Raw genomic sequence first — 72,089 nt, 5'->3', positions numbered from 1 at the left:
TAATTTCTTTTCCTTTGATCCCTTATTTTCTTTCCTAGCCTCCTGTCATTCTCCTCTATTTGAAGTTGAAGTTGTCTATAGAACTCAGCTTCATCTTCTTTATTGATGTCCAACTTAGATTGCATATCCTTGAGAGTTTCATTGGCAATCTTGAGCTGATCTTCAAGTCTGAAAAATCTTCTGACTTCTTTGTTGTCTCTGAACTCCATCAACCAATGAGGTGATTTGTGAACTGTAATTCCTCTTTCTTGAATGAGTAATGTTCTAGGCAAGGCATTGGGCTCCCACCAAGTTTTCCTTATGTTGGTAATCTTGTTGAGAATCTCAGTCTTGGCAGTCCTGGTAAAGCCAGAATCCCTTTGTATGGCTGAGTAGACTCTAACCAAGGTAGAGTAACCTTCATTCAGAATCCTGTAGAGAGGCCAAGTTCTTTCCCCACTTCCTTTGTATTTGAACACTAGTCTTTCTGGTAGCTGTCTGTAGGAAGCTATTCCCCTTACTTCCTCCAGCTCATCCAGATAGAGTTCAATGTCTGAAAATTCTTTTATGTCACAAATATGAACATAATCATCCTTAGAGGCTTGAGGCTTAGGCTTAGGCTTCTGAGTGAATTTGATTGAGGATTTAGAGGGTGTTGATTTGATTCTTCTTTTCTGCTTCTTTGATGGTGGAGAAGAGGTTAAGAAGGTGGGCAATTTGATGGTGTCCCAATCAATTGGTTCCTCCTTAGGAATGATTATTTCACCATGAATGTTTATGAAGGGGCCAGGCACAATGGGTTCAGGAATAGAAGGTAGTGGTTTGGATTTTGATTGAGTTTCTTCAGTCTCATCTACCATCTTTCTCTTTGCATTGGCCTTCTTTATGTTCCCTTTCTGCCATTCCTCTCTTTCCTTACTTCTTTCTTCCATATCATTATCAACCATGTCCCCCATACCTTCATCTTCACTTTTGTCTTCAATTTCTTTCTTTTCTTCAGCTTGACTTGACTTTAGCTGTTTTTCAAGCTTTGCTTGTGCTCTTTTGTCATCCTTTAGCTTTTTGGCTTCTTCCTTCAACCTTCTGGCTTCTTCCCTCTTGGCTATTGAGAATTTGGGATGTCCTTGCATCATACATATGCTCTTTCCCTCTCTGAAGATAATAACCATGTTCCTCCTTACAGCCACATCCATGGTCTCTTTGTGCTTTATGATACTTCCACCCAAAACCTTGTTTTCATCAGGCTTTGGAAGAGGAAAATCCACTTCTTTCATCTGAGCAAGGCTTAGAGGATTCTTTGTAGAGTCTTTATTGGATCTGTTATTGGGCTTGAGAACCATAGGTTTCAGATTCTTGGAAGAAGTATCTCCAACCTTATTCCTCCTTACTGGCTTGAGCTCCATAATAATTGGTTCCACCTTTGTGCTATGCTTCATAGATTGTGATTTAGAAGTTGTAGAACCAAAAATTTGTTGCATCTTTTCATCAATTTTCCTCCTTTGCTCTTTGACTTGCAATTCAGCTGCTGCTATCTGGATTAGATCAATTCCATCAAGCTTTCCTTTGATTTGAATAGTTGGAGAAGTGGTGATGGCAGGAACTAGCACTTGAGATATTTGAACTGTTGGTGATGGCTCTCCTTCCCCTTCCCTTTTATTCTCCCCCTTTTTGTTATCATCAAGGGTAGGGGTCAAGCCTTGTGTTTTTTCCAGCTGCATTAGTAGATTTGTCTGAGTTTGTTGATTCTGAAGAATGGTGACCATAGAGTCTTCAATGATCTGAACTCTGTCTTCCAACCTGGCCAGCCTCTTGTCAGCATCAGATGCTCTCCTCGGTCTCCCCAACAAATCTTGCATAGTACCATAAGGCATGACTGAATCCAACTTCTTAGCATTGTAGGATTTCAGATCAGCAATGTCCTATTTGAGTTCATCCACACTTAGATTCTGTTTGAAATGCTGCAACTGCAAGAGATGCAGAGAGTCCGGATGAGCTTGAAGAATTGCCTTGGTACCAGCATCTGTAGTCCCTGAAGGGCCTTCTGAATAGTCATTACTTGTCTGACCAAAGTGACACCAAACTCTCCTGGTGTAGATGCCTTAGCCCATGCCCAATCAGGGAGATCTGGAACAGAACTTGGGCCTGCTTCTCCCCCTAAGTTCATGCTCTCATCCAAAGAATCAGAGTCATCATCATTAGAATTTACTCCAAATTCTTCAGATGGCTCACCAGCTTGAGAAGGCAGCCTGTTAACAGCAACTTTGTCTCTGAGAAGAGATTCTGAAGTGTGTACAATATTTAAAGTCTGTTCTGCCTCTACATTACCCTGAGCAGCCAATAATTAATAGGCTGGAACAGGGTGAGTAAAAGTGTCAGCATCCAAGGAAATGTTATCAATTACAGCTTTGTAATGTTGCTGAAATTATCTTTCCTTTTCTGCATCATCCACTATCATTGACTCACTAGCAATGGTTGGATCCACCCTTATAGCTTCTGTACCTGCCTTTCTCACATTTTCTCTATTTTCTTGCATCAGGGGCTCCCCCTGGCTCACACACACCCTCACACCCTCACCCTCACCTTCTAAGGTGGCACTCCCCTCACTCACTTTTGCCATGCTGGAAGAAATAGCATGCATCTGATGACTCTCAACCTCTCCTTTTGCCTGGGAGCAACCCAGCCTCTCACTCAAAATATCACTCCCTTCCATCAAACCTAAAAGTGATTGTACAGTAACCATGTCCTCTACAGTTGGAATTGTTTCTGTTATATGTGTAGAAACCATCAACGGATAGGGAGTATCCGTTGAAGTGGAAACTGATGGTATCAAGGGATAACTGCTGTTAAGCTTATCCGTCGAAGAACAACCACTTGTCAACGGAAGAGAGATATCCGTTGAAGAAGGAAAAGATGTAGATATAGAAAGTGACATAATTGTTGAATCTGTGTGAATTGATTTTAAGTGAGGTGACACAGATTCTTCAACTACATCTGAAAGAATTGGCTGATGATCCAACAAATCATCTAAAAGATGATGATCATCAGGTTTTGAGTGGGGCTCCTCCCTGAGTTTTAATGATGGAGAATCAGGAATTGATGGGAATATCATATCCACATCCAGAGAGGGTTATGGAGAGTTTGATGATTGATGTGTTTCTATTATAAGAGAATGGGGCTGTGACTCCACATTTGCTGGAATCACATCAAGCTGAATTTGAGAAGGCAAAGATACAGGTGGATGTATCTGTGCTGTGTGTGCCCCTTGTGTGGAAACTAGGGTCTTGGCCTTCTTCTTCCTTGAAAAGGCTTTGATTGGTGAATGTGTGGCTTCAGTGTCCCTCCCTCTTTTGTTCTGTGTCCCTGGTTGGGGACTATTTTCAGTAGTTGCACCCTTTTGGGAGGATGCAACTAGGGATGTCTTTGACTCCTTTTGAACCACCACAGTCTTTTGAGAGACTGTGGCTTGGCTGGCTGGGGTACCACTCACCTCTCCCACCTTATCCTGGGGGGTTTCTTGATGTTCACCCCTCCCCTCACCACTCACACCCTGTTCACTCTCTTCAGGGTTTATGGTAGTTGTTACAACTGTTGTCTTTTGAGAGACAACAAAGGTGGTTTTCTTTGACTTGTGTTTTGAAATTTTAGTTTTGGTGGCTTTGGTAGGAACCTGTTTGGACAAAGACACAGATTCCATTGCCATACTGGAAGATAAAGAAACAATGGGGTTGGAAACAGTAGGAGCTATAGAAGTGTTTACCTCACTTACCTGTGGTGCATTCATGATTGGCAAATATATCAATGGCACCTGGCTGTTGAGGTTCATTCTCAAAAGGTCTGCAAGGACCCTTTTCTCTTGTGCCCAACATTTGAGTTTATTGTTCTCATTTGATATAACCAATCCTTCAGCAACATGGTTAGCCAATAACATAAAGAATCTAGCATAGTAGATGTTATGTGGTCTATTAGCTTTGTTACCTAATCTGGAACCTAATTCTAGCATGACACAGTTGCTAAAATTAAAGTACCTATCAGAAACTAGCATATAGAGCATATTAATAAGAGATGAAGTTATGGCATCAAAATTGCTAATCTTCCCAGAGAAAACCTTGATAAAGGCATCTCCAAGAAAACTCCATTCTTTCATAAGGCCCTTCCTTCTAATACTACCTAAACTAGCAGAATCAAAAGCATAGACTATGCAATCTAACATAGCAGATACATCTTTATCAGTGTGTGGTATCATGGCATTATTCTCAGGTAACTTAAAGCAAGACTGTATATCATCACAGTTAATGCAATAATTCTTACCTTTGAGAGAGAAGGCAATAGTCATATCTGTGGAGTTGAACTCTGCAGTTGTCCAAATCTCCTCAATAACCTCACAGTATATGGTTGGGGCTTCCAGCATTGCATAGCTTAGTTTGCAGTTTTTGATGAAGTCCATCATCTTGTGATAATCAGAATGGGCTTCATTCTTTTCAACCAAGGCTACAAAATTATTCTTTTCATAAACAAATCCAGATTGAGACATAATTTTGACTACTGGTGCCATTGTTGTGAGTAGAGGTTGCAGAGAAAAACTTAAGAATTTTGGGAGAGAAGGAGAATAAAAATTGCAAGAAAGCGTAAAGTGAAAATTAGAATTCAATGGGATTTCATACATTCTTGAATTAAAACTCAAATAAAATGATTAAATGATACTTTTAAATAAATTACAGCCGTTTAAGAATAAAGAAAACTATAGAAATTCTGAAAACTGCCTTTAATACAAATATATACAACAGTGTATATCTGTATCAACGGTTAAGTAAAAGAATCAACGGCTGTGACTCACTTAAAATAACTGATGTGACACTTCAACGGATAAGGTAAATAGTTATCCATTGATGATCAACACTATTTTATCCGTTGAGGGATAAAATTACCAGAAATGTATTTGTCTTTCAACGGATAATGAACATCCGTTGATAGAACAATTTTAGCTTTCAACGGATAGGGAATATCCGTTGATAGAATAAGTCTTACTTAAAGCCAACTTTGTTCTTGCAACAAATTTATTTCAGGCTTCAAGGCAGATTATATAGAGGACATAAATTATGAATAATTAAGCATACCTAGCTCACTTACTAATCTTGTGAATGTTGATTCATCAAGTGGCTTGGTAAATATGTCTGCAATCTGCTTTTCACTTGGAACAAAATGAAGTTCCACTGTACCTTTCATCACATGTTCCCTAATGAAGTGGTACTTGATGTCAATGTGCTTGGTTCTTGAGTGCTGCACTGGATTTTCAGTAATGGCAATGACACTTGTGTTGTCACAGAATATAGGAATTTTTTCAACAGTTAGTCCAAAGTCAAATAGTTGATTCCTCATCCATAGTATCTGTGCACATCAACTACCAACAGCAATGTACTCAGCTTCAGCTGTTGATGTGGAAACAGAATTTTGCTTCTTGCTGAACCATGACACAAGCTTGTTCCCTAGAAATTGACAGGCGCCAGTTGTGTTTTTCCTGTCTATTTTGCAGCCTGCATAATCTGCATCTGAGTAGCCAATTAGATCAAAACCAGACTTTCTAGGGTACCAAATTCCTAGATTTGGAGTCCCTTTGAGATATCTGAAGATTCTTTTATTAGCCACTAAGTGAGATTCTTTAGGGTCAGCTTGAAATCTAGCACAGAGACATGTAGAAAACATTATATCAGGTCTACTAGCAGTTAAATATAAAAGTGAGCCAACCATGCCTCTATAACTTGAAATGTCCACAGACTTTTCAGCCTTGTTTAATTCAAGCTTGGTGGCAGTGGCCACAGGAGTTTTTGCAGATGAACAGTCCATTAAGTCAAACTTCTTTAAAAGATCATAAATATATTTAGTTTGACTAATGAAAATTCCACCACTAACTTGTTTAACTTGTAAACCAAGAAAATAAGTTAGCTCTCCCATCATGCTCATTTTATATTTACTTTGCATTAACTTAGCAAACTTTATACAAAGCTTATCATCTATAGATCCAAATATAATATCATCTACATAAATTTGAACAAGTATTGTAGAGCCATTAACATTTCTAAAGAAAAGAGTTTTGTCAACCATACATCTTGTGAAGTGATTATCTAGAAGGAATTTTGACAAAGTCTCATACCAGGCTCTAGGTGCTTGCTTTAGTCCATAGAGTGCTTTCAACAGATAATACACATAGTCTGGAAAGTTTGGATCTTCAAACCCTGGAATTTGGCTTACATAAACTTCTTCCTCCAATTCCCCATTTAGAAATGCACTCTTGACATCCGTTTGATAGACTTTGAAATTGGCATGGGCTGCATAGGCTAGAAAGATTTTGATGGCCTCAAGTCTGGCAACTGGAGCAAATGTTTCATCAAAATCTATTCCCTTTTATTGAGAATAGCCTTTAGAAACCAATCTGGCTTTATTCCTTATAACAATGCCATTTTCATCCATCTTGTTTCTGAATACCCATTTTGTGTCAATAGAACTCTTGTTCTTTGGCTTGGGTACCAGCTTCCATACTTTGTTCCTCTCAAATTGGTTTAGCTCCTCTTGCATTGCTAAAATCCAATCTGGATCCAATAGAGCTTCTTCTACTCTCTTAGGTTCCTCCTTTGATAGAAAGCTACTATACAGACATTCATCTTGAGTAGCCCTTCTAGTTGGCACTTTAGATGTAGCATCACCAATGATCAGTTCAAAAGGGTGATTCTTGGTCTATTTCCTTTGAGGTGGTATATTAGCTCTAGATGAGGTTGCCTCAGTATTGTCATGATGTGAGATAGAATGTTCATTGGTTGACACTCCCCCTAAGTTGCTGATCCTTTGAAAGGAGTTGGGAGCTCTATCAACTGATGAAGTGAATTGATTATCCGTTGAAAGACTGTGATCAACGGATGCTTCATTATGAACTTCAACGGATGATGCACTTTGTCTTTCAACGGATGCTGCATTGCCTCTTTCAACGGAAGCTGAATTATGACTTTCAACGGATGCAGCATTTTGTGCATTATCCAAAGGCAGATTTTGAATTCTTCTTGAGATGCCTTCTTTATCATTCTCATCTTCACTATCATCACAATATATCTCAATATTATCAAATTTGAGTCCTTCATGATGTCCCTCATCTGTTAGTCCATCAATATTTTTATCATCAAACACAACATGCACAGATTCCATGACAATGTTGGTTCTTAGATTTCAGACCCTATATGATTTTCCAGCAGAATAACCAAAAAATATTCCTTCATCAGCCTTTGCATCAAACTTCCCTTTGTGATCAGATTGATTCCTTAAGATGTAACATTTACAACCAAAGACATGCAGAAAGTTTAAAGTTGGTTTTCTTCTCTTGAATAATTGATAGGGAGTCATGCCTTTTGCCTGATTGATTAGAGAAATATTCTGAGTGTAATATGCACAGTTAACAGCCTCAACCCAAAAGTAAGTTGGGAATTTTGACTCTTCAAGCATTGTCCTTGCAGCTTCAATTAGTGATCTGTTCTTCCTTTCCACCACACCATTCTATTGTGGGGTCCTTGGAGCTGAGAACTCATGCATGATCCCATTTTCTTTACAGAACAACTTCATGGTTGAATTCTTGAACTCAGTTCCATTGTCACTCCTAATATTCCTTACTTTGAAATCAGGATGATTGTTGACTTGCTTGATATGATTGATAATAATTTCACTAGCTTCATCCTTTGATCCAAGACAATAAACCCATGAAAACTTTGAGAAATCATCTACAATCACTAGGCAATATCTTTTCCTTGAAATTGACAATACATTGACTGGTCCAAAAAGATCCATGTGTAGCAGTTGTAATGGTTCATCAATTGCAGATTCAAGCTTCTTACTGAATGATACTTTCTTTTGCTTTCCTTTCTGACAAGCATCACACAATCCATCCCTTGTGAATTCTACTAGAGGCATTCCTCTAACTAAGTCCTTTTTGACTAGATCATTCATTGTCTTAAAATTCAAATGGGACAGCTTCTTGTGCCATAACCAACTTTCAACTGAGCTTGCTTTGCTGAGAAGACAAGTAATAGATTCTGCATCTGTAGAGTTGAAGTCAGCTAAGTACACATTCCCTTTTCTAACTCCAGTTAGAACCACTTTATTGTCCTTCTTACTTGTGACAATACAGGCTTCAGAATTAAAGGAAACAGTATTCCTTCTGTCACATAGTTGACTGATGCTCAATAAGTTGTGTTTGAGACCATCAACCAATGCAACTTCATCAATGATGACATTTTCTTTTGAAATCAAGCCATATCCCATAGTGAATCCTTTGCTGTCATCTCCAAAGGTTATGCTAGGGCCAGCTCTCTCCTTAAACTCTGTGAGCAGGGTGAAATCTCCTGTCATGTATCTTGAACAGCCACTGTCCAAGTACCATAGATTCCTTCTTTTTCCCTGCACAAAAAAAAATCAATCAAGTTAATTTTGGTACCCAAGTTTCCTTGGGTCCAGCCTTGTTAGTCTTTTTCCTAGACTTCATTCCTCCTGCATCTTTTGACTTAGGTAACTTTGGATCAACCTTGATCTCAGATGTGGTTGGTTGAAGTGTAGGGTTACTCACAAAATCATTTAGCACATTTGATTGAATTTGATAAGGCATAGATTGTGCAAACATGTTATTCCACATAGGTATATTGTATGGCATTTGAGGCATACTAAATGCAGTAAAATAAGGATTATTAATATATGGCATGTTTGCAAAATGTGCATGGGGATTCTGATGAGACATAACAGGCATGGCATGCAGAGGTGACATAGACATGTTAGGCATGGAGGGATTTGAAGGCATGGGAGCATTTTTAACAGATTTGCAATTATCAGATAGGTGATTAACACTTTTATAATGCACACAGCTTTTTCTAGGAGCATACCTATCAGGTGTGTAATTGTTATGTTTATTAATCCCTACCTTCCCATTTCTTTTAGATTTTCTTTTAGTTTCCTTCTTATCCTCAACCAACTTAAGCCTATTTTTCAGCTGATCCAAAGTCATGTGTCCTATATTCACCTTACTGGCATCTTTGGATGTGCTAGCTCCTTCTTTGACAAAGTTCTTGAAAGTTGAATCATCCTTCTTATTGAGATTTTTATTTTTAAAATTACTTGCCTGTTTTAATTGATGAGCCTTCAACGGATGCTCTTTTTCTTCCTTCAACGGATAACTTTCATCATCCGTTGATTCCACATCCGTTGACAATCCATCAATTAATTCTAACTCCTTTTTGTTTTTCTTCCAGGCATCCTCACAGAATGATTCAATTCCCTGAACCTTGGCAATCTGAACACTAACATCCCTAGATGTTTTCCAGGCCTTGATTACCTCTTGCTCACTTTCTAACTGCTTAGAAAGAATTTCTACTTTCTTAACAGCTTCTTCTAGTTCACTCTCAACAATCAAGCATTTAAGTTTAATCTTTTTTAAGCTCAATTACCTGATCCTCTAACACAACATTCCTATCACTTAAAAACACATTATTCTCTTTGATCCTAGTGTTTTCTTTAGCTAGTGATTTAAGGGAAACACGCAAATGATATAATTCATTGGACATATCATTTATGGCTTCATTGCATTCATTTTTAGAAAGTTGAGAGAGATCGGTAGTAATTACCTGGTTGCTTGATGAACTAGTTTCATTTTCATCAGAATTAGCCATCAGGGCTAGGTTGACATATTCCATATCATCATCTTCATTGACTCCATCTGCTGCCCAATCATCTTAAGTGAGAAAAGCTCTTTCCTTTTGTTTGAGCAAATTAAAGTACTTCTTTTTGTAATCAACTTGCTCAAATTTCTTCTTATCAGAGGTTGGCTTCCTACACTCACTTGCAAAGTGTCCACTAATGCCACGGTTATAACATTTGAACTTGGATTTGTCCACCATGTTTTTATTTGGCTTAGTGAATTTTGTATTTTTCCTGAACTTCATCTTTGCAAACCTCCTAGACAGAAAAGCCAGATGTTCATCAACATCATCAGAGTCATCCTGACTGGAATTTTTTTCATCCTCAGCTACTTGCTCTTTACCCTTGCTTGATTCTGATTTGCTTGTGCCAATTTTGAGACTTGGCATTGTCTTCTCCTCATTCCTGGCTTCAACCTTCTCACTGTCAGCTACAAGTGCAACTGATCCTCCTTTTCTCTTCCCTTTTTCCAACAGCTCATCTTGCTCCATCTCAAGTTCATATGTCTTCAAAATTCCATATAATCTTTCAAGTGTGAAGTCCTTATAATCTTGAGAATTTCTTAGAGAAACAGTCATAGGCTTCCATTCCTTTGGTAGAGACCTTAGAAATTTTAAATTAGAGTCCTTGACTTGGTAAATTCTGCCATACAGCTTCAATCCATTCAACAGTTTCTGAAATTTGTTGAAGGTGTCATTCAATGATTCTCCTTCTTCAAAATGAAAATATTCATACTGTTGAATGAGAAGCTGCATTTTGTTTTCTCTAACTTGCTCAGTTCCTTCACAGATAAGCTGCACAGTATCCCAAATTTCCTTAGCAGTTTGGCTGTTAATGACATTGTCAAACATATCTTGATCTAGGCCATTAAACAGAATGTTCATGGCTTTCTTGTCCTTATGAACCTCTTCAATATCTTCAACCGTCCATTCTGCCTTTGGCTTGGGAATAGACTGTCCAAACAGCAACTGTTGTAGTAGCAGCTGTGGCCACCTTGTGAGGGATGTGAGGACCATTTTCAATGCAGTTGATGTAGCTTTCATCTTGAGAGAGAAGATGTAAATGCATCTTCACTTTCCAGTGATGATAGTTATCTCTTTCCTAGATTGGAATCTTTACACCAATATCCTTCTTACTCATGATGTTAGTAAAATAGATCTTTAAACTCTTTGTATGTTAAGAGCTTGCTCTGATACCAATTTTTATTCCCAGTGGACTAACAATGAGATTTACAGAAGGGGGGTTAAATGTAAATCTCAAAACTTTTTCAAGTTTTGAGCAGTTTCTAAGGCTAAGTGTTTTTGAGAGCAAGTGTGTATGAATTGCTTGAAGCTAATGCAGACAGATATATATTCAAACACAAATGTAAAGAACACAGAGAACTTAAAAACTTTTCTGGTGGATTTGTTGTTCCACCAGAGATGTGTTATTTCAGAAAATCTGTGATTCAAAGAATTAAATCACAGCTGCTTCCTAGTACAAACTATATGATTTTCTCTCTGGATTTTTCTAAACAACTTTGGAAAATTCACATCTAATTACTAGCTGCTACTTGGTTTATATATCACCAAGTTTACAAGTGAAGACAAAACTGTAAAATACAAATAAAAAAGGCTCTTCACATGTTTCTTCTTCATTTCTCTATCCAATGCAATTTAGGCTTAGCTGTTGATCTTTGAATACTTCCTTGTTTGCACCAGAATGGAAATGCTGCATTTTCTTGATTCCTCCTATAGGCTTCCACATTCCAGTTTGTCTCTGTCAACCCATGTGCCTCTGTCAGCTTATGAATTGTCACTATCAACTGCTAATGAACTAAGCATCCGTTGAAGCTTTCATCCGTTGATGCCTTATCCGTTGAGGCTTTATCCGTTGAAGCTTTATCCGTTGATGCATTATCAGTTGAAGTCTTTATCCGTTGAAGCACTTATTTGTTGATGGATATTATCCGTTGAAGCATTAGAGACATCCGTTGAAGCTTTGTTTCTTATCCGTTGAAGGTCTTCAATATCAGTTGATACTTCTTCACTTATACAAAATTACAAGGCATGAAATATTTACAATTAGCCCTCCTATTTGCATATCCACTAGTAGTCAACATGACTGATACTTTCCTACAACATCTAAGAATTACAACTTGAATCCAGAGAATGAAATGTGCTACAATACTAAACTTATTGCTAAGTAAAGCTACTCCTTCAACGGATAGCCAAGATGGTCTTATCCGTTTAGGCTACAAATACTAGATTTCTACTTAAGTGTTTTGTTTAACTTATCATCAAACTAATACACATATTTCTAACAATCTTGCGAGCTGTAATGCTCAATATTGCTTCATTTCTTCATCACACAATAACAGTTAGGAAAGATGGCCAGACTCAAGCAGACCCAGCGCAAGCGCGTGGGAAGCGTCCCGCGTCTTCCCGTTGATGTTGTAGCTGCTATAGCTGCAGAGGTAGATCTATTGGTAGATCAGGAATTCTACTTTTGGGAACCAAATATTGTATAATTATAACTTGTGGCAGATAATGGCAATTAACTGTAAATTTATCAAGTAATCATTTTGGGTTGTAATAACTTTTAAATTGTGGATTCAAGGACTTGTACTTATTTCAATTTCATCTCTGAGACTATAATGGGTTGCGGTGTGTGTTAGTGTGGGGTCACAGCATAAGGTTATTTATTATTAATTAAGTGAAGTGATATTGTGGAAAGAAAGACCATGACGACCCGGATCCCTGACCCCGGATCTGGGGGTGTTACAGAAGTGGTATCAGAGCCAAGCGTTATAAACCTCAGAGATGATGCGAGGATGTAATAATAAACTCACAAAGATAATAAGAACTCTTGCCAAGTTCATGGTCGGACTACTTAAAGTAGCGCTGACAGTTAAAACCCTTACGGGAACCCTTATAAGTATCATGATAGTAACTTAGCTTGTTTAATGTGTAGGCGCATGAGATAGAGGATCCTGAGATGTTCGAGCGTGAGCATGATGAGGCACTGCTAGATGTCGAGGATCAGGAGGAGCCTGAGATGGAGGAGGATGAGGAGGACCCCTCAGAGGAGTCAGAGACAGAGGTTGTTGCTATTTCAGATGAGGAGGATCCGGATGAGGTCCCAGTGGCTGAGGAGCGTGTCGGAGCTATGGTAGTGTACACTGGTACCCCTTTACCCACACTCCCGGTGGTCAGAGCTCCTACCCCTCCACCACTATCCTGGAGCCCATATGATGACAGCTCAGAGACCCATACTCCCGAGCCTAGGCAGACCGAGGAGGCACCCATAGCGGCACCGGATTCACCACCTCTCGACCCTGCCCATAGGCAGTCTTTGTTAGCCCACGGCTATGTTCAGGATGTACTGAGGACCCGAGTGGCTGTTGCTGAGGCCCGGCTGGATGAGGCCAGGAGGCAGTTGGATGCGGAGAGGGCGGGTAGGCGTACCCGAGCTTATGAGACTAAGGCTGCTATACCCTGATCCTTGAGGAGAGAGCTGACGGGGATAGAGCTCACGTCCCGAGCGAGACTCAGATCGCTCCAGGGGGATAGGCATGGTAGGATCTCCAGGCGGCAGGCCGACTATATCTTCCGTCGTGCGATGGAAAGGGTATGGGAGCTAACCCGCTCCGGTGTGTGATTCAGGACTGACGATGGGATAGTCTAGTTGTCTAGTTAGTCGAGGCCTTAGTAAGAGCCAATTTTCCGGGATAGTTGACTTGTATATAGCATCCCTTTTTCTGACTAGACAGATAGACTCCTGTGTATCACTTTTGGGACAGATGGCTGTAGCACTGTTGTACTTTTGACCAGATCAAACTATGTATTTCTCACATTATGTATATATTTGTTTCCTTTCAGTTCAGTTCCTTAGTGACAAGATCACTGTTTTTATCATTATTATTACTGCACTTCTTATTAGAACTATCATAAAATAATAGAATTGCGAGATACATTCTCCCCATTATAGAGCTGTGCAAGGCACAATGTTTAGTATGATTGTGACCTAATGTTGATTTTTTCCCAATAATTTTTTTCTTATTATCAGTATCATGCCGCCAAGAAAGATTGAAACTAGGGCGAACCCTGGATCTGAGGACCAGGGAAGCCATAACCAGGACGATAGGAACCAGGAACACAGTGAAGAGGAAGACGAGGATTATGTTGAACAGGATGACTCCCTGTACGAAGAGGAGGAGGAAACATATGATGTTGAGGGATTTGAGATAGAGGCTGAGGAAGGAGAAACTGAGATTGAGCAACCAATACCAAACCCAGGTATGGATCCCATGGGCCAGTTCATGCAACTACTAAGGCAGAACTTGGAACGTCAACCCAACCCACCCCCTCAAGGAAATAAAAATGCTGTGGCAAACTCTTTCAGGGATTTTAAGTCCCTTAAGCCCCCTGAGTTCCACGGATCAGCCGACCCAGTTGAAGCAAGAGCATGGTTAAAGGAAATGGAGAAATCCTTTGAGATTCTGAGTATCGATGAGGCACAGAAGACTGTATTTGCTACCTACCTTCTGAAAGGTGGAAGAGGAGACACGACTTTGGCATCTACGCCTTGGTCACGTCAACTTTCCAGCTATGCAACTTATGTCCCGGAAACAAATGGTTTGTGGCCTACCCGAGGTGATGCAACCAGCAGGAGCATGTAGTGGCTGCCTCATGTCGAAACAATCACGTCAGCCATTCCCTTCTCACTCTGCTTTTTCTGCGAAGCATGTTTTAGAATTAATACATGGAGATTTATGTGGCCCTATCACTCCCATAACAACAGCGGGGAATAAATATTTTATGTTGCTAGTTGATGATTTTACTAGAATGATGTGGGTTTACATGCTCAAAGCAAAATCTGAAGCACTGACAGCTTTCAAGGGTTTTAAAGCTCTAGTTGAGAATGGTGTTATACCAGGAATCCGAGTATTACGGACTGACAACGGAGGAGAGTTCTGCTCAACAGAGTTCAATAAATTTTGTGAAGAGATGGGCATTTTGAGACAGCACACAGCACCATATTCTCCGCAACAGAACGGGGTGGTCGAAAGGCGTAATAGAACAGTGGTAGCTATGGGCAGGAGTATGCTAAAAGAGCGGAATGTTCCATCTGAAATATGGGGAGAAGCAATTAGAAACGCAGTTTATATACTCAATAAATTGCCCACTCGAGCCCTCTCAGAAATCACGCCTCACGAGGCCTGGTATGGTGAAAAACCTCATGTTGATCAGCTTCGGGTGTTTGGGTGCGTAGCTTACATGAAAATTCCAAATGTCTATGTTAAAAAGTTGGACGACAGAAGCAAACGAGTTGTGTACTTTGGTAGAGAATCAGGCATAAAGGCCCATCGGCTGTATGACCCAACCACAGGAGTTATACATGTCAGTCGGGATGTCTGTTTTGAAGAAGAGAAAAGCTGGTCCTGGAATCATAGTGAATCGACAAGTGCCGAAGTAGGAAAGTTTATAGTGGAGGGAATAGAAGATATTGAACCTGAGGCTGAAACCGCAGACAGTGAAGACACCATTGTGACCACACCGCAATCAAGCAGCCATACCCCGAGTCAGAGTCAGACTGTAACTCCTCAAACTAATGCGTTTGTCGTTCAGAGTACTGAATCTAGATCTAAAACAAACGAAGGAAGTATCTCATCTACCTCGAGCGAAAGCAGTGCACCTCTGAGGTTCAGAAATCTGAATGATATTTATGCTCAAGATGAAGACTTAGATTTAATAGAGGAATTACACTTGTTGAGCATCGATGGACCTGTGTTATATGAGCAGGCTGATAAGAGTCGAATCTGGAAGGACGCAATAAAAGATGAACTCGATGCTATCGAGAAAAACCAGACTTGGGTTCTTACAGACCTGCCTAAGGGGCATAAAGCCATCGACTTAAAGTGGGTTTTCAAGGCTAAGAAGGATACTAATTGCGAGGTTGTAAAACATAAAGCTCGGTTAGTGGCAAAGGGTTATGTTCAGAAACATGGGATAGATTATGAGGAGGTTTTCGCCCCGGTTACACGGCTTGAAACAGTAAGACTTTTACTAGCTCTTGTGGCAAAGAATTCTTGGGAAGTACACCATCTTGATGTAAAATCAGCTCTCCTCAACGGAGAATTGCAGGAAGAGGTGTATATCGCGCAGCCTAAAGGGTATGTTAAAAGATGACAAGAGTCAAAGGTGTACAGGTTGTTAAAGGCCCTTTATGGTTTACGTCAGGCACCGAGGGCCTGGTATGCTCGGCTCAATAAATGTCTTCACAAGTTAGGGTTTGTTAAATGTCCGTTTGAGCACGCTGTTTACACCAGGAGAGATGGAACCGAGTCACTGGTCGTTGGTGTCTACGTTGATGATCTTTTAATCACCGGCACCAGTACTTCACACATAATCAACTTCAAGGAGCAAATGGGCAGGGAATTTGAGATGTCTGATTTGGGACGGCTCACTTATTATCTTGGTCTGGAAGTCGAGCAAGGCCAGGGGTTTATTGAACTAAAACAAACGGCTTACGCTAAGAAAATTCTGGAGAAGGCGGGTATGAGTGACTGTAATCCCGTCAGATATCCTATGGAACCGAAACTGCTGCTGCACAAAGATGAAAATGGTGAACCTGTGAACCCGACAGAATTTAAATCCATAATTGGAGGTTTGCGCTACCTAGTGCACACCAGGCCTGATATCGCCTATGAAGTAGGAGTGGTCAGTCGGTTCATGGAACATCCAACAATGTTATATCTCTCTGCAGCTAAGAGAATATTTCATTATGTACGAGGAACCTTGGATTTTGGATTACTGTACAAGGCTGGAAAAGGTAACTATTTGCTGGCAGGTTATTTAGATAGCGACTTGGCAGGATGTGTGGACGATCGTAAGAGCACTGATGGAGTGGCATTTTACTTGGATGACAGTCTCATAACTTGGATTTCTCAGAAACAAAGATGTGTTGCATTATCGTCGTGTGAAGCAGAATTTATGGCAGCCACAGCAGCTGCTTGTCAAGGGGTATGGCTGCAACGAGTTCTTAGTTACATTTCAGATGTTGAGCCCGGGCCTGTCATGTTATATATCGATAATCGTTCTACTGTTGATCTCGCCAAAAATCCGGTCTTCCATGGTAGGAGCAAGCACATAGACATTCGCTATCATTTTATACGAGAATGCGTGGAACAAGGTCTGATCAAAATTAAATATGTCACCATAAATGAGCAGCGTGTAGACATTCTCACTAAAGCACTGTCCGTAGCAAAGTTTGAGAAAATGAGGAACCTGTTGGGTGTTAAGCAGCTCAAGTCAGTTTAGATTAAGGGGGTGTATGTTGGAATTAATCTACACGTTTTATTTGTTTTATTGTTTAAATAAATCAGCTGGTCACTAGTATTAGTATTGCAGTAAGAGTAGGACTCCAGACTTGTTAGGATGTGTAGTCAGAACTCTTAGTTATATTTCAGATGTTGAGCCCGGGCCTGTCATGTTATATATCGATAATCGTTCTGCTGTTGATCTCGCCAAGAATCCGGTCTTCCATGGTAGGAGCAAGCACATAGACATTCGCTATTATTTTATACGAGAATACGTGGAACAAGGTCTGATCAAAATGAAATATGACAACACAAATGAGCAGCGTGTAGACATTCTCACTAAAGCACTGTCCGTAGCAAAGTTTGAGAAAATGAAGAACCTGTTGGGTGTTAAGCAGCTCAAGTCAGTTTAGATTAAGGGGGTATATGTTGGAATTAATCTAAACGTTTTATTTGTTTTATTGTTTAAATAAATCAGCTGGTCACTAGTATTAGTATTGCAGTAAGAGTAGGACTCCAGTGTTAGGATGTGTAGTCAAGAGAATAAGTCGTGGAGAAAACTAAGGTGTTTTGCCCTGGTTTTGTATCTATCAGTTTAGGTTCAGTAGTTTTAGATAAATTTGCTTCAGTTGCATTTGTTTTTAGTTAACTCTCTCAGATTGTAAAACTCATCAGTTATCGATATAGCTGCTTTCATTTCTGTTTAACAGTATTGTTCTTGTCTATATTTTACACTAATGTATGTTCTCCTTTATTTTTCTATGGTTTTGTTCAACCTATTTTGGTTTTGTTTCATAGAACCGGCCTACTTCAAGACTTTGTGTTAAAATTTTCAAATTAATTATTTGTGAATTATTTGATTCTTTAAACTTGGACTTGCTACTTTTAAGTCTTTAAATTTTGGTAGTTGGACTTGTATTATTATACTTGGTGACCACAATATACAAACAAATGATTGAATTATATAATAAGTGCAAGAAACCAAAAATATGTAAAAAATTTATAAAAAGGTAAAGAGATCGTGGATTCCAAGTAGTAATAAGTGGTTCCTTTATAGATTGAAGTGTCAAAGTGGGATTTTTGATAGTGGATTGAAGAACCAAGACCCACTTAGGGCCTTGCGCCTAGGTGTGGAGACATTTTTTCCCATCACTGAATCGAGATGAACACATAACTAATCTATAAGTTACATATAGACATGCACATGCAAAATATAAGTAATTAAATCAATTTCAACACTTAAAAGTAATTAAATAATTTTCGTTGTTCCATGCAACTTACAAGGTATCATAATTTTCATCTGGAAAATTATTAAATTAGCAAATACTTTACTTCTAAGATGACAACAAGATCAAACAACAACATCGTTATAAATTAACAAACAACACTATATTGAATAAAAAAATAAATGTTATATTATTTCTCGTCTAGCTCCCTTTTAGATAATGCATTTTGAATTGGTACTAATAATTAAATAAGATGAAAACACCAAACTAGCTTGCTTACGATTTTAAAACCAAAAAATATATTTTCGAACCCTTATTGATATTGATATTATATAACTAAAATTTGATTGAACGTACATTAATTTCTTATTGACTATGATTATTCTTATTCAAATTTTAGTTATACAATATCAATAAATATATCAAATATAAAGGTGTACAGTATCATATGTATAAATTTTCTTTTTGTATTGATATTGTGTTCACACCTATGTATTGATATTGAATAACTAAATCTGAATAAGAATCATCATAGGTATGTACATTTATTATGTAAATTTATGTATTCACAGCTGACACACTTATGCGTTATTATAAGTCTTAAAACTAGATTAATTTTTAATTATATAATTGGTAATTGGTGGAACCTATTACTTGAAGAGTATTCTATTTCTTTTGATAAAGAATTTTCAAATATAGTTCACAAGTCTTATTACTTATGGACTTGATTTTTAATTATATAAAGAATAATTTGTAGATTAATTTGGTGGAACCTTAACACAAGATTGATTTCTAATTATATAATTTGTCAGATATAGTTCACAACTCTTATTACTATGGACTTGTTTATTCGGTGGAACCGATTACTTAAAGAGTATTTTATTTCTTTTTGCATTTAAAGAATATATAAAGAATTATGCATAATATACTCTCTTTCATGATAATGATTATGTGATACAGTTGTCATACAAATATATGTACAAACATCAACAATTTGATATAAAGTGCATATAAAAGTTTTGGATTAAACTACCTTAAATAAATTTTGGGTGAACGCCCTAGATAACCATATACTAATAACTATTGCGCAAAATACCCACCAACATTTTAAGTGGCCCAAAATACCTACCAGATACTCTATCTTCACTGGGGTAACAACTTGTTACTCCAGTGGCTCGCAAGATAATACTCCTTTGGCAGTGGAGTATCCTGATACTCCTTTGTTAGTGGAGTATCATGTAAAATTTCAAAATTGTTAAATTAAGGTGCACATTTTAGTTGGGGTTTACCTAAATCCTAAAACCTAAACTCTAAATTGATATTTGTTTTATTCATTTTTTAAAAATATAGCTAAAACCAGGATTGAGAATTGTTGAACCCTAACACATTAAAAATTATCGAATATGGTACATGCTTAAATAATAAAATAATAAAATTATAATTTAAATATTCAAAAAAGTAAAAAAAATTACATGATGCTCCACTGAAAGTGGAGTATCGCCTGATACTCCACTGGCAATACTTCACTGGAAGAGGAAAATAGAATATAAAGGCCATGATAGATAAGTTCTGTATTAGCATGATTTATAATATAATTTAATGAAAAAAATGATCCGAGAATACGAACGTGAAAATCATGTCAAAATAATAGTGTGATGATTTGTAAAAATACGTAATAGAGTATTAGTTTGGTAACAATATAATTTTTTTTATAGTGTCAAAGGTAGAATTGAAAATTGTAAATATGCTTATTTTATGTGATATTCACATCCGCACCGTTAAATTAATACTTAGACTGCCTTTCAGGCATACTAATAGAAAAGTTTTCTAGAGTGACCCTAATAATTGCGCTGAATTATTTTTATAGAAAAAAATGAGGAATCTAAATTACGTATATGATAGTATAATTTCTGAATCACCTGAATCGCACATGTTATATCATATATCTAACTAGGGGTATTCATGGGTCGGGTTGGCTGCATTGGAGGCATTTTTACAACCCAATTTAATTAAATCGGTTTGAAACTATTTGACCCAACCCTACCCGTCGTACATTGGTTTGGGTTGGGTCTGGTTATACTATATATAACTGCTAATTTCAAATATATATATAAAATAAAATAAGTAGAACTTACGATTTTGGTACTATTATATAAATTTGTTTAAATTGAAATTTTAGTAATGTATATCATGTCGTAAATCATATGCACATACACAAAATGTAACTATAAATGAAGATATTTATATTTTATAATATATAATTGCATAAAATATATAGATTATATTAAAATTATCGAACGAGGCTTAAGTTAAATCAGGTTCGGATGGGTTGGCCGAAAAAATCTTGAACCCGTACCCAACCCATTGAATGCGGTTTGAGTTTTTTTTAAGCCAACCATGAATTGGGTTTTTTTAAATCAGTTTAATCGGTCTAAAAGAGGGTTGGATTAGGTCGATTTGATTGGGTTGACAAACCCATGAACACCCCTATATCTAACAATATATGATCTCACTTCTAAAAGCTCATCTATTTTTAGTGAGAATTTAACCAATAATCTTTTTTAACTCGAGTATATAATATCTAGAATCACTTTAAATATCTCATAGTTTATTCATATTATAACTCTGCAACAAAAAATATTATCTTGAATTTGAAGACAAGAAATAATTGCAAATTTTGCATTATTATTCTATTCAATGTACGATACCTACTTTTTTGGTTTAAATCATTGAAAAGGTAGGAGATCCTATTTAATGTAGAATACATGCTTATCATTGATTATAGTATATTCCTTTATTTTGGATTCAACAGTTATGATCAATTTATTTAAAGATCTAACGGTCAATATTTAGTTGGCAATACATGGACCATAAATACCAAAAATTTGGATAAGATTCCCCTTGTGCATATTATATAATAAGTATATAATGTTCATTTTGATACTAAAAGTTGATGTTAACAGTGTTCACTTCAAATTCTTGCTCCTCTTCCTCGGCGCTTCATAATAAAAGCTGAAAGTAAGGATACAGTATAGGGATGTGAATGCCTAATGCGAGGATAAACATATTTGAAAAATTTGATAATAAGTTTGTTCCTTACACGGGTTATTCAATGATATATAGGGCTGAGCGTTCGGTCGATTCGGTAAAAAATCGGACCGAACCGAATAGACCGAAAAATGAAATATCATTTTTTTCTTCAAACGAACCTACTCGAATTGTGCTACGAACCGGACTGAATCATAATAATTATGTTTGGTCCGTTTAAAAACCAAACAGACCGAATTTGGTTTACAAAACTGCATTAAAAATTAAACCAAAAATTATAAACTCTAAAATAATATATAGTAATGTGATATAGAGAGCTCTAAGAGTGTATAAATATAATTACAAATTAAAAATTAGGATTATAATTTTTAAGATATATATAAAATGTATTTAATACAAAATTATAGTATATATGATTTGGTCTATTCGGTCCAAATTAATTTTTTTTTTTAAAAAAGACTAAACTATTTTATTTTGGTCTATTCGGTTCGAATTTTTGAAAAATCGAGACAGACAGAATCGGATTAGCACGGTTCGGTTTTTCGGTCTTGTTCGGTTTTGCTCAGCCCTAATTATATATAATTTATATAGATAGTCGTTTGATGTTATGCTTTGTATGATAAAACCTACTATCAGACCTAAGGCCCTAATGTGAATCGAATTAAATTTAAAATCTAATCATTAAACCAAAAGAAAATATGTTGAAAGAATTGATTTTTTTCTTTGTAAAAGCAATTTCTAGTACTATTGGTAAAATTTGTCAAGTATCTGATACGGGGATACCCTGGATAAGCCAAGTATTTGTGCTCCTTAGATACAACCTAGAGTTCGAAATATGTGATCATTACGGTACATTTACTGTAATTAAAGAATAGATTTACTGAATGATTATATTAGATGTATTCCCTGTTAAAAGTTAAAAGAATGGCAAGAAATGTGATGGGGAGGAGAGTCGCTTATGTAACTTTGGATAACGTCTAATACGAGAATACGTAAAATGCTTAAATTAGTGGTAGGCCCCAATTAAAGATACAAATTAAAAGTTAATTAGAGGATGTAAAATGTGCTGAATGTTAATGTGTTTTTCCTCTAACCGTTTCTACCTTTATAAAAAGGTTGACACAAGAAAGTTTGACAAGTAGGAATATCACGAGTTACATACCTTATAATGTCAAATTTTGTGGAAGTAGGACCCACCAGTTAGAATTATTCTTTTGTCTTATATTACTTTTTTGTAAGGCCCTACTAAATTAATTTAAAAAATGTCATAAAATTCAACATTATCATATATATATATATATATATATATTTTTTTTTTATTCTAGCGGGACATACCTCTATTTCTGGACTTGTTTAATTGGCGGGGCCCAATATTTTATTCCAATTCAAATTTTACTTCTTTTTGCATTTAAAATATGGAAAAAGCAATTATTCGAACAAAAATGTAAAAACACAATAATGTACTTTTTCTTAAGATAATAATAATTTAAAGGAGATATATTTATATAGATACCATGTGCATATTTATATATATTTAGAGAGAGGATTTCTTTTAAAAGATGGATTTTGTTAATATTTTTTATTTTAATCTCCTTGTTCAACTTTTTGTTCGTATAACAATTTTTATTTGGTCATCCACAGCTTCGCAAATACTGGTTACAGTTGGATTGTGAAAGGAGATAAAATCTATGTCGAACAACCTTGTTGTCAATTCCATGTTGAAAGCTGAAAGTGAGGGGAAGAAGCCAGAGGTAGTCTTATATTATGATCTCTATATATTGTTAAATTTTTTTCTTTATTCAATGTAACATGTTATCTATTTATTTCCTCTGTATAGTCAACTATCTGATTACTATTGAGAACAAATGATGTTTTCTATTATCCGGTGTCATTTCTCTTCCCTTTCTTTTACCATGAGAATAGTAGTAGAAGAGTTGTGTTGCTTTTTAAAAAAGGAGCTAGTTAAAGCATTTTATATTATATATTAAGTTTTCAAGATGTGCGACATTAAAGCACAAGACAAACACAAGTTTAGTGACTATGGACATTTGTCTTCTGTTTTTTTAAGACCAGTCAACAACAATATCCACATGTTGATTGATATATTTTTGATAAAACAACTCACTCTTCTTTCTCCCTCTTAAAATTCTAAGCAATATCTTTACCTTTTTTTGCTAGTTAAACACATTCACGCACACCCCTGTCTTTTGAAAAAGTGTGAATCCTCGACATCCCGTAAAGGGAGCGAGGAAGATACCAAAACACCAAGAGGTGTTGGGTTCTTTTAACTTTTACCCTCGTACTAAAAATCTTATGCACCAAACACTCTCTATACTTTATGTTTAGATTCAGGCCTTATCTTTTTAAATTACATTTCATTATTTTACCCTCTTTCTCTCCCTCTGTTTAGATTTTGTACTTTTTATTTGTTTACTTGCTCCCACAATTGTTATAAATATAAGTTCGGGTAATATCTCCACCCCTTTGACTTTTTAAGATAAGCTTTCATTCTCCAAATTCTTTTTCATTTCCTCTTTAATCTATGTACGAATTTTTTACCATGTGGCCAAGGACACACAATAAGCGTGGAAAATTATAAGTTTAACTCATTTTCATTAGTTTCTTCTTTTTAATAGTGGTGGACCCCCTGCATACACAAAAGTTACACCAATCAAAATGGCCCAAATTTATAATTTTCCGCGCTTATTTTGTGTACTCATGGACACATGAGAGAAAAACCTATTTATGTAAACTAGATTTAGTTATATGTACTACAAAATTTACATGTACGTACCTGTCTACGAACTTTTATTTGCACTGATGTTACTTGAGGCCAAAGTTTTGATCGAAATTTATGGGGCTCCGTGAGGTATCTTATTTGCTCACAGTATATTTGTTGAACAATGAGATCTCATGCAGCATTATATTATTTGTGTTTCACCGCCATATAGTTTGTAAACTTTGTACCCTTTTAGCACTATAGTTTTTAGTATTTATTTCGTTATTGTGGAATCCAGACTATGAAGTCCTATGTATGGGTTCAAACTTCCGAGGGTTTTACACAAGCAGTGGAAGAAGAGGTTGCCATATTATGCCCTACATTTGATCATGCAATAAGATCCGGATTTGGATCTTCAGAAGATAGTCCGATATCAGTAATCCCAAGTGTTCGAGCAACTTCTTTAAAGTTTAGTATTTGATTACTGCCGATTTCACAAAGTTTGTCACTTTCTCGAGGTTAGATATCTTTGCTTTGAACCTATGATCTGTGATTCCTTGACTAAGACTGTTGTAAAGTCTTCTTTACTTTCTCTCATACGTAAGTTGTCCAGATTGAGTAATGCATCACGGAGTGTCTACTCCTTGTCTCCCTTACATGAAAAATAATAATACAGGGTGATGAGAAATTCTATTGGGTTTTAATCTAAACTTAACTAGTTTATTTACCTGATTTAGTTGTTTGTTAATAATGGCATTTGTTAGGCATGTTTTTAGTAAAAGACTGAGTCTTACGTGGGTTCAGTTTCTTTAGGAGAGTCATGGTGAGTTTAGGAGTGCTTTATGTAAACGTTGCTGATTTGTAGGAATTTGTTTTTAGCTAGTTTGTTTTATATTTCCATTTCCTGTAACCAGTTCTGTGTGCTGTGATAATAATATATTAAGTTTTGCTTTCTCCAGTTTCAAAGTGTAAACAGGTGTGTGTGTTTCTTATATCAGGTTTAAAACTCTTCATTCTGGTATCAGAGCCTCGTAGTGTATGCCAAAGTATATGCCTAAATAGAGAACTATGGACGTGTCAAAGTCGAAGGAGGGATCACTGGGGCTCAACTATCCTATGCTGTCAAAGAATAACTATACGACATGGTCGTTAAAGATGAAAGTTAATATGGAGGCACAAGGCGTGTGGGATGCAATTGAGTCCGATGGTAAGAAGTCACAAGTTGAGGTTCGTACAGACAAAATGGCGTTGGAAATAATTTACCAGAGTATTCCAGAGGAGATTTTACTGTCCGTAGCGGAGAAGAAGTCGGCACAGGAGGCTTGGGAGGCTATAAAAACCATGTGTGTAGGTGCTGATAGAGTGAAGAAGGCGAAGGTGGAGACCTTGAGAGCCGAACTAGAGTCTCTAACCATGAAAGAAACCGAGCAGATTGACGATTTCTGTATGAGGCTGTGTGGTATCGTAACAAACATACGTGTTTTGGGTGAGATAATGGAGGAATCATATGTTGTCAAGAAACTTCTCAGGGCAGTGCCAGCCAAGTATCTTCAAATTGCCTCTACGATAGAACAGTTTGGCAATCTTGAAGAAATGACAGTTGAAGAAACCTTGGGACGACTCAAAGCTCATGAAGAATGAATTCGTGGGACTACGGAGAGCTCGGGTAATCAGCTGTTATTGACAGAGGAGGAGTGGATGAAAAAGGAAGCTCAGAATGGACAGTTGTTGCTTACTAGGGAGGAGTGGCTGAAGAAAATGTCACAAAATCAGAAGGGTAAGCGGGATGCTGAATCTAGAAACAAGGAAGGAAACCGAGGATACCGAGACAAGAGCAAGGTGAGATGCTTCAATTGCAGCATCTTGGGACATTATGCTTCTGAATGTCGTAAACCAAAACGAGAGAAGGAATCAAGACAAGAGGCAAATTTGACTCAAATTGAAGATGATGAACCTGCCTTGCTTTTAACGGAGTGTGATGAAAAACAAGAAAAAATGTTTTTGTTAGATGAAAGGAACGTGATGCCAAAATTAAAGCAAGAACCTGAAGCAAATTTGGAGTCAAATTTATGGTACCTTGATAATGGAGCTAGTAACCACATGACGGGAGTACGTTCGAAATTTACTAAGCTTGATGAAAGTGTGACTGGTGAAGTACGTTTTGGCGATGGATCCACTGTCACAATAAAGGGAAAAGGTTCAGTGGTTTTGAGGTGTCAAACTGGTGAGGAACATGTGTTGAGTGAGGTATATTTTATTCCCTCTATTTGCAACAATATTATTAGTTTGGGTCAACTAGCAGAAGAAGGTTGCAAAGTGGTACTTCATGGAGATTTGTTGTGGGTCAACGACAAAGATGGAAGATTATTGGTAAAAGTTAAACGTTCAAGAAACAGATTGTATAAAATAATCATTGAAGGAAGCAAACCTGCATGTCTGATGTCAAAGGCAGAAGAGGATTCTTGGTTGTGGCATTGTAGGCTCGGACATGTGAACTTCAAAGCTATGAATCTTATGTCTGACAAAGAGATGGCTCGAGGCTTACCAAAATTTGTTCAGCCAAACGAAATATGCAGAGGGTGTTTAATGTCAAAGCAAGTAAGGTCTTCATTTCCTCAACGAACTTCTTTTAATGCCTCGAAAATCCTGGACCTTGTGCACGGAGACATCTGTGGTCCTATATCGCCTTCAACACCTGGTGGAAAGAGGTATTTCTTTTTGTTGGTAGACGATTATAGTAGACTAATGTGGGTGTATTTTCTAACTACAAAAGATGAGGCATTCGAGTACTTTAAGAAATTCAGAGCATTAGTGGAAGATCGACCTGAACGAAAGATAAATGTGTTCAGAACAGACCGAGGTGGGGAATTCTGTTCGAGTAAATTTACTGAATATTGTGAGAATGCTGGAATTCAACGACATTATACAACACCGTATTCTCCACAGCAGAATGGCGTGGTTGAGAGGAGAAATAGGACGGTTGTAGCAATGGCAAGAAGCTTCCTAAAGGAGAAAAACATGCCACACAAGTTCTGGGCAGAAGCAGTAAGACACTCAATTTATGTGCTGAATCGGTTACCAACTAAGGTTGTTGTTGGGAAGACACCATACGAAGCATGGTCAGGTAAGATTCCAAATCTCGAATATTTAAAGATTTTTGGTTGCATTGCACATGTAAAAATTCCTAGTGTCAAAGTAACTAAATTGGATGATAGAAGTAAAGTTTTGGTATATTTGGGAAAAGAGCCCGGTACAAAGGGCTGCAGGTTGTATGATCCTAAAACTAACTCCCTCCAAGTTAGTCGAGATATTGTTTTTGAAGAAAACAAAAGCTGGCCATGGGAACAGGGCTTCGAGGACAACAATTCTCAAAGTTCATTTGTCATAGTAAATGAAAAAATGGTTGAAGAAGCAGATGGTGAAACAACAGATTCTGTAAGTGATTTTTCTGATATTGCTACACCAACACAAAGTCGTGTGAATAACACCATTCAATCGTCTGATGAAGAAAGTGAGCCCAGGCATTTGCAGGCAACTTTCTGATATTTACAATGATACTGAAGAGGTGGAATTACATGATGAGTTGATGCTGATGGGGATTGAGGAACCTGTATGCTACAGTCAGGCAATAAAAGAAAAATCATGGGAAAAGGCCATGACAGACGAAATCGAAGCCATAGAGAAAAACGGGACTTGGAAGTTGGTCGAGTTACCAACTGGGCACAAACCCATTGGACTGAAATGGGTGTATAAAATAAAAAGGGACACGGAAGGGAGGATTTTAAAGTACAAAGCGCGGCTTGTAGCAAAAGGGTATGTTCAAAAACACGGTGTGGATTATGAGGAAGTTTTTGCTCCAGTAACTAGGTTGGAAACAGTCCGTTTACTCCTTGCACTTGCTGCTAAAAATAGCTGGGAAGTGCATCATCTTGATGTAAAGTCGGCATTTTTAAATGGTGAGTTGAGTGAGGATGTGTATGTGTGTCAGCCAGAAGGGTTTGTGGTGAAGGGAAAGGAGAATCTTGTGTATAAACTAGCTAAGGCCTTGTATGGATTAAAACAGGCCCCAAGGGCCTGGTATGCAAAGCTTAACTGGTGCTTGAAGAATCTGGGTTTTATCAAATGTCCTTATGAACCAGCTGTGTACACTAAACGAATCGGTAATGAAGTCTTGCTGGTGGGAGTCTATGTTGATGATTTACTAGTCACAGGGACTAGTGTTGAAAGCATTAATTTTTTCAAGAAGCAGATGACAGAATCTTTTGAAATGAGTGATCTCGGAAAGCTCTCTCACTATCTGGGAATAGAAGTGAAGCAAAGTGCTGATGGCATCGAGTTGAAACAGAGTGCATATGCGAAGAAAGTGCTGCTGAAGGCTGGTTTGATTGAATGCAATCCAGTAAAGTATCCAATGGAAGAAAAATTGCAGATGCATAAAGATGAAACCGGGAAGCCTATAGATCCAACTCAGTTTAAAAGCATTGTGGGGGGTCTTCGATATCTAGTTCATACTCATCCTGACATAGCTTTCGCTATAGGGATTGTTAGCCGCTATATGGAGAGACCCACAGAACTCCACTATAGTGCAGTGAAACGTATTTTATGCTATGTAAAAGGCACTTTGGATTATGGTCTGCACTATGCAAGAGGAACATGTAACTACATATTATCGGGGTTTTCTTACAGTGATTTGGCAGGAAATATTGAAGATAGGAAGAGCACAGGAGGCATGGTGTTCTATCTAAATGACAGCTTGATAACTTGGGTCTCTCAGAAGCAGAGGTGTGTTGCTCTTTCTTTTTACGAAGCTGAATTCATGGCTGCTACGGCAGCAGCATGCCAGGGTGTATGGTTGCAGAAATTGCTAAGTCAAATCGTCAATGTCAAGCTAGGTCCTGTGGTAATGTATCTGGACAATAAGTCAGCTATAGACTTGGCAAAGAATCCAACGTTTCATGGTCGAAGCAAGCATATAGACATTCGTTATCACTTTATTAGAGAATGTGTTGAGAGAGGAGAAATTGAACTCAAGCATGTTGGCACTAACGAACAGAAGGCAGATGTTTTGACAAAGGCCCTGGGAGCAGTCAAGTTCAAGCGTATACGTGATTTGCTTGGGATGAAGAAGTTGTCTGCATAAGTTTAGATTAAGGGAGTGTTTTGTTGGGTTTTAATCTAAACTTAACTAGTTTATTTACCTGATTTAGTTGTTTGTTAATAATGGCATTTGTTAGGCATGTTTTTAGTAAAAGACTGAGTCTTACGTGGGTTCAGTTTCTTTAGGAGAGTCATGGTGAGTTTAGGAGTGCTTTATGTAAACGTTGCTGATTTGTAGGAATTTGTTTTTAGCTAGTTTGATTTATATTTCCATTTCCTGTAACCAGTTCTGTGTGCTGTGATAATAATATATTAAGTTTTGCTTTCTCCAGTTTCAAAGTGTAAACAGGTGTGTGTGTTTCTTATATCAGGTTTAAAACTCTTCAAATTCTTCTCTAAAGAGTTGGAAATGTCCAGTATGTAAAGATCAGGAACCATGTAAGCATATGAATATCAAATGTCTATAGCCAGACAAATTAAATTAATTTTTCTGGTGCAATGGTGGCAGAATCTCCTTTGCGGTTGCATTTGATGAAGTACATAAAATATCAAATTCTAATAGCTGGCTCTCTCTTTGAATAGGAGCGCAAGACTTTTAATAAAAACTTCCTCCAAATGGATGCAAGAAGTCTTTGTGAGTTAATTACTCTTGCACACTACCTACAACTTAAGCCGCTGATTGATTGCACCTGTGATGCAATGGCAAAAAGAATTAGTAAAAGTTCTACTGAAAAGATTTGGCATATGTTGGAATTAAGTGTTGATCTCCCAGAGGTTTTCTTCGTGTAACCAGCATACTTGGTTTCTGATGTCCAGTGTTGAAACTCGCGTTTTTGATCATTTGTTTCATATTATGTTGATTATGTCAACTGATGCAGGTAGAAAAGCTGGAGTCACGGGGGCACTCAGCTTCTAATTCAAGAATCAGGCTTTTGGAAAAATTGTACAAAAAGAAGAAGCAGATAGTTGTGAAGGAAATAGAAAATCTGAAGGTGAAATTTCCATTAGAAAAAGATTTACCTGAAGATATATTTCTATAGAAAACTTTAACTCTTGGTTATCTTCTAAATTAATAGAACTTCATGGCTGGATTGGAGGCTGTGCAACATGAAGATACTCGTGAAGTTGATGACCTGGTTTCATTCATTAATGGAGATGGAGGTATCTTCGCTTCTTATTCCCCTCATTTGTAGCATGCTTACCTTTTTTCTGGCTTGAGTAACCAGTAATCAAAGCACTTTAGAATTCACACAATAAAGTATCCATCACGTTCCTTCTAAAACTTAAGAGTTATGACAATATTATCTTATACCTCTCTTAGAAGCTTATCGACTAGCTATATATATAATTTATACTCTGCTAGAGAACCAAGTTTATCTTAATATGGAACACAGAAGAAGTCTGTTAGTGATCTGAATATTAAAGAAGTAATGAAATTTGGACGAAGTGGCTGGGATGTTTTCCTTCCGTGAATAATTTTGTAAATCAGCATATCCTCAAGTAATATGTATAATGTCCAAGCATTTTATTTTGTGAAAATAGAGTAATGGAATATATCTGTGGTATTCTTTGGTGATGTTATCTCATGGTATCTTTCTAGTTATACTTTTGTTACTCTGACAGGTAGATGGTAGTTTGAAATTCTATTCGAGGATTTCCCTTGCTTCATAATTTGCTTCATACACTACTGTTGTGCATTAAAAATTGATGCAATAATTTCTGTTTAGAGTTTGCTCCCTACCCCCTATCTTCTTGTTTTGTAGTTAGGAACACTACAAGAAAAACGGCTTTTTCCTACCAGCATTTTGGTAGGAAATGGTCTATTTCTGGTAGGAAATGAGGGCAATTCCTATCAAAAGGCTTGGTGGGAGTTGCTCCAGTCGGAATTACTTTGTGGTAGGAATTGATGCTTGTATTTCAATTGACCCCACTTGCCAAGTGTCAGTCCATGTGGCGTGCCACATAGTACGCCACATCACCTGCCACGTCACCTGCCACGTCACTCAAATATGGACCCCAGTTGATGATTTGGATTGTGGGGCCCAGATACGTGGCATGCCACGTGGCATGTCCCTTTGACAAAGTCAAGCCCTTTTCCTACCAGAATTGGTAGGTTTTGTGTCACTTTTCCTACCAACATTGGTAGGCTTTGATTGATCAACATTTCCTACCAACCTTTTCCTACTATATATCTTAGTTTATACAAGAACCAAAACCTACCATTCTGGGTTTGTAATGGGCATTCTGGTAGGTTATATTTGGTAGGATTTTATTGTTTATTTGCCAAAAAATTATTTGTTTCTGGTCATTACCATAAACTAAAGCCAAACACAAACCAAAACACAAGTAACCAACATACAAATACATAATCAACAAGCACAAAATAGAATTCAGTACATGATTAATTCATAATTCGAACAATTGTATCATTTCCGGACATAGTTACCGGACACTAAGGATTGACCAACCATACATAATTAAAATAAAAGCTAAGTTTCCGGCAACTATATCCTTACTTTAGAAATTCACCATTATCCTAATAATGCTTATAAGAGCATAATACTGAAAACAATCCAAGTCTAACCAAAAGCATTTTAACCAAAATCATTTAAGTCTAACAATTTTAACGACAAACTTCATAAAACAAAGAGTTTTAGGGGAGCAGATTTAGTCATCCTCACGATTGGAGCCTTCAAAATTTCCTTCTTCATCTTCGCCTTCAGATGCGCCTTCTTCCCCATTAGCATTCTGACTTTCCCCATCAGCAGCCTCAACATCGCTTTCATCGTCAGAGATGTCTGTTACATCAGTTTCCTCATCAGAACTATAAAGAACCTGCAATACATAACCGATTCGCGATAAATCATCGACGCTGAATAAATGGCAGATTGGTACGAAAATTGCAAAAGAAAATTACCTCTTTTTCCTTCTCCTGATACCTCTTGAACATATCTTCCACAAGCTCTTTCACGAGATGCAGCACTTCATTTGAAACAAACTGAGTGAATTCAGTTCGGTTTCCAGGATCGCTAAGATTAAGGGTAGCTCGAGCAAGATTCTCAACCTCTTCTTCATTAAGTTGTCGCTGATAGGTAGAAGGATTGGTTTTCAGGATCTCAAGAACTCCACCTACCACAGTTGTGAATAACTTGGCAGGGACACCTCTATTACGAGCAGCACCCGCAGCAGAAGTTTCAGCCCTGTTCTCCGCTTCTTCATCATACTGGACTGACAAATCTTTGATCAGTTGACGGGCGGAAGTTCTCGGAAAACCAACAAGCCTGTTATTCTTAGGCTTTTCACCAGCAGGTACTGTGGCCATCAACCACCGCTGAAATGGCTCCACGGCATTCTCAACTGTAGGATCAAAGTTATTTTCTTCAAGTATCTTTGCATAGCTCAGCTGTAAAAGATTTGGAAATAAAGTGTTACAGCTTCTGACCTAAAATACAACATCTCAATTTTTTGCTATATAATTCAAGAGACTTCGTTCAGATCAGATAAATAAAACAAACTCAGATAAAAATAAGATGTTGATAAATTTCACTATGAAACAAGCCTAAATTTGCATTAAGACACATTAAGACACATTTGTAAAATTCAGCATTATGAACTGTATAGAGCAAATCAAATAAAGTTCTGGAGTTCACAAGATTTGGCTAATAAACATTAAGACACATTTTCAAAATCCAGCATTATGAAACAAGCCTAAATTTCACTATCAAAATCATCTTGAGATATATGGTAGAATCATCTATCCAGCTAATAAAAAAATCCAAAAAAAAAATACCAGTAAATACGTGGGACGTTAATTGCTTATATAAACTGTATAGAGCAAAGTCTAATAACGTTCTGGAGTTCGCAAGATTTGGCTACACAGTGAGAACATTGATTAATTTCTGGAGTTCACAAGATTTGGCTACACAGTGAGTTTATGCAAAATCCAGCATTATGAATTCCAATATGCATAGAAAACCTAACTTGTATTTCAACATATAAATGCATAATCAAACTCGTTAAAAACTCAGATTTATTGTCATTTACTTCTAATAAGTTATGTAAAACAAATTATCCAATTTTAATTTCATACCGCAATTTCCTTTGCAGCCTCAGTTGTGTAAATTGGCATGCCATCAGCATCCGTTTCCTTGCGAGTGTGTGTTTTGTCCCACACTTTAAGGCGAGTTGGCACAACGCCATTCTTTTCCTCAGTTAAAATCTAACATATAGATGCATAAAGTTAATTAATATTAATAAACAAGATTCTAAATCCAAGTTTTATTTTACTAGATTATGAAGTGAATGTTACCTTCTCCACTTGCTGAAAAGATCTTGCACCAGCGCTGTGCAAGGTAGTCACCTTTTGACGATTTGCTTTTCCCTTATCTGATCATAGCTTGTGTTCATCCGACTCCAAGAAATGAACCATCCCTTCCCATACCAGATCACTGAAGTAGGAAGGTTTAACTTCCAGCAGTGGCTTTTTTAACTTCTCGGAATTTGCATAAGCTCGCTCCTTTTCTTCATGCACTGTTCGCTTAATCAATGCCTTGAGATGCCCAGCTATAGTCCTATAAGCCTCCTTACGACTTTGACCCTTCTCATGTCTGAAATATTTCTGCAATCTATATAAACATAAGTTGTTCAATAGTGCAGAAATTACATGCAAATGATTATAGTAAACAAATAAAATGTTTAAATAAGTATGTAATGCCACCTTTTAACATAACCTTTTCCTCTTAAAACATTTAAATTAGCAATTACCTATAGTTTGATAATAAAATAAACATCAAAAAGTTGAGAAACCAATTTTGTCCTAAAATAATACTCTTATTTCTGTAATACTAATACTGAAACGGAGGAGCGTTTGCCTCTTCATTCTGATTTAATTGCCAAATCTTGGAGCAAACAGAAACACAAACAAAGTAGCAAACAACTAAACTATCAATTAAAGGTACATGTGTATTTGAAAGTAAATCAAATTCAAGACGATGGATACTTACATAGAGTTCAGTAATAACTTTCTCAACCCATTTAGGATACATATCATTGATATCAGTCCACGTGTAAGCTCCCACTGGCCAGAACCCGCGAACAATGCCCATAATTGTCTTCTTTGCTTCATCATGCATTATGCTACAAAAATAATAATCGTTACTAATTGGACATATATTAAAGTTAGGTAAAGTAGTAAAGAATAAAATGCAAAAGTCTATAAATTTAGACTTACACTCCATTTGAAATATCAATACGAGTCGGCTTTGCTGGAGGTGTGGAACCAAATAGTCCACGGGAGTTTGCTCGCTTTCTTGGACCCATCAACTCAACTAATTCTGCCCTTGTCTTCCCGCGGTGATAAGACTGTGATATCGCTAAAGCTTTGGCCTTTGCCTTTGATGCTGCCGTCACTTTGCCTTTGCATTTTCCTTTGCGTGAACTCGCATTTTTCTTAGACTTAGCGATCTTTCCATTCTTATTCACTGGAACTTTTTTGCCTTTCTTTACAGATGCCACAGGACTCTTACCCTGGAAAACCTTTGCCATTAACCCTGTAAAAAACAATATCAAAATGCTTAAGTGATCTAGCTAGTTAATTCTCATGGATGATATGCATTAAACACATAACTTAATGCATTATTTTTTTGTTTAAGAACCAATAATATGAGGTTTATGAGTGCTCATGATTAATATTAAACATAATTAATTAAGTTACACAAAAAGATTCAGGTGTTTACTCTTAACTAATTAGCTTTGATTTCATAATTTTCATTGATCTGAGAACTAACTGCGCATTTATCTTATCAGACTAGACAAAACTCTGCATGAATTAGTGGGATTTTCCTATATTATTAGCAGTCTGGAAGTGTCAATTATATATAGTTTCTTGATTATTGTTTACACAGATTAACTTATAATAAAGTTGAAATGGCTGGAGCCCAACTCTAATCCTACATAAAATCCTACTTCAAGACAACAACGTAGTATTATATCATTGCATTTACTTAACTTGACCTAATGAAATTTTAAACAATTCCAAATTAATTATAAATATCCAAATGCCAACATATATGACGAGGCTCTTCCTAAGCTTCAACCCTAACGGACTAAGCTTCAACATATATGTCTGTTGGCATAGCAACAGACACACACTACGCACATTTTGTCGACTGACCAAACATACACTATCGACCAAACACACACTATTTTACAACTATATATGACTACTACACAAGTGTATGTGTTATGTGTATGTGAATCCACTGCATATTACAATACTAATTCACTGCAACATCATACGTATACCTAAAACTTAATACGTAAACTTAAATTAACATCAAAAACATCAAAATACATATTTAAGCACATAGTTTAGTAAAAAATGACTGAAAAACCCATAGTCAAAGCATAGTTTCATCAAAAATCAATTTTGATGGACTTAAAATCACATTTAAGCACAACCCATATTTAAAGCATGCATAATAAACACAACCCATAAATATTGCATGCATATTGCCCAAAAGCCCCAATATCTAGCCTAAAATCCCCTGTTTAACACCCGATACTCTTTAAAATTGCAAAAGTTAACACCCCAAACACAAGAAACATCTAATCCATGATACCCAATACACAATAATGCATACATATGATCATATACACACATAATCATATAAAATTGAATAAAAAATGAATAATAACAAAAGGGAAAATACATAAACGAATAGCTGAAGAAATTAATAGATGAAGAAAGCTTACCAATCGAAGAGATGATGAAGATATGACGAAGAGATGAAGAAGAGATGATGAACTGGTAGGGTAAACACACACACAGAGAGAGAGTATGGTGAAGAAATGGTGAGAGAGAGTATCGAAAGGAAAGAATAATTAATGTTGGTAGGGTATATGTGTTTAACCCCCAATTAATTTTTTAATATTTTATTGTAAGATCAGAACCTACCAATATTGGTAGGTTTTGATCCCAAAACTGGTGGGTTTTGACCTGCGCGGTAAATTCAATTTTTTCGCCAAAAATTTGGCGGAAACGCCAAAAAAAATGAGGTGGGATTCGAACCCACACCCCACAGAATCATTTACAATATACTAACCATTGTGCCAAAATGTTTTTTCTGAAAAAATTGACACAAACAAGTATATCTTAGTTAAAAAAATTGGATAATTTTTATTTAAAATCGAATATTTTACGAAATTATTAAAATAACAATTTAATTATTATTTTCAGGTGTTGCCTTTTCCTACCAGTTTTTAGGTGTATTTCATACCACACTTGGTAGGAAATACCCTATTAGGAAAAGGACAAACAACTTTTTTGGGCAAAATCTACCAATTTTGGTAGGAATTAAAAGTTTGTTTTATATATCTATTATAAAAATATAATAGCTTAATTTTTAAAAATTCAATATTTCGACAACATGTATAAAATTAATGTATCTAATCATCCGTAAGGTTGGATTATTAAAAAAAAAATCCAAGTGTGTAATCCTCAACATCCCCGACACTTTGAGTTGAAAACCTAACTCAATCTTCGAACAATCTCGACGTTCCGTTTTCTAAACGATTTTCTTATTCATAATTGTTTTCTTACCCAAATTTTTTTCCTAGTTTTATTTCACTATAAAATGACATTTCATTTGAAAAGTTTTAATTTATCGAACCATTTTCATATTTAATATTTTCTTTTCGTAATAATTATAATTATCCAAAAAACAAATGAAAACACGGGACTGTAAGTGTGATCAACTAAATTTTAGAGTTTCATTATTAAAATGAATAGATGTTCATGTTTATAGAGTTTGATCAACGGAAATGTGACAAACTATGGCAAACAGTACAAAAAATATATTTTTCTTATATTTTTTTTCTATAGATCTATTATAAATACATAACAGCTTAATTTTTAAAAGTTTTATACTTCGATTACATGTATAAAACTCATATATCTAATCATCCGTAAGGTTGGATTATTAAAAAAAATCCAAATGTAACTCATCCCCGACACTTTGAGTTGAAAACCTAACTCAATCTTCGAACAATCTCGACGTTCCGTTTTCTAAACGATTTTCTTAGTCATAATTGTTTTCTTACCCAAATTTTTTTCCTAGTTTTATTTCACTATAAAATGACATTTCACTTGAAAAGTTTTAATTTATCGAACCATTTTCATATTTAATATTTTCTTTTCGTAATAGTTTTCTCACATTTCCTACCAATATTGGTGGGAAATAGGTGGTAGCCATTTCCTACTAGTTTTGGTAGGAAATAACCGGTAGCTTATGATCTCGTGGCAACACTTCTCCAATAATATCAAGTAGTAAATTAAATGATTTCTCACTACAACGAGATACGTCTTTGAAATGTAACAATCTCGTAGTGAAAGAGAGTTTTGTATAATTTTTGTTACCGGGGTAAATAGGAGCTCCCGACTCATTGGTATCGGTGTAAAATTGAGAAGCATCAAAATTTGGAGATTCTTCGGCATCATCATACTACTACTATTACTACCCCTCATATCATTGAAGCTATAAAAATCTTGCCCGGAACTATCTCGTAACAACCCAAACATATCCACTGGTGGTTCCACAATTGGTGGTGTACGTCGTTTATGATGACATGTCCGTCGAGACTCCGTTGTTGGCTCTTTCTCACCATGTAAAGTCCACACGGTATATGATTCAAAAAATCCGGAAGAATACAAGTGAAACTTTATGGTATCTAAATTTTCCCAATGACCATTCCCACAATTCTTACAAGGACACAACGTCTTATCTTTTGTCAACCCAAACATAGAACAAAAACTACATTTGACATCTACAATATCAACAAAACTACATTTCAATTTAACTTCACTTTTTGGAATTGTTAACATTTCAAGCATATATAAATTATTAACATACAAATTATAACATCTTTCTCACCATCTACAATATTAACAAATACCATTTCAATTTAACTTCACATTTTTTCTCTTCAATTATAAAGCATATACAAATTATACATTCAAATCATACACAATATCATCCTAACTAACATAGAACAAAAAAAAACTTACAATATTGAAATAAAGAACAATGAGATCAAATTATACCTTTACAATGAAAGTGATTCTTGAAAAAAAATAAACTTCTCCCTTTTCTCCTTCTTCTTCTTCTTTCTTATCTTTCTCTTCTTCTTTCTAAATTTTCATCTTATCTTCATTCTATTAACACCACCCAAAACAAAACTAAAAAGGTGGTGGGTCCATTTTTAAAATATTATTAATTCCAGGCCTTTTCCTACCAAATATGGTATGAAATGCTTTTCACGGCCAGATGTCCTTTTCCTACCAATATTGGTAGGAAATGACCTGAATTATTAATATTTTTTTATACTTCAGAAAAATGTTTTATATTCTTAATAATATGTGGCCTGCTGATGTGGTCGGTGGGGTTATTTTCACAATAAGATTCTACCAAAACCTACCAATCTTGGTAGGAAACACTTTCCCACCAAACTTGGTAGGAAATGGTTCAGATTTAAGATATTATTTCTTTTTTCATAAAAAATTTTAAACAATAAAATAAGTGAGGGCTGATGACGTGGTTGATGGGACCATTTCGGTATCAAATTTTGGTCAAAACCTACCAATATTGGTAGGTTTTGAATTTCCCACCAATATTGGTAGGTTTTGGTGCTTGCGTGTACACAATCTGGGCCCCACCTAGAGCAATTCCTACCAGTTTACGGGTTGGTAGGAAATGCTCTACCATTTCCTACCAAGTTTTTCTGGTTTGATTTGCTTGATAGGAAAAGGCCATTTTTCTTGTAGTGGGAAATGGCGCAAGATACTCTTGCTTTCCCATCATGTAACAAGATTGATTAGTTCCATTACTTTTGCAGAGACACAAACTTTAAAGGAGAAGAAAAATCGCAAGAAAAGGGCTCAAAAGAAAATTTCTTCCGGTACTACTTCTTCAGCTGAAGCAGCTGCTTCAATGAAAGTTATTAAGAACCATGCCAAGGTCAGACACATGGATCCATTGTGATATTGCACTTCTTCCTAATAGCGCACTGGGTAGTTTTACTGTCTAGTTTCTGCAATAAATTTAAGTAAATAAAAAATTGTTTATTCAGGATTCATATGCTATTGATTCTGCAAACGCTAGAGGTCCCTCTGCTGATACATTGAAGTTATATGGGATTCAAGACGAGAGTTCCAATGTTCGAAACTACTTTGATGATAATGATATGGAAGAGAAGCGATTCGTAAGTTAGCCACAGCCATGTCAATCTTTTAGGTGCTCTAAACATGAATTTGTTATGCCTGAAATTTTCATGTTGCTTTAGTTGTATATTACTGCAGTATTACATAATTCATCTAGCGAATCAGTTATTTTGCTGAAAGTGAAAATTTCGGATAATATTCCCTTTCAGATAATTGTATTGACGATTTGCCGGTAGTTTTGTCATTTACAATCTATTAACACCTCTTTACTTTTAAATATCTCAGTCATAAGTGGAAACTGTATAAAAAAAATAAATATGAATGTTCTTATGTGTGTTTTAACTATCTAATTTTTGTTTTGATCCCAAAATAGAGATATTTTAGAGCTTTTAGAAGTTACATTATTTAACTTTATGTAGAAAGTTCAACAAAATTACTTACTTGTACTAGATGGTGAGGTTTGAATATATTAATGGTTGTAACTAAAAGATACACACAATAGTGGCATTACGATTAAAGCACCTTAAATATGATTGCTTCTTGAAGATCATTATATATCTTATGTTATTCCCAAAAAAGCAATCACACATTTGATTATGTATAGTATACACAATCATAAAGGTTTATATATTTATTATGATATAATTTTAATCGATTGCTCTTTACACACTGATGCCCTTGTTTTGGGAGAGAGTAGTGTTTGTTTCAACCAACGTCCCAGTTTAAGGTCACCATTAGTTCAAATAACTCAATGTGGACAATTTCCATGTGGCTAATTTAATATGTATAAGTGAGTTGACAATACTCCGCATTACTTGCCACGTACCTACTATTTACTTATTTATTGTATTTCATAAATAGATAAAGAAAGTGTATTTGGTTTAATATCTCTTCCTCGAAGAATATGTGCTAAAATAATTTGGGAAACATATTGATACTAACATATTGAATGGAATTATAAGAGGAGGAAATGGTTAAAACCAAAACCAAAAGCGAAGTACATTTGTTGATATAATTTATATAGAGAAAAACCTCTAAAAATGTGTTTGGGTTGTTATGTATAGGTTGTTTATTTAAATACCAGCTTTTGATTCTCTAATCTCTTGTATTGACTAAAGCACACGAAATTTTAAAACTTTTTAGTTTCCTAACATGTCTCTTAATCAATTGTGATTGGAGTTATACGTAAAGACATCTTTAAAATTAAATTATGATGATTTTTTATTGCAAATATTTTTGTCTCTCCTTTGACGAACTTTGATAAAGAGGTAATGATGCAAAATCGTGTTACTAGAAATTAGGAAAGTAAAAAAGTCTTGATATTACTTGATACAAAGTAGTGGCTAGAGAAGGCTAGGAACTTGGCGGGAGGTGAAATAATCAGATAAAGCCCAACTCAGAAAAAGGTAGAAATAATTGTAAATCCATATTTTCTATTTAAAAAATTCATTTGTGAATAATAATAACTGTTACAAGATTCTATAAATAAATGTGTTGACTAAGAATCTAAAAAAATTTCTTATGGAAAAAATCTGATCCTTAATTTATTAATGAACAATGTCACATTTTTACTATGTTAGGCAGATTCACTGTAAGGTGTCGGAAATGGGTGCTGATCCAAATATCGGACTGTTAAATTTTTATTTATTTATTTTTTAATATGGATCCAAATTGGAGACGGGTGCGGGGATCAGGTATTGTAAATTTTGCACAAGTGAAATTGTAAATAATCTTATACATTATACATTTAGTTAACCATGGTTTGCTATAAACCAATGAATTATAGACACTTAGTTTGCTATACATGTCAAGTTAATAATAAAAAGTCAGGAGGACAAATAAAAACAAGTCCTCCGGGGACACTTAGTTTCACAAACTTCATTATATATGCCACATAAGTATCTTAGCATTTTTTATCTAAGTGTTCATAGTATCATTTTCACACGCATTGCGCGAAATCTATTCCCAGGAAAAAAACCCTGCATTTAAAAACCTTTTGGTGAAAACTTAGATATTACATATGAACTTGTTTATGTAAAAATATTGAGGTTTAGTTCTTTTATGTTGCATTTATAAATATAAAGTGTCATATATGAAACAATTATCATTTTGAAATGTGCCGTTAAACGTTCTGGTGTTGCACTTTTGTGTATTAAAATAAGAATAACTAATATTAGAGTGCACTTGCTAAAAAGCATGTATTAGTTACTGTTCCACCTTCATTTATGTTCGAGTACGCATTCCTAATACATGAATTGTAGTCAGATTGGTTTATTTCACTTTATTTCTTTCCATGTCTGATTCCTTTTCGGTTCCCGCCTTCTGCAGCGAAGTAGTGGAACTTGCCCGGAGATTTAATTTAGATTATGCTGATCTCATTTGAGTCAGGAAAGTAGACTCATTCTAGCTACCGGTGGAATTAAATGAATGACAAGGTAAAATTTTGTTTACCTTTTTCAGGTTGTGCAATAATGTTTAAAAGCCACTGACCTAAATTAGGAGTATTAACTTTTCGTGATATTGCTCTGCATACTTTTTAGTTTTTACCTTCTTGGAAATAACTTAACTTTTCAACTGATGTATCATATACGTATGTGTGTGTGTTTGTGTTTTTGTGTTTGTGTGTTTTGTTGAAGCTATTTTCAGTGTCCCAGCATTCCCGAATTCAGAACTGTAATGAAGTTATCATACTCATACTTGATTTTAGGTCCAATAATGCATACATAAATGTATGACTATCTGTGTGTTCTTCTATCTTTAATCATGACACAGGATAAAAATTATAAAATTTGCGCGAACTTCATGACTAGTGTTCAGCTACGTTCTGTTCTTGTATTTTGTCTTTGCAACTAAAAAGTGCCATTTGACCCCTATCTTTCTTATGTACAACAATATTTTTCTACTTATCTGGTCTTGCTTTGTCAACCTTGCTTCTATTATCATTGGTTATTTGCTCGCAAAAAAAAAAAAGTTAAGTTATGCTTGTTGGAAACCAGTAATTTACTGGCAGTAATCAGTTTTTATCTTTGTAGCATATTGGCGTGAGAAATTTATATTGTTATTAGGATTTATGCTATTGATAAAATATAGTGCAAGAAAGTTTTTTTTTAATCTGCACGATTTTTTTTTTTGGTTTTAGGAAATTGGTGACTCATTTTAGGCTCTAGTTGGATGACTTCTAATTATGTCATTTTCTGGTGCACATATGCTGTGAGAAAGGCTCCTGCCTCCTTGATGAAGGCACAGGGCTTTTTTTTACGGACATGTTTTATTTGGGATTTAGAATTTTATGACTAGTTGTTGCCTAGATGGATGAATTCTTATAACTCTATCATTTGATGTGGTTCAGTATATCACCTATGCTAGTTGTCACCTTTTAGGCTCTAGCAGGATGAATTCTTATTACTATATATCATTTTCTGCGGTTCAGTATATATGTCCTATTATTTTCTTGTCGGTTGCTCTGTTATTTCAATATAATGATCACACTTTTACTTTTTTTAGAAGTTCATGTTCTCGCTTCCTAAGACCTTTTGCATGTTTACTGTGTTAAATATACCTGCGTATTTTCACACCCTCGCCAATTTAGCCTGACTTGTGATTATGTTTGGAGGGACAGGACCAAACCATGATGGCGTATGATTGGAAGTGATTTGTGTTCGTCAGTACCTCCTGGGAGTGGCTTATGTTATAAGTTGATTCTATTCCTTTTCCTTGCTGCGCCAAGTACAGCTGTTCTTCTTTTAGATCCTTTACTGAAAACTAGATGATGGTACTATGTCTAAATTGAAGTTGTGCTCGGTTACAGTAATACTTGTGAGTTAATTATCGACTTTAAACCTTTTTTAATTAGCAAAAAGAATAAAGAACTTTCAATCATGTTTTAAGGTGCAACTTAGATAGGTTTGCATTTTGCTGATATATCGACTATGTCGTATAACTATGTACAAGCGCTTAATGTTGGTTTATTGATTGATATATTTAGGAACTGTTAATTTTTTTTAACTCCCAAGTCAGATAAGCTTTGAAAAGACATAATTGCCCTCTATGAGTGTACACCACCCTAGAAAAATCAATGTGAGGGTAATTTCGTCTTTTCACAGCTTGTTTGATCTAGAAGTTAAAAAGTAGGGCTACAAATAAACAGAGCCTGGTGAACAAAACTCGGGATAAACTCTTTCATGTGAACTCAGCTTGGCTCGTTTTCTTAAATGAGCCAGTATTGAATATGAAAATGAGCTCGGATAAATAAACGAGTTGAGCCGAACTTTTTGTCTATTTGGCTCGGACTCAACTCGTTTAGCTCGGACTCGGTTCGAACTCGGTAACTCGACTTGCTCGAATAAAGTTTACATATATTAAAAATAATAAATTATTAATAATCACTTAATTTTTTTATTAGAACCATTTTTCATAATTTATTTAAAAAATTATTTACATTAGAATTTTTGTTTATTTTTTAAATTTAACACTTGGTTTTTTCGTAGGGAAAATTTCAAATTCTTATCAATATACATTCATATCCAATTCTTCATATTTCATAAACACCATTAAATAACTTAAAATTTGTATAACCAAAAATAACAGCAAAACATCATAAAATTTTGACATCGTTATTTTAAAAAGTAATATACGATTTATAAAGTCACCAATGTCTCAATAATCAAAAATAAAATTGAATATATTTTTAAAACTTGTCTTAAAAATTAAAAAAATACTCCATCCGTCCCACTAGGATGTTTACATTGAGGAACGGGGGATTGCCATGCATTTTAAGACTCCCGTAAAATATGGTTTCTTAAATAATTTTAAATATTTTTTTCTTTTAAATAAAAATATAATGTTTAAACTTTTATACAGAAAAAGAAAATTTAAAAAAAATATGGAACTATATTATAAAATAGCCTTAAAATACGTGTCAATCATGAGGCAAAAGTATGTAAAGAAGACAAAGGGAGTATATATTAAGAAACAAGTGTATATTGTGATTGTGCGCGTATATAATTGTAAGATAAGACTAGTAGTTGATCTCAATATAACTCATAAAATTATAAATTATAATTTAAGTTTGTTCTATTGAAAAATGTATGCCAATTATTGGTGGACAACTCGACTCGGATCGAGTTTGGGTCAGCTCGGTTGTTCGTGAACAAACTTATATGGGGCTCGGACTCAACTCGTTTATTAACGAGCCGAGTTTGAAAATCACTTTCCGCTTGGTTATTAAACTCGGCTCAAGTCGGCTTATTTTATTAAATATTAAGCTCGTCTTGGATAAAACTCTCGGCTCTGTTTGTTTGGAGTTTTATTACAAAGCATCTTCGGATTTAACAAAGAAAAGTGTTAAAAAACTTTTATCTAAAATATTTTGGTGTTTTGTTAATGCGTCTTTGTTAAACAAAGTCGATGATTATGACCATGTAGATTTGTCGATAATTTAAAATGAATTTTAGCAGAATAATCAACTCGATGATTGAAATATTATGAAAAACATATTTTTATCGTTTAATGGATAATGGATAAAAAAAACTCTAACTTCCAGTTTTAAGATAATCCGATAAAATAAATGATAAATAAATTCCTCCAATTAATATTTAAGTTACCCACTTATTCATACAAAAGTTACAAACTAATAATTTTGTTTTTAACATGCTTAATTTTGTAAATTTATATGTTATTTGTAATTAAAATAATTATATTTTGAGTTTTTTTACCAATTTTTTTATGAATAATTTAAATGTCAATTTTTTTGTACTTCTTAGATGCATTATCTAGGACCGAATATTAATGTTTACTATATTTAATTTGTGTTGTATGAACGTAGAATCAGATTTCTCAAAAATATAAAGAATAATACAAGAATCTTAAATAAATTTTCCAGAATCACATGTAATATCAAAAAATTCTTAGTTCCGATATGAATTTTTTTAATTGTCCATACATTAATCACATCATACCTTTTTGAATCCGAATCCAAATCGACAATTACAAATTTCAATTTTTAAAATTGATAAATATATAGTTGCAGTTCCAATTTTATCATAAAATCGAATTGAACCGACACATATTCTCCCATACTCTAATGTTGAGACTCGTTAAACTTAGAGCATCCCAACCCAATTACACTAATCTTGGTGTAATTTTTACAACCCAATTACACTAATCTTGGTGTAATTTTTACACCAAAATTGTGTAAAAACTACACTATTTAACCATTAAGTAAGAAGCGATGGGAACGATGATTTTAAATTCAACTCCAACCCATCAACACTAAAATTTATACAATTTTTGTACTATATAAATTATTTTATTATGAAATTACAAAAATAAAGTTAAAAGTAATAAAGTGGTTGGATACAAATGCAACAAATTTATTTTTAGTAAAGGAAGAATAATACTAGAATATACAAAAATTATAAAAATATTAGCGTGACATCAAATTTGGTGGAAATTTTAGTGTGTTGTAAAAATTGTATAATTTTTACAATTGAGTTAGAGAGAAATTTTACACTAAAATAATGTAAAATTATATTTTTAGAGTTAGGTTGTTAATGGTTTTAGAGGAGGAGGAAAATGAAGGATTTGTATTAGAGGATGACATAGAGGAAGAAATAAATAAGTATAAGTATGAGCTGTGTCTGATTGGTAGATTTCTTAGGGAAAAAAATCAATGTCAGGGCTATGACAACTAAAATGGCAAATATATGGAAGTCTACGAAGGGTATAAATATCAAAGAGTTAGAGAAAGACATTTATCTCTTTCAATTCTACCATAAAGAAGACATGTTGTGGGTGATAAATGGAGGTCTGTGGTCCTTTGATAATGCCATGCTTGTTATCGACATAATTATAGAACTTTGTAAATGATCAAGAATTCATTCAATGAGTAAACAATCTGAACAAAATATTTTATATACAAGATGTTCTGTCATCTAATCTTTAGCTAACTTTCTCTAACTAACTTTGCACTGTATTACACAGTAGAATTACGTTTCTGCCTTTCTAACTAACTACTATATAACTTAATTTACAGTTGTCACTAGCTAATACCCTCCTTCAAATTGGTGGGTCTGAACATGTTTCTGACTCCCAATTTGCTAAGTAAATGAGACAATCTGGCAGCAGTTAGAGGTTTAGTTAGGAGATCTGCAGGCTGTTGAGTAGTAGACAGATATGCTGGCTGTACTATACCTTCTTTCACTTTATCTCGAATGAAATGAAGATCCAACTCAATATGATTTGTTCTTTCATGCAATATTGGATTTTCTGCAATGTTTATTACTGAAGTATTATCATAGTATAATGGAATAGGTCTTGGAACTGTGAAATGCATTTCCTTTAACAGATTGTACAACCAGGTCACTTCACATAAAGTTATAGCTAAAGACTTGTACTCTGCCTCTGTAGAAGATCTTGCCACAGTGTTTTGTTTCTTGCATTTCCAAGAAATTAACGAGTCTCCCAAAATTACACAATATCCTAACAAAGATCTTCTTGTCATAGGACAAGTTGCCCAGTCTGCATCACAAAATGCTCTCAAATTCAGTTTACTTGATGCTGAGAAAAATAAACCTTGTCTTGGATTCCCTTTTATGTATCTGACCAATTTCAATGCTGCTTTCCAGTGAACATCAGTTGCAGAAGCCATGAATTGACTAATTATATGTACTGGATAAGATATGTCTGGTCTTGTTATAGTCAAATATATCAACTATCCTACCAATCTTGTGTATTGCATAGGATCAGGCAAAGTATTTCCAGAATCATGTTGCAAATTGTGTTGTGCCTCCATAGTAATTGCACTTGGCTTAGCACCTAACAAACCTATGCTTTCTAACAAATTTAAAGCATATTTCCTTTGATGAATGTATATACCTTCTGCAGATCTTGCTATCTCAAGTCCAAGAAAATAACTAAGATGACCCAAATCCTTTAACTTGAATTGAGAAGCTAGAAACCCTTTCACCTTTGCAATTTGCTTAACACAGGAACCCATTAGAATTATGTCATCTACATACACCAACAACACAGTAACTGAGGTAGTAGTTTGCAGATAGAACATAGAACTATCTCCCCTTGACTATGTAAAGCCAAATTGCAAAACAGCTGCTGAAAATTTATCAAACCATTCTCTAGAAGACTGTTTTAGACCATAAATGGATTTGATCAATTTACAAACAAGATTTAGACCAATAAAAGATGATGAAATAGGTACTCCAAGGGGTAGCCTCATGTAGACCTCTTCATGTAAATCTCCATTTAAGAAGGCATTGGTAATGTCTAACTGGCTAATATGCCAATTCTGAATAGTTGCAATAGAAAGTATCAATCTGACAGTTGCCATCTTAGCAACTAGAGCAAAAATTTGGAAGTAATCCAGAACAACAGTTTGAGTAAAACCCTAAGCTACCAACCTAGCTTTATACATGTCCAAACTACCATCTGAATTATATTTAACCTTATAGATCCATTTACAACCAACTGACTTTTTCCCCGGAGGAAATGATGTTATTTTCCAAGTATTATTGACTTCCAATGCATTGAGTTCCAACTGCATAGCCTTACACCAATTGGAGTCCTTAATAGCTTGAGAGTAATATTGAGGCTCAGGAATAATGCTTGAATTAGCTAGAAAAGCCTGATATGCAGGTGTAAAGACTTTAGCAGAATCCACAGTTTGAATATGATACATTATAGCAGAAGAACAAGATTTTTGTAAAGTAACGGGTAAACCCGTGTAGTCTGTGAACTTAGCTGGAACATGTTTAATTCTAGTAGGTCTCACAGGAGGAGGAGGTGGTGTAGGTACACCAGTAGAATGAGAAGAACCAGATGTAGTATCAGAAGAACATACATCAGGTATATGATTTGTAGAAGATGTGACTGGAGTAGAAGTAGCCTCTTCAAAAGATGGAGAATGATGAGGTGAAAATGAGGTAGATGAATGATAATAGGAAGTAAGTCTTCAGCAAATGAGTTTGCTGGTGGAAACATCTCAATTGGAGAAGAAGTATTGGTTTTTTAAGAAGACAGATTCATAAAATATCACATCATGAGACACAAACATAGAACCAGTGTCCAGATTCATGAGTTTATATCCTTTTTGGTTATGGGGATAACCTAGAAAAACACACTTAGTAGCCCTGGTAGTAAATTTGTCTTGTCTTTTGGACAGAGTAGAGGCAAAGGCAAGACAATCAAACACTTTCATTTGAGTATAAGAACGTAACTGTTTAAAGAGTAATTCATAAGATGTTTTCTGATTTAAAAGTTTTGAGGGAGTTCTATTAATGATATAGGTTGTTGTCAATAAACAATCACCCAAAATATGAATAGGGACATGAGAATGAAACCTTAGAGCTCTGGCAACAGAAAGAAGATGCTTATGTTTCCTTTCAGCCCTTCCATTCTGTTGAGGGGTCTCTACATAGGAACTTTAAAGAATAATACCAAGGGAAGTGAAATAATTGGTAAGATATTTGTTTAACAATTTTGTACCATTATCAGATCTGACAATTTTGAGCTTAGCTTGAAACTGATTGGAAACAAGTGTGAAAAATTTCTGAAATATAGAAAACATTTGAGATTTACTAGCTAAAAGAAATGTCCAAGTACGCCTGGTACAATCATCCACTATAGTAAGAAAGGAATTACAAGTGTGACATGTTTTATGTCTATAAGGCCCTCATACATCACAGTGTAAAAGCTCAAAAGGCACAGAAGACTGACTAGTACTAGATGGATAAGTAGACCTAGTCTATTTAGCAAAATGACATACATCACAAGGTTTCAGAGTATCATATTTAACATGCGCTGAAATATCACTGATATTTTACAAAACATCAAAAGGGACATGACCTAATCTTGAGTGCCACAGTTTGGATTTATCAAGTTGAACTGAATTGCACATGGTAGTAGCCTAAGATTTATTCAAGAGGAAACTGAGAAGAAGTTGAATCAATGAGCTTGTATAGAGAACCATTGAGTTTACCAATCCCCAATGTTTTCTTCAGAGTACAGTCCTGAATAACACAGAGATGTGACAAGAATTGAACAAAACAAGGAATTGAAGATGTCAGTTTACTGACTGAGATTAAATTGAACTGGAAACTAGGAACTAGTAAAACATCATATAGAGTTAGTTCAGGTGTCAATCTAATATTCACTTTCATTGTGACTTTTGTAAATTCTCCATTTGGAAAAAAATGTGCACATCACAAGAACTGATATGAGTAAGTAAATCATGATTACATTTGATGTGATCTGTTGCACCAGAATCCATTATCCAGTCTTGTGTAGCATAAAAATTTGTAACACACAGAGTAGTCAAATAAGAGCAAGAATGAGTCATGATACCTGATTGAGGAGGATCAGACACATTATGAGAGAGTTGACTCTGATTCAGAAGAGTCAATAATTGCTGATACTGAGCATTTGAGAGACAATTTCCTGAAGTAAGATCTAGACCATGAGATGAAGAATTTCCTTGATTCTCTTGCTTATCAGAAGAAGCAGAAGTATTAGTTGTAACTTGAGCAACAAATTTGTTCTCACTCTGACACCTGGAGGCACCAGGAGTAGATTTGGTCTTTGGAGGAAATCCAATCAACTAATAGTAACGATCTCGAGTATGATTTGTTCGATGACAATACGTACACTCCAAATTATTACATTTAGACTCAGACCTCTTATCATCAAATTTCTTAACAAACCTAGCCTTACTCAACAATGCTGCAGACTCAATAGCAGGTTGTGCTGAATTGACAAAGTTTCTTTGATGTTCCTCTTATTGTAACAGAGATAAGACAGCCGTAAGTGAAGGCATAGGAGTAAGCATTAGTAGCTGACCTCTAATGTTTGTATAAGCTTCATTGAGTCCCATCAAGAACTGAGTAACCTTCATAATTTCATCAGCCTGTTCTTGCTGATGCTTAGCCTTACAGGTGCAAATACAAGTGCACTTAGGTATAGTAGAGGCTTGCAGAAGATCATCCCATAGCATCTTAAATTTGGTATAGTAACCAGAGATAGATAGTGTGTATTGAGTGAGTGAACTCAAAGCCTTCTTCAATTCATATATGCGAGGGCCATTGCTCAGAGAAAACCTCACGTGAATGTCTTCCCAAACATCACTAGCAAGAGAGATATACACCCAAATGGATCGAATTTCTGGTATAATAGAGTTTAGCAACCAAGTGATAATCATATCATTACAACGCTTGCAGTGTGCAAAATACTTTAATGATTCAGCTGGTATCTTGAATTTTCCAGTCACAAAACCTAGTTTATTTTTTGCAGAGAGTGCGAGAGACATCGAACGTTTCCACTCATTGAAATTATCACCGTTCAACGCAGAAGCAACTAAAATCTGACCAGGACGATCAGATGGATGCAAGTAGAGAGGATGACTAGCATCCAGAGCAATAGAGTGATAAGCACTCTCAAGATCAGACGCGGATGTATGAACATCATCGCTAACAGAATCAGTTTCATCAAGAGCAGCCATTGTGTTTGATGAAATATCATACTGAAAAGAGATATATATGAACAATCAAGTAACAATGATCAAGAAAGATCAAGAACATAGAAGCGATCTCAACACAAATAGATCCAACAGAAAATCAAGACAGATCCAAAACACAAAAATGATCTCAACACAAATAGATCAAACAGAAATCAAAGATGAAACGAAAAAAAATGAAAAGACGAACAAATGAAGCTCTAATGGCAGAAGCGATAGGGAACCAGAGTCATTTTGCTCTGATACCATATAGAACTTTGTAAATGAAGGGTTTTTAGCACATGAACGCAACGAAAATATAAATTTAAAACTTAAAAAAAAAACGAAACCCTCTGTAGGATCCATGCGAAAAATAATATTTAATTCGTAGTTCAGTGTGTTTACCTTAAGAAGCTTTACGTTAATGAAAAGATGAAGGTCTTTAATGGCGATCCAAAAACGATGAACGGAGATCCTTAGCAGCTGCTTCTCAAGTGTGAAGCACTCCACCGATATCCACCAAGAAAATGATGTAATGAAGGAGGAGTAGATGGAGAGAATTAGGGTTTTGTAAACCTTTTTGGTTGAGGCAAAAATAGGGTCTATAATAGTATATTTATAGGCAAAATTTTCAGCTCAAAATTTTCCCATAAAATATTATTATTATTAACCCTTTATTATTCTCACTAATAATTAAAAGTCTTTTAATTATTAATCATTTTTCTAAACACTTTAGAAATAATTCTCTCGCTTGATTTAATTTCCAAAAAATTAATTCTTAATTAATAATATTAAGAACTTTTTCTTAATTAATTTATAATCAATTAAATCTCATTTAATCAATTATTAAATTATCCAATTAATTATTTATTTCATAAATAAATAATTATCAGCCATTATTAATTAATTTCTCCACCATTAAATAATTATCTTTTATGGTGTGACCCTGTAGGTTCAATATTAAGCCGGTAGTAGAAATAAATAATAATAAAACTATTTTATCATTATTTATATAAATTCTCTAATTCATTAAATATGATTAATTAATTAATCATATTTATTCTACATCGTGAGGGATACTTCTCAGCATATCGCGACTATCCGGATAATACGAATTCACTGCTTAGAATACCAAGAACCTATTCAGTGAGTAGTTGATAGATCCTATTGCTGAAGCATAAGGAATCTTACTCATACGCTATCTTTCCTCAGGTGTCTTAGGAGATTTTCGGAAAGGGGCACTCCATGACTCATCGGTATGAGACCTCTTTTAGAGTTTTCCATGCTAAACCTTTTAAGCACTTTCTCGATGTATGTACCCTGGGTAAGACCTATCATTCTTCTAGATCTATATCTATAGATCTTCATACCGAGAATGTAGGATGCTTCTCCCAAGTCCTTCATGGTGAAGTTCTTTGATAGCCATACTTTGACTGATTGTAGCATCGGTATATCATTTCCTATAAAAAGTATGTCATCCACATACAATACAAGAAATGTTACCGCGCTCCCACTAACCTTCTTGTAGACACATGGTTCATCTATGTTTTTGATAAAACCAAACTCTTTGATTGTCTCATCAAAATGGATGTTCCATCTACGAGAAGCTTTCCTTAAACCATATATGGTTCACAGCAGCTTACACACTAGGTGTTCATTTTCCTTAGAAAGAAAACCCTCTGGATGTGTCATATACACTTCCTCCTTAAGTTCCCCATTGAGGAAGGCCGTTTTCATGTCCATTTGCCAGATCTCATAGTCGTAGTAAGCAGCAATCGCAAGCAAAATCTGAATTGATTTTAACAAGGCTACAGGAGAAAAAGTTTCATCAAAGTCAATCCCTTGCCTTTGTTTGAATCCTTTTTGCCACGAGCCTGGCCTTATAGGTCTCCACCTGGCCATCTGCTCCAATATTTCTTTTGTATACCCACTTGCACCCAATAGGCTTAACACCTTCACGCGCCTCAACCAGAGTCCATACTTGGTTGGTATACATAGATTCCATTTCGGATTTCATGGCACTATGCCATTTCTCTGAGTCAACACTACTCATAGCCTCATTATAGGTCACAGGGTCATCATCATCAATGATTGACAACTCATTGTCATTCTCAATGACAAGGCCATAATACCTCTCAGGTTGGCGAGACACTCTCCCTGTCCTACGAATGGGCTGTTCCACAGAAGGTTGTTCAGTCTGAACAGGTGTTTCCACTTGATCCGTAGTAGTTTGTGCTTCTTGAACATCATCAAGTTCAATTTTGCTCCCACTGTTTCCTTCAAGGATAAACTCCTTTTCCAAGAAGGTAGCATGTCTAGAGACAAACACCCGATGATAGGTGTAAAAGTAATACCCCAAAGTCTCTTTAGGATATCCCACAAAATTACATTTTACGGATCGAGATTCCAGCTTATCTGGGTCAACTTTCTTGACATAAGTTGGACATCCCCAAATCTTAACGTGTTTAAGAATCAGTTTCCTTTCTTTCCATATCTCATATGGTGTTTGAGGAACAAATTTGGAAGGCACCTTATTCAGTAAATATGCTGAGGTTTCCAATGCATAACCCCATAGGAATACTGGAAGATTCGCATAGCTCATCATGGACCGAACCATGTCTAACAAAGTTCGATTTCTCCTTTCAGATACCCCATTTAACTGTGGAGTATATGGAGGAGTCCACTGGGAGACTATACCATTTTCTTTGAGATAATCTAGAAACTCTCCATTCAAGTATTCACCACCTCGATCTGATCGAAGAGTTATAATACTGTGTTTGGTTTGTTTCTCCACTTCATGTTTATATTCTTTGAACTTTTCATAGGCTTCAGACCTGTGTTTCATCAAATACACATATCCGAATCTAGATCTATCATCTATGAAAGTAATGAAGTACGAAAATCCACCCATGGCTTGCGTAGACATTGGTCCACATACATCTGTGTGTACCAATCCTAGCAAATCTGCAGCCCTCTCTCCATGTCCACTAAATGGAGATTTGGTCATTTTACCCAATAGACAAGACTCGCATGTAGGATATGATTCAAAATCAAAAGGGTCAAATAACCCTTACTTATGCAATGTCCGCAGTCTATTTTCACTAATATGACCTAGCCTACAGTGCCATAAATAGGTCAGATTTTCATCATCTCATTTTCTTTTATTAGTTTGTTTAATCTAAAGTAAATCATGCTCTACTTCACATACATACAGACCATTATTTAAAATGCCACGTCCAAAAAGAACATTATCTCTAAGGATTGAACATTCATTATTCTTAATAATAAATGAAAAACCATCCAAATCCAACATAGGAATAGAAACAATATTCCTCACAATAGAGGGAACGTAATAACAATTATTCAAAATAATAGTCTTGTCCGTAGGCATATGTAGACTAAATGATCCTACAGATATGGCCGCAACCCTGGCTCCTTGCCCATACGTAGAATCACCTCATCTTTTTCAAGAGTCCTACTTTCCTTTAGTCCTTGCAACGAATTGCAAATATGAGAACCACAGGCGGTATCTAATACCCAAGTTGAAATTTGACCTAGTGACATATTAACTTCGATCATGAACATGCCTGAATTAGAAGAGGTAGTCTCACTACCCTTCTTCTTCTTCTTCTTCTTCAATTCTGCAAGGTAAACCTTGCAGTTTCTCTTCCAGTTCCCCAACTTGTTACAGTGAAAACAAACAGCTAAATTAGGACCAGTCAACTTGTGAGCATCTAGTATGCTCCGGAGTGATAGTGCAGAAGACATGACGAATATAGTAAATCTGTAAATGATAAACACATAACAACACTTAGCAAATATTCAATTTCATTTCAAAACACTATATGAATCGGGTCTTTATTCATAAGTGTCTCCCACTAGTTTATCTAATTTATTCAACCCCCTAAGTGAAAATTAAGCATTCATAATGCTAGTGGGAATAGGGATCCTACATTCCATCACACAACCTCGGCTGTAGCACGAAACGTCATGTGATGTTCAATAGGCAAACAACTCTTGTCAATTACATCTTATGTTATTCCCTAATATAACTTTAGCCTCTTGAATAATTGAGTCACGGCTGTGGCACGACAAACTCAATATTCTAAGTCAAGTCTAACCCAATATTTCGTACAATTGAATCAGTCACCAACGGCCCACGGCTGTAGCACGTACCGACCTTTAGATTCTAATTCAATGTACACATCTCTATGTAATAGACAAGTATTTCTTATTTTGAAATCAAAGCCCTCGGCTGTAGCACGAAACGACAATGATTTAAAAATAAGAACCACTTTCTACCATGTTGGAAGGCTATGACTGACACATGCCCGTTGTGTCATTGGCCAATTACTACTTGATATTATTTAATTTTAGAGGGATTATATAACGTTACAATCATAATCATATTATAAAGAGATTCTTCCTTTTAAATTAAATATTTCAAATCAATAATCGATTATCAGATTATTCCCAGATCGGGTGGAGCATTGTCAAGAGGCGTCACTTAATAACCCTTTCTTATAGATAGAAATCTGTTGTTGACAGAATCATCCTTTCTCTCAATATTGAAAATTCATATTCAATTACGTGTTTCATAAACACAAGAATCTCATGATGGTATTCATAATATTTATTGTTAAGGCAAGAAACGATTCATATTCTAGATTTTCTAGAGCACGCCTTATATTGATATAAGTTCACCTAAATCTATCATCGCATGGTAAACATAGGCATATATCTCATATATAAAATTAAATAAATAAGTAAATGTAATTGCAATAAAGTAAATGTGTTTGGTTATGGCCCCATCCTATGTGATCTTTATCAAGCTCATGATAAAGATCAAGGTCAATCTAATAGGGTGATGGAAATAAATACAACTACTTATTACATAAGTCTTCTTCTTTGTTTATACTTCTTGTATGCCTCGTCTTCTTCTTTGTATCACCTCAATTGGATAGCCTTCTTGAGTCTTCAATTACATTACATGATTGAAAGTAAAACTAATCTAATAAACTTACAAGAATAACTCGAGTTACATTCGAGATTTATGATTACAAAGATTGACGACATACAAGTCGTATTCAAAACCAAAACCAAAACCATTACACTAAGGTCGAAAGGCCATAACCATCCACCATGCTCATACAACACATAAAAGCATGTTAAAACACATAATCTGATCTTAACATATCATATTATCCATGATCTAATTATAAAAAGAAAATATGACAAAAATCAGAAAAATCAGAATCAAATCAGAAAAATAAGAATCACTGTTTACGGGCAGTAAACGACGTCAAACGCCTTACAGATGAGTCGTTGATAGCTTTTGCTATCAGTTTTGTTCAAACGCTTGTTTACCTATGGAATAGTGTATTCGTTTGCGTAAATCGGATACCAGACCCAGATTTCAGCAAATCTGCAGCTGCCAATTCAGAATCCGTATCCAATATGATTCTCATAATTAGAACAAACATAAATCATGTATATATCAGTATATATACAGATTACATATTCATCTTATGATTATACAACTCACATGAATATCATATATATTCAAAACCATACATATATAAGCATATTATATCAACATCAAATCATGGCGAATCAAGTACTTGCTCATATATCGAAAACAGTTAAACACATAAACGAATTAAAAACTTTTCACAAGTAGCTCTGATGCCATTAAAGGGTTTTTAGCACATAAACGTAACGAAAACGTAAATTTAAATCTTAAAAAAAAAACGAAACCCTCCGCAGGATCCATGCGAAAAATAATATTTAATTCGTAGTTCAGTGTGTTTACCTTAAGAAGCTTTACGTTAATGGAAAGATGAAGGTCTTTAATGGCGATCCAAAAATGATGAACGGAGATCGTTAGCAGCTGCTCCTCAAGTGTGAAGCACTCCACCGGTATCCACCAAGAAAACGATGTAATGAAGGAGGAGGGGATGGAGAGAATTAGGGTTTTGTAAACCTTTTTGGTTGAGGCAAAAATAGGGTCTATAATAGTATATTTATAGGCAAAATTTGCAGCTGAAAATTTTCCCATAAAATATTATTATTATTATTAACCCTTTATTATTCTCACTAATAATTAAAACACCTTTTAATTATTAATTATTTTTCTAAACACTTTAGAAATAATTCTCTCACTTGATTTAATTTCCAAATATTAAATTCTTAATTAATAATATTAAGAACTTTTTCTTAATTAATTTATAATCAATTGAATCTCATTTAATCAATTATTAAATTTGCCAATTAATTATTTATTTCATAAATAAATAATTATCAGCCATTATTAATTAATTTCTCCACCATTAAATCATTCTCTTTTATGGTGTGACCCTGTAGGTTCAATATTAAGCCGGTAGTAGAAATAAATAATAATAAAACTATTTTATCATTATTTATATAAATTCTCTAATTCATTAATTATGATTAATTAATTAATCATATTTATTCTACATCGTGAGGGATACTTCTCAGCATATCGCGACTATCCAGATAATACGAATTCACTGCTTAGAATACCAAGAACCTATTCAGTGAGTAGTTACCGTACAATTAATTCCTTCTACCCTGCAATGTCACGATTAAATACAAGGCATGGAACTTGTGTCAAGCCTATCTTATTTAATCACTTGTTTTTCCATTCACTATGCTTAGTTCTATTTAATGTAAATTAGAAACTCCTTTCTAATTTCATTCACTCTGGCAAGAGATTCCTGAACTAACACAAGTGGATCAGCATTGAACATTCTCTTCCTACACTGGAAGGGGTAGATCCTTTATTGATCATACACTATCTTCGTGTAAAAATTCCTATACCCAGTAGAGCCCTTATAATTGTCCCTTTGAGACTAAGAACTAAACCAAAGCATAGTTCAGTGTACACAAGATGACTATGATGACCTCAAGTCTAAGGATACTTGTACAACTATCACTATGTGAACAACTGCTGACACGTGAGTGAACTCCATCAGTTGTTCAGCTGTGTGAGTCATGTTCAGTGAACTTATTCTATAATAAGCACCTACATACTAGCTATAGTGTCACCACACAAATGTCTATGAGAACAGACATCCTTCATAATGAAGCAAGCATAGTATGTACCGATCTTTACGGATTATTAATTACCAGTTAGTAATCCTACGATCAGGAACTATTTAAGTTTAGAGTTATCATCTTTTAGGTCTCATTATTATGATCTCATCACAATCCATAAAAAGCTTTACTCTAAACTGTGGTATATCTTATTTAAACATTTAAATAGATAGAGCCCGCAATAAAAACAAAATAAGTCTTTTATTATATCAATGAAATCAAAACAAATTACATAAAAGTTATTCCTAAATCCTCATACATGATTGGACTTAGGACATATCTCTTTCAGTAAATGATCAAGAATTCATTCAATGAGTAAATAATCTGTACAAAATGTTTTATATACAAGATGTTCTGTCATCTAATCTCTAACTAACTTTCTATAACTAACTTTGCACTATATTACACAGTAGAATTACATTTCTGCCCTTTTAACTAACTACTAAATAACTTAATTTACAGCTGTCACTAGCTAATAATAATTCCTACAGGGGAGGATCCACTACAAGTTCCTTTATGGTTTCTAAACATCTGGATTTGAATCTATGATTTGCCATTGGGATTTATGCTGGAGTCTGTTGGTAAACAACTGAGTAATTTCTTTCGAGAATTTATAGAGTATGACGTAAAGAATAACTCAAGTATATGGAGGGAGTACATGTGCTTAAAAATAAGGATTGATGTGAGAAAGACTCTGAAAAGAAGAAAGAAAGTTACTCGGAAAAATGGTCAAAAATTTGTTGTCTCTTGCAAATATTAGAGATTGGGAGAGTTTTGTTTCTCATGTGGCTTAGTAACACAAACAGATCATTTTTGTAGGAAGTTTATTGATAAACATAGTGTGGAAACCATTAAAGATTGGGGAAGTTGGCTAAGAGCTCTGTCATGAAGGGCGGCTGGACAGGGGAGGAGCAAATGGCTCAGAGAAGAAGGAAATGCTGACTGGGAGGAGAGGATTGGGATGCAAAACAGTAAGGCGAGACATACGGGAGAAAATTATGCTAAGAAAAGGAAGGAGGTTATTACTAAAAGAGATTTTAGAATTGATAAATATGGAAAGTCAACAGAGTCTGGTATAACAATTTCTCAAAAAAATATGATGAAAAATCCATGAAATTTTTTAATTTCAAATTTTAATAATGGGCCTGAGGATGAGGAGCTTATTGGGCTTAATATTGAAGGTAGGAAAAGGAGTAGGAGTGGCCATGAGACACATGTTACTATGGATACCGATGGAGCACTGCAGATTTCTGGTTTTGTTGCTAATATAGATGCTCGAACGGATGTTACACTTTCTACTCTGGATTGTGTACCAGCCTCCCAAACCAATTTGGCTATGCTTGCACGGCAAGCTAGCCAGGAAAAATAAATTTCGTAGGTTAGAATTGTCGAGGGCTGGGAAACTCTCGTACAGTTCGATGTCTTCGGGACCTGATCAAGTCTCGTAACCCGGATTTTATTTTTTTGTCTGAAACTCTTGTAACATTCAATAAAATCAGTGAACTTAGTTTGATGTTTGGTTTTTCTAATTATTTTACAATAGATAGATTAAGTAGAGGAGGAGGCCAAACAATCATGTGGAAAAGGAATATCTCTTGCATGGTTACGGATTCATCTAGTAATCACATAGATGTTCAAATTTTGGAGAAAGGCATTCGAGCTTGGAGGATCACTTGTTATTATGGTTTTCCTGAGAGAAGTAGAAGGCAGGAGTCCTGGGATTTTCTCCGGTCTTTAGCACTGGATTCTCAACCCCCGTGGTGTGTGTTTGGAGACTTTAATGACCACCTTTATGTTGCTGACAAGATTGGAAATATTGCTCATCCTCAATCTCGTATTGAGGGTTTTCGTGCCTTGATTGATGACCGTTTTATCAGAACTAGACTTAGTAGGAGGTAATTTCACATTGGAGAAAAGGTGAGGTAAACCAAATTGGGTTCGTGAGCATCTCGACAGAGCTTTTGATACAACAGCTTGGTGTCATAAATTCCCTCTTTGTAAGCTCTCCGTCATCTGAAGGAATTTACGGATGAGTGGAAGCGTGATATAACAATTATTCCGTAAAAACCATGTATCGCACATATAGAAAAACGTATAAATCAGAAAAACGGAGGAATCGTAACCATACCTTAAAATTGAAGCTTTATAATATGGTTGCTAGCAGTTGCTCCTTAGTGTGTGAAGCACTCTACCGGTATCCACAAAGAATAATCCTCTTCGATGAAGCTTTTTATAAAACCAAGCTTTTATAAAAATGGAGTTTTGGGAGAGAGAGAGAGGAAGAAGATGGAGGATAGCTCTTCTTAGGGTTTTCACAAAACCAAGTGTGTGTTTAGAATGAGCCATCTCATTCTATTTATAGGGCTCTCCTAGGGTTTTTCATAATATATCAATATATATATATATATATTAGCCCCACGTTTTATCTTTATAAAATACTTTAATAATAACTAAAACTATTTTAATCATTATTTCTTTTTCTAAACTATTTAGAAAATAATTCTCTCTCTCATTATTTCATCAAAGAAAATATTCTTTTATGGTGTGACCCTGTAGATTCAATATTATGCCGGTAGTAGAAATAAATAATAATAAACATTTATTAATTATTTACATGAATACTAAAATTCACTAAATATAATTAATTGATTAATTATATTTATTTATTCTACATCGTGAGTGACGCTTCTCAACATATCGCGACTATCCGGATAATATGAATTCACTGCTTAGAATACTAAGAACCTGTCAGTGACTAGTTACCGTACAATGAATTCCTTCTACCCTTATAATATCCCGATTAAATACAAGGCATGGATCTCGTGTCAGACCTATCAAATTTAATCATATGATTTCTTATTAATAATGCAAAGTTCATATTAATGCAAATTTGAAACTCCTTTCTAATTTCATACACTCTGGCCAGAGATTCCAGAACTCGCATACTAAGAATAACATAGGATATTCTCTTCCTATACTGAAGGGGTAGATCCTCTATTGACGTTAACTATCTCTATACACAAATCTCTATGCCCAGAATAGACCTAATGGATGTCCTTGAGACTAAGGACTAAACCAAAGCACAATTCATTATATACAAGATAACTTTAACGATCTCAAGTCTAAGGACACTTGTACAACTATCACTCAGTGAATAACTATTGACACATGAGTAATCTCCATTAGTTGTTCAACTTATCGAGTCATGTTCAGTGAACTTATTCCCTAATAAGCACCTACATACTAGCTATAGTGTCACCACACAAATGCCTATGAGAACAGACATCCTCCTGAAGGGAGCAAGCATAGTATGTACCAAACTTTGCGGATCCACTAACATCCGATTAGCTATCCTATGATCAGGAACTGTTTAAGTCTAGAGTTATCATCTTCTAAATCTCACTATTATAATCTCATTATAATTTTAGAAGCTTTACTCTAAACTATAGATCATCTTATTTAGAACACTTTAAATAGATAAAGCCCATAATAAAACCAAAATAAGTCTTTTATAATTTCAATGAAATCAAATAGGAATACAAGAAAGTTCTTCCTAACTCATCATACATGATTGGATTTAGGACAAACACTTTCAATCTCCCACTTGAACTAAAGCCCATCACCTTGATATCTAATACCCATATTCTCTTTATGACGATCAAAGTGAATCTGAGACAATGACTTTGTGAGTGGGTCTGCTACATTGTTATGTGTGTCAACTCTCTCAATCTTGACATCTCCTCTTTCAATAATTACCCTAATCAAATGAAAACGTCGCAAAACATGTTTAGAATTTTTATGAGACCTAGGTTCCTTGGCTTGTGCTATTGCTGCATTTTTATCACAATACAACGCAATAGGCTCCTCAATGCTAGGAACAACTCCCAACTCAGAAACAAATTTCCTCATCCAAACGGCTTCTTTTGCAGCCTCACTTGCAGCTATATATTCTGCTTGCGCTGTGGAGTCAGCCGTTGTAGACTGTTTGGAACTCTTCCAACTAATCGCACCACCATTCAGAGTAAACACGTACCCTGACATGGATTTGCTATCATCACTTTCTGATTAAAAACTAGAGTCAGTATAACCCTCTATTTTCAACTCAGATCCACCACCAAAAACAAGAAAAATATCCTTAGTTCTTCGCAAGTACTTAAGGATGTTTTTCACTGCTTTCCAGTGGTCTTCACCTGGACTGGATTGCTATCTACTCGTTACACTAATTGAATAAGCAACAGCAGGCCTAGTACATAACATCACGTACATGATAGATCCTATTGCTGAAGCATAAGGAATCTTACTCATACGCTCTCTTTCTTCAGGTGTCTTAGGAGACATCTTTTCGGAGTGGGATACTCCATGGCTCATCGGTATGAGACCTCTTTTGGAGTTTTCCATGCTAAACCTTTTAAGCACTTTATGGATGTATGTACCCTGGGTAAGACCTATCATTCTTCTAGATCTATCTCTATAGATCTTCATACCGAGAATGTAGGATGCTTCCCCCAAGTCCTTCATAGTGAAGTTCTTTGATAGCCACACTTTGACTGATTGCAACATCGGTATATCATTTCCTATAAGAAGTATGTCATCCACATACAATACAAGAAATGTTACCTCGCTCCCACTAACCTTCTTGTAGACACATTGTTCATCTATGTTTTTGATAAAACCAAACTCTTTGATTGTCTCATCAAAACGGATGTTACATCTACGAGAAGCTTGCTTGAAACCATATATGGTTCGCAACAGCTTACACACTAGGCTGTGTCATATAAACTTTCTCTTCATGTTTCCCATTGAGGAAGGTTGTTTTCACGTCCATTTGCCAGATCTCATAGTCGTAGTAAGCAGCAATCACAAGCAAAATCCGAATTGATTTTAACAGGGCTACAGGCAAAAAAGTTTCATCAAAGTCAATCCCTTGCCTTTGTCTGAATCCTTTTGCCACGAGCCTGGCCTTAAAGGTCTCCACCTGGCCATCTGCTCCAATCTTTCTTTTGTATACCCATTTGCACACAATAGGCTTCATACCCTCACGTGCTTCAACCAAAGTCCATACTTGGCTGGTATACATAGATTCCATTTCAGATTTTATGGCACTTTGCCATTTATCTGAGTCAACACTACTCATAGCCTCGTTATAGGTCATAGGGTCGTCATCATCAATGATTGACAACTCATTGTCATTCTCAATGACAAGGCCATAATACCTCTCAGGTTGGCGAGAGCCTCTCCCTGACCTACGAATGGGCTGTTCCACAGAAGGTTGTTCAGTCTGAACAGGTGTTTCCACTTGAACCGTAGTAGTTTGTGCTTCTTGAACTTCATCAAGTTCCATTTTGCTCCCATTGTTTCCTTCAAGGATAAACTGCTTTTCCAAGAAGGTAGCATGTCTGGAGACAAACACCCTATGATCGGTGTAAAAGTAATACCCTAAAGTCTCTTTAGGATATCCCATAAAATTATATTTTACAGATCGATATTCCAGCTTATCAGGGTCAACTTTCTTAACATAAGCTGGACATCCCCAAATCTTAACGTGTTTAAGACTTAGTTTCCTTTCTTTCCATATCTCATATGGAGTTTGAGGAACAGATTTGGAAGGCGCCTTTTTCAGTAAATATACTGAGGTTTCCAATGCATAACCCCACAGGGATACTGGAAGATCCGCATAGCTCATCATGGACCGAACCATGTCTAACAAAGTTCAATTTCTCCTTTCAGATACCCCATTCAACTGTGGAGTATATGGAGGAGTCTACTGGGAGACTAAACCATTTTCTTTGAGATAATCTAGAAACTCTCCATTCAAGTATTCACCACCTCGATCTGATCGAAGAGTTATAATACTATGTTTGGTTTGTTTCTCCACTTCATGCTTATATTCTTTGAACTTTTCAAAGGCTTCAGACTTGTGTTTCATCAAATACACATATCCGAATCTAGATCGATCATCTATGAAAGTAATGAAGTATGAAAATCCACCCATGGCTTGTGTAGACATTGGTCCATATACATCTGTGTGTACCAATCCTAGCAAATCTGCAGCCCTCTCTCCATGTCCACTAAATGGAGATTTGGTCATTTTGCCCAATAGACAAGACTCACATGTAGGATATGATTCAAAATCAAAGGGGTCAAGTAACCCTTCCTTATGCAAGGTCCGCAGTCTATTTTCACTAATATGACCAAGTCTGCGGTGCCACAAAAAGGTGAGATTTTTATCATCCCTTTTTCTTTTATTAGTATGTTCAGTTTGTAGTAAATTATGCTCTACGTCACATACATACAGACCATTATTTAAAATACCACTTCCATAAAGAACGTTATCTCTAAAAATTGAATATTTATTATTCCGAATAACAAACGAAAATCCAGCCAAGTCTAACATGGGAATAGAAATAATATTCCTCACAATCGAGGGAACAAAATAACAATTATTTAAAACAATAGTCTTGCCTGTAGGCATATGTAAATGAAATGATCATACAGCTTCAGCAGCAACTCTTGCTCCATTTCTCATCCGTAGAATCACCTCCTCTTCCTCAAGAGTCCTACTTCTCCTTAGTCCCTGCAATGAATTACAAATGTGAGAACCATAGGCGGTATCTAATACCCAAGTAGAAATTTGATTTAATGACATATTCACTTCAATCATGAATATACCTGAAACAGAAGCGGTAGTCTCACTACCCTTCTTCTTCTTCAATTCTGCAAGGTAAACATTGTAGTTCCTTTTCCAGTGCCCCACCTTGTTACAATGGAAGCAAACAACTTTGCTCTTGGGGTCTTCAGCTTTTCGTGGAACCGGCTTTTTTTCACCTACTTTCTTCTTTTTGGAAGGGTTTTTCTTCCTTTTCTTAGGATTGGAACCTTCACCAATTAGAAGAACAGAGCTCTTCTTAGAGGGAAAATTCGATTCCGCAGTCTTCAACATGTTGTGGAGTTCAGCCAGGCTGACATCCAACTTATTCATGTGAAAGTTCACAACAAACTGCGAAAACGAACCCGGAAGTGATTGCAAGACCAAGTCTTGGCTCAACTCCCCATCCATGGCAAAAACAAGTTGTCCAAGACGTTCAATCAAATTGATCATCTAAAGTACATGGTCATTCACAGATGATCCCTCAGATATCCTACCACCGAACAGCTCCTTCGATATCTCATATCGAGCTATCCTCCCTGCCACATCATACAACTCTTGTAGATGCGCTAGGATAGTGTGAGCATCCATATGCTCATGCTGCTTCTGTAGCTCAATGTTCATGGAAGCTAGCATGATACATTGAGCAACATTTGCATCATCTATCCATTTATGATACACAACATGTTAATCATTATGTGCATCGTCAGCAGGTTCAGCAGACTTAGGTGAGTCAAACACATATTCCAGCTTCTCAACCCTGAGAACAATTCTCAAGTTTCGAAGCCAGTAAGCAAAATTAGGACCAATCAACTTGTGAGCATCTAGTATACTCCGGAGTGATAATGCAGAAGACATAACGTATATAGTAAATCTGTAAATAATGAACACATAACAATACTTGGCAAATATTCAATTTCATTTCAAAACACTATATGAATCGGGTCTTTATTCCCACTAGTTTATCTAATTTATACAACCCCCTTAAGTAAAAAATTAAGCATTCATAATTCTAGTGGGAATAGGGATCCTACATTCCATCACACAACCTCGGCTATAGCACGAAACGTCATGTGATGTTCAATAGGCAGACAACTCTTGTCAATTACATCTTATGTTATTCCCTAATAAAACTTTAGCCTCTTGAATAATTGAGTCACGGCTGTAGCACGACAGACTCAAAATTCTAAGTCAAGTCTAACCCAACATTTCGTACAATTGAATCAGTCTCCAACGGCCCACGGCTATAGCACGTAACGACCTTTAGATTCTAATTCAATGTACACATCTCTATGTAATAGACAAGTATTTCTTATTTTGAAATCAAAGCCCTCGGCTGTAGCACGAAACGATAATGATTTCAAAATAAGAACCACTTTCTACCATGTTGGAAGGCTATGACCGACACATGCCCGTTGTGTCATTGGCCAATTACTACTTGATATTATTTAATTTTAGAGGGATTATATAACATTACAATCATAATCATATTATAAAGAGATTCTTCCTTTTAAATTAAATATTTCAAATCAATAATCGATAATCAGATGATTCCCATATCGGGGGGAGCATTGTCAAGAGGCGTCACTTAATACCCCTTTCTTACAGATCAAAATCTGTTTTTGACAGAATCATCATTTCTCTCAATATTGAAAATTCGTATTTAATTACGTTTTTCATAAACACAAGAATCTTATGATTGTATTCCAATATTATTGTTAAGGCAAGAAACGATTTTAATTCTAGATTTTCTAGAGCACGCCTTATTTTGATTTAAGTTCACCTAAATCTATCATCGCATGGTAAACATAGGCATATATCTCATATATAAAAATAAATAAACAAGTAAGCATGCAAGTAATATCATGTCACACATTGATATAATGATGTATGGATTTATTATAGCATTTAAAAGCAATTAAAATAATTAAAACATGCTTTAAAATAATTTTGGGAATATAAACAGTTTAAAACTTTTATATAAAAAATACTTGACCACTCCATTAGATCCGTCTCGGAAAAACGAATCCAACGATATATTGCACGCCCAAAATGGAGTTACGAAACTCCCAAAAAATCAAATTTAATTTGGACAGACGGGCTGTAACGTATTACATGAACGCGTTACAAGGGCTGTAACGCATTCCGGTAATGCGTTACAACACTGTTAAGCCATTAATATGTGTAACACATTCTGTAAATGCGCAACAATGTGTAACGCATTCACGGAATGCGCGACACCCCCCCCCCCCCCCCCGCCCCCCTCACGCGTGCGCTACACGCGCCTGACACAGCCGACCGTTGCAGAATTTTTTTTTTTTGTTTTGTTTTCTATCTGCTTCCTGCCGTTTTTCAGCTACACCTTTCTGCCGTTACAAAAAAGGGTAACCCCTTTCCTTTACTCCCTCACTTAATAATTTTTATTAAAAGGTTATTATTTTAATTTTACTATTAATAAATTAATTAACATTTAATTAATAAATTAATAAAAAAATCAAAATAATATAATTTCTTAAATCAGGCAGTAGGATAAAATTATCAGATCAGCCAGGGGTCCTTGTGCAAATTTTAATCAGATTTTTATTCACATGCATAATTATTTCATGAATTTTAGTTAAAACAATTTTTACAAATTCATAACAAATAATCTACACATCACAAAATTATGAAAAAAATACCTAGATGATCTACAACACTTGTAGATACCAGATCAGTAGTCAAGATCTTATGCAAAAATGATTTCGAATTAATTCATAATTAAATCTAAATAAACTTGCAAAAATCATAACAAATCCATACATGCATAAAAAAAATCTAAAGTTTTTTATATGAATCTCCATATGCAAAACCTATAACAATTATTCCGTAAAAACCATGTATCGCACATATAGAAAAACGTATAAATCAGAAAAACGGAGGAATCGTAACCATACCTTAAAATTGAAGCTTTATAATATGGTTGCTAGCAGTTGCTCCTTAGTGTGTGAAGCACTCTACCGGTATCCACCAAGAATAATCCTCTTCGATGAAGCTTTTTATAAAACCAAGTTTTTGTAAAAATGGAGTTTGGGGAGAGACAGAGAGAGAGAGGAAGAAGATGGAGGCTAGCTCTTCTTAGGGTTTTCACAAAACCAAGAGTGTGTTTAGAATGAGCCATCTCATTCTATTTATAGGGCTCTCTTAGGGTTTTTCATAATATATCAATATATATATATTAGCCCCACATTTTATCTTTATAAAATGCTTTAATAATAATTAAAACTATTTTAATCATTATTTCTTTTTCTAAACTATTTAGAAAATAATTCTCTCTCTCATTATTTCATCAAAGAAAATATTCTTTTATGGTGTGACCCTGTAGGTTCAATATTATGCCGGTAGTAGAAATAAATAATAATAAACTTTTATTAATTATTTACATGAATACTAAAATTCACTAAATATAATTAACTGATTAATTATATTTATTCTACATCGTGAGTGACGCTTCTCAACATATCGCCACTATCCGGATAATATGAATTCACTGATTAGAATACCAAGAACATGTCAGTGACTAGTTACCGTACAATGAATTCCTTCTACCCTTATAATATTCCGATTAAATACAAGGCATGGATCTCGTGTCAGGCCTATCAAATTTAATCATATGATTTCTTATTCATAATGCAAAGTTCATATTAATGCAAATTAGAAACTCCTTTCTAATTTCATACACTCTGGTCAGAGATTCCAGAACTCGCATACTAAGAATAACATAGGATATTCTCTTCCTATACTGGAAGGGGTAGATCCTCTATTGACGTTAACTATCTCTACACACAAATCTCTATGCCCAGAATAGACCTAATGGATGTCCTTGAGACTAAGGACTAAACCAAAGCACAATTCATTATATACAAGATAACTTTAACAATCTCAAGTCTAAGGACACTTGTACAACTATCACTCAGTGAATAACTATTGACAAGTGAGTAATCTCCATTAGTTGTTTAACTTATCCAGTCATGTTCAGTGAACTTATTCCCTAATAAACACCTACATACTAGCTATAGTGTCACCACACAAATGCCTATGAGAACAGACATCCTCCTGAAGGGAGCAAGCATAGTATGTACCAATCTTTGCGGATCCAATAACATCCGATTAGTTATCCTATGATCAGGAACTGTTTAAGTCTAGAGTTATCATCTTCTAGATCTCACTATTATAATCTCATTATAATTCTAGAAGCTTTATTGTAAAATATGGAGCATCTTATTTAAAACACTTTAAATAGATAAAGCCCATAATAAAACCAAAACAAGTATTTTATTAATTTCAATGAAATTAAATAGGAATACAAGAAAGTTCTTCATAACTCATCATACATGATTGGATTTAGGACAAACACTTTTATCATCCATACAGTAGTATCTGATCATGACCCTATTTTGTTAGAGTTATGCAGTGTGGCGTGCTCAAGGAAACAATTTAGATTCAAATTTGAAAATACTTGGCTTAAAGAGCCAAATTTTCAAATGGAGGTGTCCGATTATTGGAAGATGTTGCCTGCTACTCATCTTCTTCCGAAGTTGTTATCTGTTACGTCCTTCATGGCTAAGTGAGGTCGTAATTTTTTTCACAAGTTTTGTGACAAAGTGAAGCGCAAAAGAAAATAATTGATGGTCTGGTCAATAGAGTTGATGCACAAGGAATTGCTAAGTATTTCAAGGAAAAAGAAAAGTTAAACGAGTTGTGTTACACGAAGAAGTCTATTGGAAGCAGCGAGCAAAAGTATTCTGGTTATCTGACGGTGATGCTAATACTAAATTTTTCCACGCTTCAGCATCATCGAAAAAAAGGTAAATCACATTTCTCATTTAAATAATGATAAAGGCGAAATTGTAGAGGACCATGAGGTTATGTGCAGGATGGTTAAAGAGTACTATTTGAATGTTTTTGCAAGTCTGAGAAATGAAAGAAAGAATCACAGTTTTAACGAGAATGCAGTGGTAAGTAATGACCATAATGCAAGTCTTGTGGCTGAACTTACATATGAGGAATTTGAAGCCGATGTCAAACAAATACACCCAGATAAAGCTTCTGGGCCAGACAGGCTAAACCCCACTTTCTTTCAACACTTTTGGGGTCTTATGGGAAAAGATGTTTTCCAGTGTTGTAAAAGTTGGCTTCAGGATTGCTCTTTTCCAGCTGAATTAAACAACACCAACTTAGTGCTTATCCCGAAGAATGAAAAAGTGGAGAGGATGTGAGATTTGTGCCCCATTGCTCTTTGCAATGTTTTATATAAAATTCTGGGGAAAGTCCTCGCTAACCGTTTGAAGATTATTCTTCCTGATATTATAGCTAAAAATTAATCAGCTTTTGTGCCCGGGTGAAATATTACTAATTATATTCTGTTAGCATTTGAAGTCATACACTTTCTGAAATAGAAAAATTATAGTCAAGATGGTGAAGTAGCTCTCAAACTGGACATTAGCAAGGCCTACGACCGAGTTAGCCAGAAGTTTTTGAAATATAATATGCACCAGATGTGTTTTGTGGAGAATTTATAAATTGGATTATGATGTGTATCACCACTGTGCAGTATTCTGTATGTTTCAATGGTACGTCCATGGGACCAATTTATCCGAAACGAGGATTGCGTCAGGGTGACCCGTTATCCCCGTATTTGTTTCTCTTATGTGTAAAAGGTTTGTCAAATGCCCTTAGTAGCGCTGCTAGTTCTGGTAGTCTACATGGATGTAAAATTAGTTCAAATGCACCTGCCATTACTCACTTGTTATTTGCAGACGATAGCTTTTTATTCTTTAAAGCTTCAAAGGAAGAGGTCACAATAGTAAAGTCTCTATTAAAGTCTTATGAGTATCTTAGCAGACAAGCGATTAATTTTCAGAAGTCGGGGGTCTTCTTTAGTGCTAATGTATGTAGAGACAAACAACAGGAGTTATCGGAAATTCTAGGGGTTCATAATGATCTGGGGGATGGCAAATATTTGGGACTCCCTTCGTTGATTGGACGCTCTAGAAAATCAATGTTTAATTTTCTGAAAGATCGAGTTTGGAGGAGAATTCAAGGTTGGGGCAACAAACTTCTCTCTAGAGGTGGTAAGATAGTTATCAAGAATATAGCACAATCTATACCATCTTACTACATGTCTTGCTTTATGATTCCAAAGTCACTTTCTCTAGAAATAGAGAGGTTAATGAATGGTTACTGGTGGAGTTCAAATGGAGATGTGAAAAAAGGAATTAAATGGCTGGCATGGGACATAATGGGAATGGCAAAAAGCAAAGGGGGTCTTGGTTTTTGCAATCTTCATGGTTTTAACATTGCTTTGCTGGGAAAACATTGCTGGAATTTCATTAATAATCCCATGTCGCTATTAGTAAGAGTTTTCAAAGCCCGTTATTATACTGGTACACACATTCTGCAAGCCACAAGAGGAGGGGGATCGAGTTTTATCTAGTCTGGTGTTTGGGAAGCTAAGGAGGCATTGTGTAAGGGGTATAGGTGGGTGTTAGGTGATGGTAAGAAGATAAATATTCATAAGGATCCATGGTTGAGGAAAAAACCTGGTTTTTGCGTTGATGACTACGCTGTGAATAATAGTAGTATTGAAAAGGTTTGTCACTACTTCCGTCCAAATACTAAAGAATGGGATGAGGAAAAAGTCTGACAGACGTTTTGCAATTCTGATGTTACTGCTATCCTGGAAATAAAGATTAACATGGGTTTCGTCAAATGATGGAATTTATTCTATGAAAAGTGGATATCATTTCTGGCACTCAATGAACATGTCTAATCCTCAGGTTCCTCATTCGAGGGGATGGAGCAGATTGTGGCGCTTAAACATACCTCATAAAATCAAAATCTTCTTATGGAGGTTTTTCAGGAATAACATTCCAGTGCGAGATTTGATACAGGGGCATCACTATTCCTACTATTTGTCCGTTATGTAACTTTGATGTAGAACACTTGGTGCTTGTTTTCTTTGAATGTAATTTTGCTATCAGGTGCTGGTAGAAGGTGGGCATGAGGTTTGACATGAGGGAAGAGGAATCTGCTGTGACATGGTTATTAAATAAGCTTGCATCGGACACTAATGACAACATTGTTAAAATTATTGCAGTCATGTGGGGGATATGGTTTACAAGGAATAAGGAAGTCTGGGATGATAAGTTGTGGCGCCCTCCAAACCCGGGTCAGAAGTTTGGGGTCTACAACACACGCACACCATATTTAAACTTTTTATGAATATAATAATATATGCCATGACGCTACTTACCAAAATCAAGGATCACAACAGTTTAAAGTATGTCCACAAGCCACAATCTTATTTATTACAAACGTACCACATCCCAAATTTATTTATCTTACATTTGAAGTCAAACTTTATTACAAACTTTTAGCACACACCAAGTCACACAACTTCCACTAGCTTATTCCATTTCAACCTGTAAACCTAGCTGGCGCACTCGACTGGGGATCTTCGCCATCACCAAATTCCTTTTTAACT

General features: G+C 35.5%; 3 protein-coding genes across 5 annotated transcripts; 2 read left to right on the top strand and 1 right to left on the bottom strand.

Annotated features, from left to right (window-relative positions):
* The first annotated feature begins 25,060 nt into the window (after positions 1–25,060).
* On the top strand, positions 25,061–25,633 carry LOC141720151 (uncharacterized). The gene has a single exon (XM_074522509.1). The coding sequence runs from the start codon at positions 25,061–25,063 to the stop codon at positions 25,631–25,633; it is 573 nt and encodes a 190-aa protein (XP_074378610.1).
* A 4,063-nt stretch (positions 25,634–29,696) lies between these two features.
* On the top strand, positions 29,697–30,723 carry LOC141720150 (SKP1-like protein 20). The gene is made up of 4 exons (XM_074522507.1): positions 29,697–29,863; positions 29,968–30,081; positions 30,166–30,250; positions 30,713–30,723. The coding sequence occupies exons 1-4, from the start codon at positions 29,705–29,707 to the stop codon at positions 30,721–30,723; spliced, it is 369 nt and encodes a 122-aa protein (XP_074378608.1). The 5' UTR covers positions 29,697–29,704.
* A 15,512-nt stretch (positions 30,724–46,235) lies between these two features.
* On the bottom strand, positions 46,236–51,096 carry LOC141721771 (uncharacterized). Of its 3 annotated transcripts, XM_074524861.1 has the most exons (3): positions 49,662–51,096; positions 47,181–47,315; positions 46,236–46,571 (listed from the first exon to the last, which is right to left on the bottom strand). In XM_074524861.1, exon 1 carries the CDS (start codon positions 50,809–50,811, stop codon positions 50,092–50,094), a length of 720 nt encoding a protein of 239 aa, XP_074380962.1. In that variant the 5' UTR covers positions 50,812–51,096; the 3' UTR covers positions 46,236–46,571; positions 47,181–47,315; positions 49,662–50,091. The 3 variants fall into 3 exon arrangements, with proteins under 3 accessions (XP_074380962.1, XP_074380963.1, XP_074380961.1); XM_074524862.1 differs by lacking the exons at positions 46,236–46,571; positions 47,181–47,315 and adding an exon at positions 47,327–47,943; XM_074524860.1 differs by lacking the exons at positions 46,236–46,571; positions 47,181–47,315 and adding an exon at positions 49,041–49,327.
* Between the last annotated feature and the right edge of the window lie 20,993 nt (positions 51,097–72,089).

The sequence above is a fragment of the Apium graveolens genome, chromosome 4, assembly GCF_009905375.1.
Source record: "Apium graveolens cultivar Ventura chromosome 4, ASM990537v1, whole genome shotgun sequence".
Lineage (NCBI taxonomy): Eukaryota > Viridiplantae > Streptophyta > Magnoliopsida > Apiales > Apiaceae > Apium > Apium graveolens.
The sequence above is the reverse complement of the archived record's forward strand: the minus strand, read 5'-3'. Positions and strand labels throughout refer to the sequence as shown.

Excerpts from the sequence above, each read along its gene's own strand:
- LOC141720151 (XM_074522509.1), top strand. The coding sequence starts at position 25,061 with ATGGACGTGTCAAAGTCGAAGGAGGGATCACTGGGGCTCAACTATCCT.
- LOC141720150 (XM_074522507.1), top strand. The coding sequence starts at position 29,705 with ATGGATGCAAGAAGTCTTTGTGAGTTAATTACTCTTGCACACTACCTA. Across the intron at positions 29,864-29,967 it reads TAAGTGTTGATCTCCCAGAG|GTAGAAAAGCTGGAGTCACG; the intron begins GTTTTCTTCGTG and ends CAACTGATGCAG. Across the intron at positions 30,082-30,165 it reads AGGAAATAGAAAATCTGAAG|AACTTCATGGCTGGATTGGA; the intron begins GTGAAATTTCCA and ends CTAAATTAATAG.
- LOC141721771 (XM_074524861.1), bottom strand. The coding sequence starts at position 50,811 with ATGGCTGCTCTTGATGAAACTGATTCTGTTAGCGATGATGTTCATACA.